The sequence below is a fragment of the Erpetoichthys calabaricus genome, chromosome 8 (assembly GCF_900747795.2).
Source record: "Erpetoichthys calabaricus chromosome 8, fErpCal1.3, whole genome shotgun sequence".
In the NCBI taxonomy this organism is placed as follows: Eukaryota; Metazoa; Chordata; class Cladistia; order Polypteriformes; family Polypteridae; genus Erpetoichthys; species Erpetoichthys calabaricus.
Window position 1 is genome coordinate 52,428,199 of NC_041401.2, and position 72,089 is coordinate 52,500,287.

The 72,089-nt window shown below is 38.2% G+C and overlaps 1 long non-coding RNA gene across 2 annotated transcripts; it reads left to right on the forward strand.

Moving 5' to 3' along the window:
* Positions 1 to 1,895: 1,895 nt before the first annotated feature.
* LOC114656523 (uncharacterized) lies at positions 1,896 to 34,702 on the forward strand. Of its 2 annotated transcripts, XR_003717047.2 has the most exons (5): positions 1,896 to 2,175; positions 15,864 to 15,929; positions 16,039 to 16,069; positions 19,341 to 19,497; positions 34,503 to 34,702. It is a non-coding gene; the product is annotated as an uncharacterized LOC114656523 (long non-coding RNA). The 2 variants fall into 2 exon arrangements; XR_007935505.1 differs by lacking the exon at positions 34,503 to 34,702 and having other exon boundaries at positions 19,341 to 19,719.
* Positions 34,703 to 72,089: the final 37,387 nt, after the last annotated feature.

Genomic DNA, 72,089 nt, shown 5'->3' on the forward strand with positions numbered 1-72,089 from the left:
GAGTAATCAAGGTACTCTACTAACTCAATTTTAAAAAAAATAACCTTGTGAATACTCACAACAGCATGTGAGCGTACTTTAAATATTTCCCCTGCTTGTATGTATTGTTTGAACATTTTAACCTGAAGAAATCGTTTGTGGATGGCTCAAAATCAGAGGTTTCTCATAACAGTGCACAGATATGGGAGCATTTGTAAGGTGGAAAATGTGCATAGATTTTTTTGTAAATAACAAATATGCATAAATTACATGTAATGCAGCTTATCTGTTTAGTAGTGATGTACGTTTTTTTTTCAGTGAGGAAATGTGTGCCCCTATACTGACAGCTTTGACTTCCAGTTACAAAGACGGCTCCTAATTTACTGTAAGTTGTGTTTTGAAAAGTTCTAGGAGTTGGATTTAAAATATTTGATTGACTCCCATCATTTTGATAAATCAGTGAAAAGCTTAAAAATGACCGGCACCCAAACACCATATAACACAAACATGTAATTTTACTTGAACCCGAAAGCTTAATCGCATCCTTCTTTATTCAATAAAAATTCAATACAAATTCCATGTCCCTTTCCAGACAAGAGTTAAGGCTATGTCACATTAGACAACTTTTTGAGTGATTTTAAGTTTTAACCTTCATTTATAATCTCAACATGTCGGAGGCAGTAGGCAGTGCGCTCTCCTGAAGCCGATCCCCTCATGTGACATTCCCAGCAAATCACTCCATCTAGTCTATGACTCTCTTCAATTAAACCAAATAGGTTTCATTTTGTCTTTAGTCATAGGGGTGGGAACACAGGTGTTTTGAACCTTGCAAACAGAAGAGAAGCTTGTCTTCCTAATGTCTCATGTTTTATATGCTAAAATAGAATGTATAAAGGAAACACTTGGCTGTGAATGCATCTGAACTCACTGGTAAGGTAGACATGAGCAGCAATGTTTTTGTTTAAACTGACATAGTCCAGTGACCTACCTCATGACTACAAGTGGCGTAATGTGACAACGGCTTTATCTTTAGCTGAACAGACAAACAAAAGGGAACAATAGAAAAATGTAGAATATGGTGTTGTAACCAGAAAATCTTGCACATCAAGTATAACAGTTAATTGCATTGATTTTTTAGGTATCATTTTTAAAATAGATTTTGTAATTAATGATATGAGCAGTCCAAACATTACTTAATTACCAATTCTGTCAATTATGACAGTTTGGAGTATGAGGTGCTCTTAACATTACTAAATCAAAGCAAATGGTGACTTGAAAAGATCAGAACTCTATGAATTTACTGGAAGAGGTTTACCTCATTGTTACACACACATAGATATTAAAATATTCCAGGAATGGAACTGATTACCACCATCTATCTCTTATACCACTGGCATCCCTGTAGTTAGGTCAGAGGGCTAGCAGCTCCATGCTGAGAGAGATCATGTTCCAGCTGATCTAATAGAAAAAATACTTGTAACTGCTGCTTCTAGTAATGGCTGCACATCAGGCAAATAAGAAGAAGTAACAGAAGAGAAATGGAACAAAGCAAAAGAAGATGTTAAAGAGCACCCTGGGTGTCTAGTGTGACATTTGAGCTAAGACTATTGGTAACAGGACATGTTAGACCTTATCAGGAATGGATTTTAATTTGAGTTGGTTATTTTTGACTTGAAATATGATGGACGTATAGGGGTTGTGGGGGAAGGCTTGAGCAGCATTTTGCAACAACATGCAATGTACACAGAGTTGCACAATAATGGGTGCACGAGGTGGAACCTGTAAAAGATGCAGGGATTTGTTTAAGTGTAAAGTGTGACCTACCTTCTGAGGTTATTGACACCTTGTTTGTGTAACTAATCTTTGTACTGTGTGAAGAAATAAGCACACAGACACTCAGGTTAAAGGGTTGTGGATTCTCCCTGTATACTGGGCGTAGCGTCCAGTACAAAACATAGGTCAAAATTATAGCAAAACATTTGACAACATAAAGTTCTTTTTTGACTCTTTTAAATGGAACAAAAAGGAAGTGCGGGGAGGAAATGCAGTGGATAGTGGGGCTGATGTCAAACACAGTGGCCGGAGATGAGTTCAGGAGCGGAGTTGAGGAACTGAAGTCATCGGGGAAGTCTTGAAGTGTGATGACTCCACCGAGCCAGCTGAGGAGTCTTTTGTATGAACGGGATGTGATGATCGGTAGGATTGTTTTATTCTGTTGTTTTTCTGTGGAATGAAAGAAAGAAAAGCATTAATGCTTCGTCTCAGCCCACTGTCCTTTGTTCTTTCATGCGCGATCGAGCCTTTTGACGGTCCCCTAAGTGCGCATGTGTAACAACTGCTATTAGTTTGACCTCTACTTTCAGGCATCACGAGTGCTAATTTTAGTTTCCGTGCCCCCTCCTTCCATGTTTTGTCCTACTGGAAGCTCATTGTCTCCACAACATCTTTTTTTCTTGGGACTCTTCTACTTCTTTTCGCTTCATCTCCATAGCATTCTGCTATAATATGCTCATACTGTAGATTTTATGCATCTTTTTGCTTCCTATAGCAGTAGAAAGTGACCTGTCACCATAGCCTCCCACTCTCCATGTTGTGTTTTCTCCCCCAGTATTCAGGATATTCAGTGCTTGAGTACATACACTGTTGCTTCAGGCCAGCAAACTCCCAGCTCTTGAAAGACACTTCAAAGTCAATTTATTGGGATTAAACAATAAAGAGATGGAGGAGATATTTCACTGCCTTCTCTTTCTTACAACCAGCAAACACTTCAATCTCTTGCTCAGCCTGTCGTCCATTATTATCCACACCAGTTGATAGTGATCACCATTAAAAGCAACATATGTACTTCTGCATTGATATGTGTTTGTGCAAAATAACCTGCACATTTTTGCATGTTTTCATGAGTAGTAGTGCTCATCAAGCAAGTAACATTTAAATATGGATGGCCTTATCTATATATATAAAATCCCTATGTGCATCCAGGTGTCCGTGTGTGGGTGTCTTCTGGTGAAGTGCGCATGCGCGGGGCACGGTGCGATGCGCGATATTACTGTCAGAGAAAGTTAGTGGCGTTGTACGGAAATACAAACCAGTATTACTGCGAGAGGAAATTAAAGGTACACAATATAGTGACGCATATTACAGCCACATACAAGCCAGTATTACTGTCAGAGGAGATTAAAGGCATATTACCGACGCACACGCCTGTATTACCGCCAGAGAAAATTAAAGGTATATTACGGACGTACAAGCCAGTGGACGTACAAGATGGTATCCTTCAATAAGGGTGCGCACAGGCATCCTTCAATAAGGGCGCGCACAAAAAGGCGAGCCTCAAAAGGGTGACCTCAATTGAGCGCAGCGAATAAAGGCACACGTAAATAAAGATCTGCACCTTTGTTGCTCTTCACATATTCCAGAGCCATTTGAACTAAATTATCTACGAATGCCTTTATTCGCTGCACTCAATTGAGGTTGCCCTTTTGAAGCTCGCCTTTTTGTGCACGCCCTTATTGAATAGAGCCGTACAAGACAGTATTACTGTCACAGAAAATTAAAGACACACAATACACGGCGGCAGCCCACAAAAAACGGTCAGCTCAGCAAGTAAACATCAACAAAAGAAAGGCTGAAAAAAAGAAAAATATGACCAACAAAAAGAATGAGGTCAAAGTCCCTTGCCATTTAATATAGACTGTTCCTACTAATGTTTATGCACTACTGTTCTAGCGCCCATTATTGTAATGGGCTAAATGACTAGTATATATATATATTTGAGCCAAATTACATCTGGTTCTGTGTAGGAGGTGGACAAGTGTTTTGCCTAAAGACACACTCACAGACATGTATGTTGTTTATCATGAAGACTACAGTACTGCTGTATATCACAGTAAGCCTTAAATAACAATTTAGTAATAAAAATGTTTTTTTTTATAAAAATTCATTAAGGTCAAGAATCAAACAAAGACGTGATTGATAATAGGAGAATACAGAGTAATATAGAAATAATACAATAACAAAATCCCAGAGTTGCTCTTTTCCTCAGTGTCCTCTCCTTTCCACTACTCATCCACTAAAAAACTAGAAACACAAGTACTAAACATTTCTCCCACTTATCTCCCAAGCGGTTTGGTCCTTCCATGACCACATCAATCAATAACACCTCCCTGCCAGGTTAATCATTAGCGGAACTCGCCTCCAAATTCTAAACTCAATTAGCCTATGCTAAAAGGGTGGCATTAAACCATATTCTGAAGGTACTTCTAGAGAAACTCTGAAATCCTTCTCTTGTCAGCAATGTGGCTCAAAAGCCCTTACTCCTTTGATCATCATGGGATGGTTAGGTGGCACAAAATAGCCTGTTTTCCAAAACCTTCATTCAGCAAGCTTTCTGCTTCCAACCAATAATTCTGGGTGTCCTTTCTCTTGGCCTGCTGACTAACCTCCTATAATCATTTTTGTAGGTCATAACCAACACTCAGAGTAATTACTTCTAATTCACTCCATTAATTGATGAGATGCAGCCACCACTAGTGTCTTTTAATGACTTTCCTCCTCCTCTAACCACGGGTCATAAGATTGACACTTCAAAGCCCTATAATGTCACTTCTGGTTTCCGGTCAACTGAGCTTGACTATTCCTGCCTTCCTGCTTGATAACCACCACCACCTCCATCTTGAGTCAGTCTAGCAGTAGACTTACGTCTGGAAAGACATTACTCAGATGAATGTTAAATCATTTTTGTTATTTTTCTGCCAACAATCATACAGGGATCAATACCGGTTCCCCAACCCTTTATGATCTCTCTTTGTCTTTTGTTACTATATATAAAACTTGATATCATCTATACATAAAAGTCTGTAAAATAGTTTTAAAAGAATCAATTGTGGAATACTGCCTAATGTAAACAGGTAGGGAGCTGCAGGACCAAACACTTGGTGTTGTGAACTTGGGGTTCCTAAACACAATAAGTCCCAACAATAAATATAGGGTGGAAAACTGTCATACCCTAGCTAGTCACAAAAAGAGCAAATGTATAATCTTTACAAATAAAACAGTTTATTTTTACAAAAAGGCTCTGTGGAACAAAATAAACTCCTAAGAGCGTAAAGGTATAGAAGAGTTCATCTTTCAGCTTCTCCCGTTAAGGGTCTCTTCTAAACTCCCCATTACTCTGTATTCTTCATCCCAAGCATTTAAACTCATCCACCTTCACCAACTCTACTCCCTCCATCCTCACCATTCCTCTGACCTCCCTCTCATTCACACACATGTATTCTGTCTTCTGCATCCATCACTCCTACTGCAGATCTCACCACTGTCACACTTCCCTCATAGATACCCTATACCACTCTTACATACTTCTCCGCCACTCCTGACTTCCTCATACAATGCCATAACTCATCTCTTGGCACCCTGTCATATTACTTTCTCCAAGTACACAAAGACACAATGCAACTCCTTCTGGACTTCTCTATACTTCTTCATCAACACCCTCAGAGAAAACATTGCATCTGTAGTGCTTTTTCTTGGCCTGAAACCATACTGCTGCTCACTAATTATCACCTACCTTCTTAACCTAACTTCCACTATTCTTTCCCATAACTTAATGCTGTGGCTGATCAATTGTGTCCCTCTGTAGTTACTACAGCTCTGCACATCACCCTTATTGTTAAAAATCGGTACCAATACATTTCTCCACTCCTCAAGCATTCTCTCACTTTCCAAGACTGAATTGAACAATCTACTGTTCCTTCAGTATTACCCCTACCCCATTTCTTCTCCCATTCACACCATGGTAGAGTAAATTGAACCCACCTCCAATACACCTGGCCTTATTCCCCTTCCTTCTACTTTCTTGTACTCACAATATACAATACCTTTAAAATAGGAAATCCCAAAAACAAATCCAAGAGAATGGTAAAAAAACAGAGGAAAAGGTCACATAAATTTAGAGAAGGAAAAATATTCAAAATAAGCAAAAAACACAGAACAGCTCACCAAAGCCCTAGCACATTCAATCAACTGCCAAGGACTGTGGGTTTTCTTCAGCATTTATAAGGCTGAGGGCAGACCTATGAGGATGAGTTGCTGGTTTCCCTACCTCTTACAAGTTAAGGAGGTTATGCTCAAGCTTTACAATGCACTGTTCCAAGGCCTCATCTGGAATACTGTGTGCAGTTTTGGTCTCCAGGCTACAAAAAGGACATAGCAGCACTAGAAAATGTCCAGAGAAGAGCGACTAGGCCCAATCCTGGACTACACATGATGAATTATGAGTAAAGATTAAAAGAGCTGCGCCTATACAGTTTAAGCAAAAGGTGAAGAGGTGACACAATTGAAGTGTTTAAAATTATGAAGGGAATTAGTACAGTGGATCGAAACTGTTATTTTAAAATGAGAACACGTGGACACAGTTGGAAACTTAAGGGTAAATTTCACACAAACATTAGGACGTTTTTCTTTACACAAAGAAAGATAGGCACTTGGAATAAGCTACCAAGTAGTGTGGTAAACAGTAAGACTTTAGGGACTTTAAAAACTCAAATTTTTTTTTTTTTGGAAGAAATCAGTGGATAGGACTGGCGAGCTTTGTTGGGCTCAATCATCTAGATTGTTCTAATGTTCTAATGTTCTTGGGGAACCAACCTCATGGAACACAAAATATAACAAAATAAGCATAGACAAAGCAGAACTAAATAATGCACAAAACTAATAAAAAAACATAAAATAATGCAACTAATTAACCCCAGTAACACCATTACCATAAAAGAATCAAACATGGACAAAAAGGAATTTGAACACCAGCCAGAGAGGAGGAACAGCGGCTGAAATATAGCAGTCAGTCACCTAGTGACTTAAGTTTAGTGTTGATAACAATATTCTAATTCTTCATTGGAAGACTACAAGTTGACATGACATGAAGTGTAATAATGTAACATGTTAAAAAGATAGATATGGGAACACTCACATGCAGAACTTTAAATTTAAGAGGAAGAAGCTTTCCTATATAAGACATGAAATACGTTAACAGGCCACCAGTGCAAGGACAAGAGTGAAGGAGTCACTCAAGATTTTATGTGAGTAATCTGTTTGAGTACTTTGCTTGAAAAAAAAAACAGTGCCCTACAGTGATCAAGACGAGAGTATGGCTAATAGTTTCAGTAGCATAATTGGCAAGAGAAGAGTCTAATTCGCAAAATGCTCCTCAGCTGAAAGAACATACATAAAATCTGTGAGTAATAATTCTGCCTTACCCTATTAAGTTTTAAATAGTTGTGTCACAAAAAGTAATCAATGTGACCAATACAAAGAACCAATGAATCAGGAGGAAAGTCTGGGGTATGCTTGATGTGACTATAAATCTGAGTGTCTTCAACATAAAAATGGAATTTCAAGCTGTTCTGATAATCTCATCAAATAGAAGAAGGTAAACAATAAATGAGTGTGGACCATTGGCCGGATCCTGTGAATTATCAATGATAACGGGGACAGGTGAAGGTTTGTGGATGCCATTTGATATTAATTGTCATCCACCAGATTAATAAGACTAAAATCATGAAACTGTACTTTGCTAAGGCCTAAATAAAACTCAAGTCATTGAATGACCACAATTTGAAACACCGTTTTAAGAGCTGGTGAAAGACTGAGCAATATAAGAACAGAACAATTGCCATTATCAGCTACTATGAGAAGACCTATTGACAATCATTAGTACTAGGCATAGGCCTAAAACCATACTAATAAAGTTTAAAATAACTGGTGGTTTTCCATTTAAGAAATTATATGTTAAGCAACAGTACGCTCCTTTTTTTAAAGTTTCATAAATACCCATGGTTTGCATGGGAAGTTGCGTACGCACATTTCAAGCCTCTTTTTGTGCATACGCAAGCTTTATAAATGAGGCATCTGGTCAAGATTTGGTTCGTTAGCCAGTAAGCCTCATTGTCTGCTTGTAACTCATTGATTATATTCATCCATCTATTCATTTACAAATGTTCTGGGTGGGGTGCCAACCCATTTCAGGACACTCCCACCTATCTAATAAAAAGATAGATAGATAGATAGATAGATAGATAGATAGATAGATAGATAGATAGATAGATAGATAGATAGATAGATAGATAGATAGATAGATAGATAGATAGATAGATAGATAGATAGATAGATAGATACTTTATTAATCCCAAGGGGAAATTCACATACTCCAGCAGCAGCATACTGATACAAAAAACAATATTAAATTAAAGAGTAATAAAAAAATGCAGGTAAAAAACAGACAATAACTTGAATAATGTTCAACGTTTACCCCCTCTGGTGGAATTGAAGAGTCGCATAGTTTGGGGGAGGAACGAAGCTGCTCTTCTGTCTGGAGATGACACTGTTTAGTGGATGCAGTGGATTCTCCATAATTAATAGGAGCCTGCTGAGCGCCCGTCGCTCTGCCACAGATTTCAAGCTGTCCAGCTCCATGCCAACAATAGAACTTGCCTTCTTCACCAGTTTGTCCAGGCGTGAGGCGTCCTTCTTCTTAATGCTGCCTCCCTAGCACACCACCGCATAGAAGAGGGCGCTCGCCACAACCGTCTGGTAGAACATCTACAGCATCTTATTGCAGATGTTGAAGGATGCCAGCCTTCTAAGGAAGTATAGTCGGCTCTGTCCTTTCTTACACAGAGCATCAGTATTGGCAGTCCAGTCTAATTTATCATCCAAAAAAAAAAAAAAAAAAAAGAGGCAAAAGTGTACTGAAAAAATGATTTTGAGTGGACATAAAAGGTGGACCAGATGAGAAAATGGTTGCTGGCCCAGAGTTATTTGGCCCGTGGTGAACACAGTGTTCCTTTCCCATTTCCTCTCCTCTCATGGAGCTAATGTCTGCATTTTCCCTACAACTCCCTCATATCTTCTACTTTTAAAGGATGGGTGAAGATAAGAAGGATATCATTTCTTCTGTGTTTCATGATATGCTTTTAATAAATATCTAATTAACTTACAATTTTACAGTTTTCATGTCTCCGATCCTCTTAAATTTTCCAATAAAAATATGTTCACAAAAAAAAGGAGAAGGTTATTGCATCATCAAATAAATGTCACACAAATAAAAATAATGAATCTCTTATTTTCAAAGTACAACTAAATATAACTAAAATAGAAACCAGTTTTATAAATATTAATACAGTCTATTGTTACATTTATTTCATCTACTTTCCAAACCCATTTATTCAAACTAGTAGAAGTGTTTGACGTTGCCCAGGTATATTTGTACAATATAACAGATATAGGTAAAAAGGTAAAAATTACGTATTTTTCAGATGTTGACTGTTTTGTCATTACTGGATGAAAACTATTCATCATCCACTCTACCTCTCTGATAGATATCAATTTGTTTGATCTCAAAAGTCAAGACTTTCCACTTTTGTATATGATTGATTTACATAATTGCTGTAACTCCATGTTGGGTCAAACACTATTTTCCATGCTTAGTGTTTAATCCTGCATTCATAAACTGAAAGGCTTGATGAATAATTGAATACATGGATCACTGAAAACATCTACAGAAGGCTGACTGGAGGCAATTGGTGTTCGGAGATATTACTGCAGGTCTGAAGAGGTAGCACCAGTAGTGGTATTCAATAATATTATAAAGATGATTCAAAGTCAGTTCATTCAATATTAACTTAAAATTACTACAAATCACAATGATGTATTGTCGTCAAAAGCCTTAAATTATAACTGCTTCATCATAAAATGGACTTCAATGATTGTCAGCCATCAAGAAACAGTAAAAGTTACTAACACCATCCTTGGTTGTTCTTTTTCTACCATATTTTGAACTGTGACAGCATACGATAAAAAATCATGTTTCCTTCTGTTTCATCGCGGCTTTTCTCAATCGCACTTAGTATCAATATGGAGGTTGTCACCAACACATTCCAGGCCGCCGCTGTCTTTGTCTGGCAGGCCAAATCTCAGTCAGTTGATTATGTACAATAAAACATTATTACATAATATATTGTAGTCAGTGAAACAGATGACTTTTCTTTCTTATGCATTTTGGTGAAATTGACACTAAAATCAATTTCACATGCAATTTTGCAACCGTGAAAAGTCATGAAAAGTAGTGTTTTTGGAGTTTAAAAAGTTTTTTTGCGAGTAGCAAGAAAAGAACATTGATCCTTAAGGGTATAGAAACTCCATACTCCTCTTTTTGACTATTTTGATTATTCAGAAAGGGTCTAGATGAAAGTTAAAAGAGAAAAACAATCATTTGGAAATTCAATACAGCTAAACATAACCCATGATGACACAAAATGACGACTCTTAGACAAAAGTTGTAATCCAGTTAGACAATGAAATTGTTATCCAAATTAGTTAAAAAGAAAAATGCGCTACCTGCAGTCTTAGATAAGATTCCACTTTGGCCTGTTCAAAACTTTGCATGTTTTGATAATGGTGAAGCCCCATCAGCCCCAGCACATGTCTGCTACCTGATGGGAACTGTAGTCCCCACATCTACGAATTTTTACACTGCCACCCTCATTACAATCCACGTTTCTAGCACACCAAAAAGACTATATTTTCAACTGGACCAATGGCAACGTACAGTACATGCAAAAATTTGTGATAATTGATTCAGCCAATTTTCCAAGATTGGCAAACAAGCAAACAAATTGTGATTTTCCTTATATCTTTGGCTTAGGGTGTCATTTTACATTTCACAACTTTAAATCTTGTATTTATGTTCTCAAGCAGTGTATAGCCTAAAGCTATGCAAGATCTGGAAATGAATGCAATGTGTAACATGCGGAAATGAATGCAGTGAATATGTACACTCTTAAAAATAATGGTTCTTTAATGGCACTTTATAGTTTTTTGCCTGGTTGTTCCTTATTGAACCTTTGCTTGACAAAGTACCATGTCATTCTGGGAAGGATTTTTTGTATATGAAGCTGCTTCTTTATACTTTGAATAAACATCCTAGTATGTAGAAACAAAAAAATGATTTTTTTAATGTAAAGTAGGCTACCAAGCAGAACACTAACAAATTAAGAAAACCTGGATTTAGCCTGAGTTGATGCAGGCAGCAAGAGTCCTTTTAAAATCAGGAATCCATTGGTATTTCACAAATCTGTTACCAGCTAGTTATGATTAGTTATAGTAATGCAGCCTCTTAGAGATCTAAATACTGTAAATAACGATTCTTTCTAGAACCTTCATGTGAATGGGTCTTTTATGAAACAAAAATGGTTCCCCTATGACATTGCTCTAATGAACTACTCAGGCACCTTTATTTTTAAGACTGTGGATAGTAATAGAAACCCCGGATTGGGAAACATGCATACAGAACACAGATTTTATAACTGATGCAGATTTTTGTGGTTATAACCATAACACTGCATTCATTTTCGTAATACATTTTGGTGAGGGCCACTTCCTCCATCCCCAACGCTCAGTAAATTTTGGATATTTTTTATAATTGATATCACTAGTCTTTACACATGGCCAAGTATATGTTACTTTGTCTACAGAGAATTTATGAGCAAAAGTTGAAGTTATTAATACAGAAAAGCAAAGAAAAGTAATTCCCAATGAAGGTAGAGTGTTTATGGAAAATATTGTGCACGGGAAGTGCTTAATACCTAAATATTTTATTTAGTTCGATAAGAGGTTACGTCAGCATACAAGTACATGTACAACAACCATTTAAGCAGATTAGTTTCATGTACTGTATACTTAGAAACATGCATGCGTACAAGTTATTTATATATTTTCTCATCCTTCATTTTGCATTTACAAGTGTACCCATCTTATATTACAATCTTTTTTCTACAAACAGCAAGACATGCAGTTTAGCAGGTATTTATATAGACGAGGTTTGAGGTGTTTCAGTAGCTATTCCAACAATACAGAATAAACCCTTGATTTCATGCCACTCCATTATAGAGAAATACTCCAGCTCTGAACTACTTAAAGAGTGTCAGGATATTAAGAGAACAATCATAGAGCTGATTGTAAATTTGAGGAAAACTGAACTAAACATACACTATGAAATATTAAAAACAAAAATATAGAGAAGTACAACAAAGTAGTCTATCTTCAGAGACAATCCTATTTTTCTAAAATTATTAATGATCATGCAGGAAACCCAATAGTTTTATGTTAAACTATCGATCATTTTCTGAGTGCAGTTCAGCCAATAAAATGCGTCCTGAATACATTGTCACAAACATGCACATAGGGAACAGTATAAAGGCTCTGATGACGGTAATTCTCCACCACTCCAGGAGCTGCCACTCTACAATAACGCATTTTCTTTCTTTCCCTCTGCAGACCAGAAGATTGACAGCTTTTCCACTGGTGGCTGTCCATGTGGACCTGCCTCTACTTGCCAGAAATAGTCTTAACTGGAAGAACCAGTACCTTTGCTAGTCGTATCCAGTCCCCAATCTGAAAAGATGCAATATAATGCTTTATCCACATTTTATTTCTCATCAGTTATACGGGATTTGCCTATGGGTGCCCCAAAACTTCTCATTGTGTTTGATTTGTTATTACAATATCTAGTGATACTTAGTCTTGACCTAGTGTAGTTTTTGCCACATTTTTGCACACAAAATGAAGGACATTAGAAGTAAAATATAATACAGTGGAACCTCGGTTTGCGAGTAACTTGGTTTACGAGTGTTTTGCAAGACAAGCAAAAATTTTTCATAAATTTTCACTTGATAAACGAGCGAGGTCTTGCAGTACGAGTAGTTTGTCTGCTGAGCGTCATGTGATCACAACTGAGCTGATGGTTCTTCTCTCTCTCTCACTGCGGGATTGTGGGCAATCGTCTCCTATTCTCCGTCTGAGTCGGTGTGCCTCACTCATACAGTCAACATCCGTACAAGCGGATAGTGTTTACTACAGCATTAGCATTGTGACTGTGTGCGTGCGCGCGCGCGTGTGTGTGTGTGTGTGCACGTGCACTTGTGTGTGTGTGTGTGTGTGTGTGCTCGCACGCGCACGTGTGTGCTGTGACGTGCGAGTCCCCGTCTTGCACCCTAAAACAAGAAGCTGAGTCTCAGTACTTTAGCAATACAAGCTTTATTCAGCATGAAACAGCAACAGCGCGGTTATTTATACACAGACACAGCAGTCAGGCAGGGCCCTGCACATTTATAATGTTCCTTGTTCCTTGTATCACCCATTGAAGGCAGGCGCTTATAGCATGTCCGCGATCTTTTCGGATTCGCTTGTACGGAGAACTGCTACAGCGCTGGGAGACTGCGATTGCTTTGGGACGCTCTTCAGCATATCATCCCGTTGGGTGCAATCCCACAAGAGTTTAGAAACTCACTCACACCAGCCATGATTCTTTTCAAAGGTAAAGTGCAAGTTAATTTGTTTTATGTATTTTTACTTTATATTTTGTATTAATCATTTTTATAGGAATAGTTTTGGGTTGTGGAACAAATCATCTGAGTTTCCATTATTTCTTATGGGGAAATTCACTTTGATATACGAGTGCTTTGGACTACGAGCATGTTTCCGGAACGAATTATGCTCGCAAACCGAGGTTCCACTGTACATCATTCCAAAATTAATACTTTTAAACGCCAACATGCTCCTTTTAGAGAATTAAATTAAGTTGCTGAAATAGGTTTATCTGAACTCAGAAGAGTAATTCCTCAACTTAAGCCTTCCATTTGTGTCCTTGACTTAGTCACAAGAGGATTTTTAAAGAAGCTTCAGACATGCTCATTGAAAGTGTATTTGACCTTGTTAACCTGTCACTACATACTGAATTCTTCCCAGATTGTCAAAAGACTTAAATAGTTAAACCCCTGCCTTTTTTCAGTAAAATTCTAGAAAAAGCTGTTTTCCGCAGTTAAATGACTATTTAACACTAGAATTCCTAAAGCCTACAAAAAAACTCGTAATCCTGGGCCATCTTAAATTCCTTCGCACCTCTCCATCAGCGTCTTTTGGGTAAATTGCCAGTACAACAAATAGTTCTGAGCAGGCATCAGCCACAGCACCAACTGTGGTCATTGCTGCCCTTGTGAAAAGAATGGAGATAAATGCCATCAACTCAAAGAGACAGAGGCAAGTTTGTTGTACCACGTGAACGTCACTGACAGAATTAAACTGAATACTAAAAAACAAGCGCTAACTTGGGTTACACAGACTCAAATCAAATGTATGTATTTATTATATTATAGTAACAATAATAGTGGGTGGCACGGTGGTGCAGTGGTAGCACTGCTGCCTCGCAGTAAAGAGAACCAGGTTCGCTTCCCGGGTCTCCCTGCGTGGAGTTTGCATGTTCTCCCCATGTCTGCATGGGCTTCCTCCCACAGTCCAAAGACATGCAGGTTAGGTGGATTGGCGATTCTAAATTGGCTCTAGTGTGTGCTCGGTGTGTGGGTGTGTGTGTGTGTGTGTGTGTGTGTGTGTGTGTGTGTCCTGCGGTGGGTTGGCGCCCTGCTTGGGATTGGTTCCTGCCTTGCGCACTGTTTTGGCTGGGATTGGCTCCAGAAGACCCCCGTGACCCTGTGTTCGGATTCAGTGGGTTGGGAAATGGATGGATTGATAATAATAATAGTAGCTCATTACTCAAAACGCGGAGCGTCTGGCCTCGAACCTGGAACTTTTGGGATATAAGGCAGGAGTTCTAACCTCTACCTTTATTTACCCTCTACAACTTCAGGCACATCACACCTAGATAAAAAAGACTTGAGCTGGGAGAACTTTTTGCCCGAGTTGAGCTCTGTCCTGTGGGGGGCTGATGGGACAGCTTGCTGCTTGTGCTGATCAACACATTTACAAAACAAAAGACGCTGATAGAGAGGTGCGAAGGAATTTAAGATGGGTCAGGATTATGAGTTTTTTCGTAGGCTTCAGGGATTCTAGTGTTAAACAAACATTCTATTCTTGTTTTAGGACAAAACATAGTACAGAAACTGCATTTGTTAAAGAAATAAATGACTTGTGGGTTAATGCTGAAAGAGGCCACATATCTTTTGACACTATTTGACACGAATGCAAAATTTGACATCATAGACCACAGTATTCTTAAAAATCATCTTAGCCAATGGGTAGACCTCCCTGGCACTGTCTTAAATTAGTTTTAGTCTTATTTAACAGGTAGAAAATTTCTTGTTAGTTGTGGTGGTTATAGTTCAGGCATCCATGACATTGTATACAGCATACCACAAGGATCTATTTTAGGCTTTCTGTTATGTTCAGTCTACATGTACCAGTTAGGCCAGATTGTTTCAAACACAATGTTAACAACCACAGCTATGCAGATGACAAACAGCTTTATTTATCTATAGCACCAGATGACCCTGTTGCACCGGACTCTCTGATCCAATGTCTGTCTTGTATTTCAGAATGGATAAGTAGTAATTTCCTCAAGCTAAAAAAGGATAAAAAAGAAGTCTTAGTCATTAACAAAAATGGAAATAGTGAGTGTGTTAGAAATAAACCTGACCCATAAATATTAAAAATAAATAAAGAATTTAGGTATAATCTTGGACTATGACCTAAACTTTAAGTTGAATATTAAACCAAATGCATTTTTCCATTTAAGGAATATTGAAAATGTTTAACCACTTAAAACAATGCAAGATGCTGAGAAATTCATTCATGCTTTTGCTTTTAGTTGACTAGATCACTGTAGAGCACTCCTCCTAAGAAAGCCATCACTCAGTTGACGTTAGTCCAGAATGCAGCAGCAACAGTCTTAACCAGAAAAAGAAAATCTGAGCACGTCTCACCAGTTTTATCATCATTACACTGGTTACCCGTGTCTTTTAGTATTGACTTTAAAATGCTACAAATGGTGTATAAAGCCTTAAATAATCTTGCTCCTATGCTCCTCTACATTCCAGGTCATAACCTCAGATCTTCAAATGGTGGTCTGTTTATAATTCCAAGAGCTGAGCTTCAAAGAAATGGTGAGGCTGCTATTATGCATCAACAATATGGAATACCTACACCAGGCTAATAATGTGGATTTTAAGAAAACCCTAAATTCTGACTTTTTTCATTTTTCTTTTTTTGTAGGTCCAGTTTAGCTCTACTCTCAATAACCTAGGTATGCATAGAATTATCTTTCTCTTTAGTGAATCTGCAATCATTTTTAATCTTTACTTTTGTCTGGATCTTCTGTGCTTTGCCTCCCCTGCCTAATCAAGGTCCTGTGCAGCCACTCGTGAAATCTGAATGAAAGTGGATATCCCAACTTATCACAAGACTCAAAGCCTTAAAAAAAAATAAAAAACAATTTAAGGAAAATTATGATAGGCAAAATGCCCAGTGGGGGCTGGCCAGTCATTTGGCCTGGAACCCCTGCAGATTGTGTTTTTCTCTCCAACTTAAATGGAGTTTTGATTTTATTTTTATGTCCAAATACAGTATGTGTTATGTAAGTGTGCATTATTTATTTATCCTTTGTATACAATTTATTCATTACTATCTTATCTGAATTTAATTGGTTTTCTTTGCATGTAACTATTTCTTTAACATGTTGTAAAGCACTTTCCTTTGTATGAAAAGGTGCTATAGAAATAAATGTTTTTGTTGTTGTAGAGCACCCTTAATGCTCACCAAGCCAATTTTAAGTTACTAATCGACCCAACCTGTATGCCTTTAGAATAAGAGTAAAACTCGAGTATATGGGAAAAAACATATAGGCAAGGTACAAACCTGATGTTAAAAACTACCAAGCTCTGAGGAAGAATGGTAACAGCTGTGCAATTCACTTTATTATTAAGTTTTATTTTTATTTTGGCACAGTGGTTTGCACTTCTCCTGCACAGCTTGTGGATATGAATCCCACAGGTCAATCCACATCTGAGGCATCATTGTATCTACATAAACTTTCTCCAGGTTGGTGTGTTAAGCAAACTGGGTTCTCTAAATCATTATGCTTTGGATAGTGCCTGGTCTAAAGTACGAGTGCCCGTCCGGGGTCTTTTGCATGTAATGTTGTTGGATTAGACGCATGTTAAGGTAGGTCATACAGATGGACAGATTATTTATGATTTTTTGTGAGAGGCAGAACTCCTAGAAAAAAAAGAATGAATAAAGGTTAGTAAAGAACTAAAACTTTTCATGGCGAGCGCTAAAACGTGTCATATGAGTGGATGTGCAGCATTTAGCATACACTGTAAGCGAGCATATCAATCAGTGTAGGGATAAAAGCTAAATCGTGTTCTACCGTCCTCGCATGTCACTTTCTTCTACTGATTTCATCTTTCAGCCGAAAAACAACACTCACATTCATGGCACTACAAGCCACCCTTCTCTTTATTTATTTACATTTGCAGCCCCGTGCTCGACTTAGCAGGCTGTCTTTCATTTTTCTTTCTTTCTTTCTTTTTTTCTCTTCCTTTCACACAGCTGTAAACAGCCATCAAAGAAAAGACACAGTGCATCTTTTCTTGAAGTGACAAAGCGCCGCTTGTACAGTACATCCCCCTTTGGTTCGTTCTCGTACGCTGACTTATTATGCCGCCGTTCTTGGATGCGTTTCCCTGAACGAGGCAGGGGTAAATGAAGATATTTGTTTCCACTCAGGTAGCGCTGGCGCGCTCTTCGCTGTCTGTGCTCGGAGACAATTAGCCGACACCTGCTAGCAGCAGATTGCTCTGACAGATTTCTACGGCTCACTCTGACTCGCTCCTCGCCATCTGTCCAGATAAAGGTGTTGCACAGGTCACCATGTGCTGGTGAGCTTAGGAGGAACTTCAGAGGATGAAGGATTTGTCTGCCTGCCTTTCCAAAAAATGAGAGAGAGAGAGAGAGAAAATAAAGGGAGCGCTTACAATCCACATAAAAGAGACGTATGTCAACACGAGGCCACTTACGTGCCAGCGTGAGCTCATTACACCCTCGCTCACCTTTATTTCTGGTGGGATGCTGATCCGCAATCACTATATATTGCACCTTGACGAATGCGCTTTACTTTGATCGTGTTATTTCTTCCTACAAATACAAAAAAAAACCCACTTTTGATCATTCTTTTTAATTCCATCCAAAAGTCCGCTGTTTCCAGTTCACTGCCTTGATTATCTCATTGTATACACTCCAGTTATCTTTAAAGTGACCCAGGTTGCATGGATAAACTCGGATGGAATCGCTCCAGGCCCAAACATCTTCTCCCCCAGACACACACACACACACACACACACTCGCGCACACTCCCTCCCATAATCTCTGCTAGTGCCTCCTGATGCCTGCTTGTCTCATCAGCTGCAACCCACAGCTGCTCACCTTAGCGTTCGGAAGACTCGTTCCTTCCCCCAGCGCTGCCTGCGAGGTAAACTTAGGAAGGCCAAAACTGCTCATCCAAAGTGCGCTAAAAGAAAAGCAAGCGCTTGAATTTGTTTTCTAAAACGATCCCTTTTAGCTGTCATCCTAAGGCAGAATTACCCATCACAACACGCTTCACTTTGCAGCTCCAGTGTTTGCTACCTTGATGCATAAAAAAAAAGAATACAAAAATATGAAAGAAGACTAGTGAAAGGCAAGTCAATGGTTGATTTAAAATAAAGGGTATTGTACGGTATTGATTTAATGATTCCTGAAAGGTGTTGCCGTAGTGTCATTGTATTTTTAGTATTGGCTGAAAAATAAGCCAATTACACCGGAGTTATGGATTCTGCGCTACTTCTTTATAATGAGAGTTTACAAGACAGAGACAAATGCTTGTAGATTCACTTTAGTAGTAAAATATCCCATCCTCCCCTCCCAGCCGTGCACTAAGTGTGAAATTGTTGCATGCACGCTTTTATTTAATGGATTTGTTTTATTGCAAAGATGAGCGCCGTTAAGAGCAGTAAAAGAAAACCGGGTGTCAAGAAAGGTTGAGCCGCACTCTCGGATGTGCCGTTCAGCCAGCTTGGAAGAAGCACCGAGCTTTCTCTTTCCTTCTGTTTATTATTGCCTGAAAGATTCCAAATAATTTAGCTACAGTATGCCGTGTGTACTGTATTTGATCTAATTAAAAACGCTTCGTTATCTAAGTGTGTGTAACTTGAGACGCCGATTCCATTGTGCTACCACCCACAGGCTGCATGATAATGGCCAATTAGAAAATCATTTCCTGAAATACTTAAAATCATTTGCAGTAATATATTGCAAGACATTACCAAAAAAAAAAAAATGCTGAACGGAGTAGCAGCACCGTTCTGTGTACATCCACCCCGTCTTTCAGTCTGAATTTTGGCTCATTTCACTGGCTCATCGCCTCAGCCTCTGGCCGTCCTAACCTTGAACCTGCCGATGGGCTGAGTTTAAAACAGAGTTTCATTTCCATTCTCCGTGCTTGACTTTTATTTATTTATTTATTTATTTATTGCCAGGCAAAAAAGGCAATATGAGGTGTGAAGAAGAGGAAGCAGCCGCCAACAGGAACAGACCTGCATAATGGAGCCCTGTGCCTCTGAATGCTGTGCTTCATCTTAACACCTTTGAGTATACAGGGAAGGCAGACAAGATGTTATAATTGAACTGGGAAAGGTACGCACTGCTAAATATAAAGTTAACTTAGAAGGAAGGGAGGGAAATCATCTAATATAGTGAATGATGAAACCTAGGGGCAAGGCAAGGTAGTGTCAAAATATTTTGTTGCTCAGCACCATAGCGAGCTGTTATGATTAGAGATGTCATTTGTTCTTTGCCATCTGTGAAGGGTTATTTCCTGCATTGCACCCAATGTTCTGGGAAAGGCTCAGTTTCCCCTCGGCCTTGGGCAGGATTAAGTCAGTGGGAATGTTATGGTTTGACAAGAAGGAACTCACTGTTTTTTTGTTTTTTAAAGAGTATCAAGAGTTAGCATTGTGGATTTAAACACTTATATTCTGTTATAAATGTCCAAATTATTCATTGTAATGTTTGTGTTTTGTATTCTCTAAAATTTACTTTAAGTAAAGTAATGTGGTCGCTCACTGGTTACCACTTTTGTCTCATTATTCTAGAATTTTAGGTTTAAGTTTATCTCCCATTCACTAATTGTGTGTGGATTACATGTTCTGCCAGTATATGTACATACTGTATGTATGTAGGCTTAATGACATTAATTCACTTTAGTCCCAAATTTCCAAAGATTAGGTTGATGCAGCATATGTTTTAAATGGCTTAGGCTGATCAAGATCAGGACTGATAGTTTTCATTATAGTACTACTTATTCTATGAGAAGTAGGAGCCTAACAATATTGACCCCTAAGAGCAGTGGCATAGCTAAGGGCGGGCGGAGGGGACAGTCCGCCCCAGGCAGCACATTTCTGGGGGCGGAATTATTGGCCATAAGGCTCAGTACAATTTGTGTGTAAGCAGCAAGGTTTGGAAAAATATCACTCATGAATGAAAAAAGTAAAATTCTCTGATTTGTATCCACAAATGCTTCAAAAATAATTTTCAGATTGTCCTTCTGTGATGGCATCAGACACAGCAATTGAAATTTATGAGGCAATAACAAAAATAAACATAAATATTACACCAATAATAATTTCTAGGAAGATAAACAACTAATCTACAATTTATAATTTTGTTTCTTTATCAATCTGAATGCCTTTTTGCTCTGTGCAGAAAACATCCCCACCTATCACTTGTACACTACACTGGTTCTGGTTTTCATAATGTAATTACATTAAAAATGAATTAGAACACGGCTTATCAGTGCATCTCTACTATATTCTTGTCTAGCTGATGCTTATAAATAATTATATGTGAAAAAATATTGCTGTTTCTCTATATATGAAAAAACTATGCAAAATTTATCTTAATTTTTCTCTATATGCCATCCATCCATTATCCATTATCCATCCATCCAGTTATCCCACCGCAGTTTTTCTCTATATGTCATTTTAATTTTCTGTTTAAGTAGGTTAACATATTCAGATATGTTGGAGGGCGGCAAATGGAAGTACTGCCCTGCCCTGAGGGTCACGAACTTTAGCTACACCACTGCCTAAGAGTTATTTATATAACTATAATCATAATCTGCTTATTTGTCTCTTTGTTTGTCTGTGTCTTTGTTCACCGATACGTAAGTGAAAAACTTTGCATGTAGATTGCCAGTGGTGCAATTTAAAATATAGACTGATGTATCAGTTATAAGGGTTATAATGGTGAAGGAGCAATCCAAAAACTAGTGGTGATGCTGCGACTATAACTCTCTTCAAACAGTGGGTGAGGGCTGAGGCTGATGGGAGGACACATTTACCAGTGCACACAAAAATTTGAAAGCAGGATTTCATCTTAGACCACAGGTACAGAGTTGTCTTCAAATTTAATTGGTAGAACAATTTCATTGCCTCACTAGATTACAGGAGATCCAGGCCTTAAATGACCTCCAGGGCACAGCCAGTGTGTCTGTCTGCGGAGAGAGGCTTACTTACCTCGGCAGTGACATTCATGTCTCTAATGACTCTTCCTATGAAGTCAATACACAGATAGGGAAAGCATGGGGGGGTCATGAGGTCACTGGAAAGGGGTGTGTGGTGCCCCCGATATCTATGCAAAAGGACGAAGGTCCATGTCTTTAGAGTCCTGGTGCTTCCAGTCTTGCTATATGGTTGCGAGACACAGACGTTATGCAGTGACCTGAGATGAAGTTTGGACTCCTTTGGTACTGTGCCTCTTCAGAGAAACCTTGGGTACCGCTGGTTTGACTTTGCATCGAATGAGAAGGTTGCTCTGGAGTCCTGAATAAGGCACATTATCTGCATTTTGAGGGAATGTCAGATACTGTACTATGACCATGTGGCGCGATACCCCGAGGGTTAATTGTTGGGAACCCGAGTGGCTGTGGCAGATAGAGGGTCATTTCTAGAGGGTGGGACTGGACCGCATGTCTGCCTGGGGGGTTGTCAGCCAGGATCCTAAGCTGTTTCATCGTGTGGTACCAGTGCAGGCTCCCCAACCTGACCTGACCTGACTGGATTACAGATTTTGTCAATGAGTATTTGCTGTTATTTCATCATGGGTTGCATTTAGCCATGTTGAATTTTCCCTGTTTACTTTAATTTAGTCCCTTTTCTGAGAAATACTCAGATCCAAAACAGTTGTGCATTGTTGCAATTCCATAAGCAGCAATGTTTCTTTCTTTCAACCAACACAAAAACTTTTAAAATTCCAAAACACCGTTTTTAGTGAGTTTTATGTTTATGAAATCGCATATGAAATAAGGTTTAGTATTCATTTTGTGAAGATGTATGTGAAAGGAAACTTGGCTGTTTTGATCAAAACTACCTATTATTTTGTGATGTTATATTATACCAAACTTACAAAAAGTGATTTGAACTGCCAGACAAAGACAGTGGCAGAATTTGGTCTACCCTACTGTGACCTTGCATTGGAATAAACGTATTCTGAAAATGAAGAATGAACGGACAAATACTGCACTATAAAATGATTCCAGCTGATTTTACAACATGATGTATTGCAGCTTGTAGAGATGCATGGAGAGTAGCTGAAAAAGGAAAAGCCATACTCAATTGAGGCCAGAGATGGGTATCCAATCAGGATTCCAAAAAGCTTAGGCTAAATAGGCAAATGTTTTAATGCATCAATAACAAAGTACAAAAGACATAAAACAAAAAAAAGACACAAAGAAGGCTGAAGTTATGAGTGACAGTGACATCAACAGATGAGCGAGGCTTGACATCACTGTTGTAGGTAACAATAAAAGCCCACAGGGCAGACAGGACAAAGTGGGAACAGATTAATTTCAGAACTGCGGTCTCAAGAGCTCGAGAACATCTGTTCATTCATATTCCATGTTTATTTTACAAAATAACCTTTTTACTAAATGCTTTATAGCTCCTTAACTCTGATTGCTTCTAGTGTTGTATTTTTTTAGCCACCCATAATAGTGGTCATTCCACCCACTGAAGTAAAAGAGTGCTTCATCTGTCTGGTTTGGACTCATAAGATGGCGGTTATCGTCATTTGCAGCAGAATGCCTGCCCCCTGCTTCATTTTGCTTCATAATCCTTCTAACTGCACTGAATATCTCAAACTAAAAGAACTTAAAGCAATACACTGTTACAAAAAACTAAAATGACTAAAAGAAAAATGACAATGGATCAATGCTATAGTAATAAAGATTTTATTTCAGGGTATCTACAGTGTTTTTTGGTTGTTGTTCAGTTATCTTCTTTCATTCATTAGTTCATGTTTTCTTGATCATGCATATGATCAAGAATCAAATTTATTATGAAATTCCAATAGAGGATTGCAGGTTTTAGCAGTACTGACTGTAAGGCAGGAGACGATTCAGAACAAAGTGACACCTTTAAGTAACATCTTAATGTTAGGACAGTTGTGTGCAGGACCATCAGATTTTTTCTAAAACAGCCTAATAATAATAAGGTGCAAACAGCCAAGGTAAGCTGGTACTGTTTTCACCTGCATAAATGTCTGTGTATTAATCATTAAATGTTACATTTAATAAAATATTTGTATAAAAATAGAAAAAAACATGAAAAAATGTAAAGGTTGATGCCTCTTTATACACAAAAAACTCTGCTGATTTTCTCAGAAAAATAAATATATTGCAATTGAAATTTCTGACACAGCAGAATAATTATAGGAGTAAGGGGCTGAACATGTAATTAAATGTTATGTTCAGATAACTGTAAAAATTAGTTTCTAATAAAAAAAACTGTTAGGAGCAAAAGTTCACAGCCAGTGTGAATCTTCAAGACCACAGATGGCCAACCTTGAGGTGTGATATTGGGCATTCTTAATATTAAATATTGCATATTATATTTTCTTCTGGTGTTATCACATACAAGGCCATGATAATACTATACAGATTATTATACTATTATATATATATAAAAAAACTGTCTGCCTGTCCACTTTTCACGAGAGAACTACTTAACGGATTTAGATAGTTTTTTTTTTCTATAATTTGCTTGAACATCGTGCTATGTATCATAGTTCGCTTGTGGTACCGATTTATTTGTGCAAATCTGAGAGAGATGCAGCAGGCCGAGATGGGGCAGGGCCCTCCTCACTCACACATCAGCCTTGGGGAGTATCTTACATCTGCTTAGCTAGTGAATGAGAGAACTACTTAACGGTTTTAGAGCGGGTTTTTTTCTAGTATTTGCTTGAACATTACAGTTGATTTTGCGACTTTTCTCATCACGTTAAGAATCGTAGTTCGTTTGCAGGAGCGATATTTTCATGCTAATCCGAGACAGTGGCTGAGGGCCAAGGGGAGGGGTAAGTGTGACTTTTCTGCCTCACTCCGCGCTGTCCGTGCAACACGGCTGCAGAGAGCTTAAACTACTCGGCACATCCACATAAAAAACAACAAGGGGGGAGCGAGCTTTCTTGAAGGCTTTTACTGGACATACCTTGTTGTAAACTGAAATATATACAAAAGAAACATACAGGCATTTACAGGTGTACAATCAAAGACAATAAAGAATGATTTACAAAGCAATGCAGTACATAGCAGACAGTGTACATTAAACAATAAAGCTTTAAAAGACACTTTACGCTTTAGACACAGAGGTTCAAATTGCTCCGTACCACAACTAACCAGACCCAGGGGTTTATTTTTTTTTGGATGTGACCGAAACAAGAGATAAAGGGGTGCCTACGTGAGACACATGGGGTGTATTGTATTCAAATGTTTATTATGGGACCTACGTGCTTTACGTCAGTTTCATAGACTTTTATAGCGCCACTGTGAGTGTGGGACGTGACTGACTGGTGTGTTAATAAATGACAAGATGAAGGGGGAGCACAGTTCAACAAATAACAGTCTCAACTAACAAGATGTGGGGCAGAACAGTGACGTCAGGAGTAGGGAAGTAGGGAACCGGGCTGGGTTTTCCTCAATGTCCTGTTTCACTTCTACGTGAGCAAAGCCACGGGGGATGGCTAGTACTGTACTAAAATGTCGTTATTGTATTATGAGTATAACACCAAAACAAATTTCTGGCAAGTGTTTGCACAAAGTTAACATAACAGTCTTACCCCCACTTAATCCATTCTGGGATCAATAAACTGTTTAGTTCAAATGGAGGTCAGTGCAGTTTATTTTAAACAGACTATGTAACACAAGTATGGCACAGTGCAACACATAATGATTGGCCTTGTACAAATGAGTGTACCCTGTGATAGGACCCAGGTCACAGCAACAGGCTCCTGTTCTGTAATGAGTGGATTCACAAGAAAAATCAAGTAAGTTCTGAGAGGTCTTCATCTAGGATGCCTGCTCTTCAGTTCCTGATGTGTTTCCACTTGCAGGCAGGTGTCTATAAGCCCTTCTGTCAATATTTAGAGACATTACATGCTCAGCAAGAAAGATGTCGTCTGTGTTGCCTTTTTTGATTTCTGTGAAGGTTTCATACTCTTGTTTGACGTATTATTTTTCTAGCATTATTCTCCTTGTGCAGTAGAAAACTGCTTGTGTGCTTCAATTAAAATAACCAAGTCTTACTAGCTGGCATATTTGCATCTATTTATTAATTAAGTAATTAATTTGTTTGTTTGTTCTTCAAGTACAATGGAAGAAGATATGTGTGGCACTGTGTAGCATCCAAAGACCACTGAGCTTTCATCAAGGTGTCAGCAAGAGAAGAGCTAAATCTCTCCTGGATTTTGATCTGGCCAGTTCCAAAACTTATAAATGCTCAAAGAGCAAAAGTGAGACCTGTACTACTATACAGGTGTGGACTAAAAGAGCAGGGCTCACCCTCTTAGGGAGCTTAGCTACAAACCGCACCTGCTAAAAGTGGGGCAAAAGCTTTAAAATCAAAAAAGATTCACAATAAAGGAGACAAAGAAAAACTATAAAACCTCAGACCCACTAAATATAGCAGAGTCCTTTTAAAATATAAAAATTTATTGAAGAATCAAAAAAATAGGTCAAAGAAAGTTTGGGCAGTACCAGCCAAAATGGAAAACAAAAAATTAACAAAACCAATTCAAAAGCCAAAAATATTACCCTTTAAGAAAAAAATAACACACGCAAATCCAAACATTAGGATCAGGGAAGGACCGGGAAAGGGGCAATATCTCCCCTGGGCACAAGAGGGCAGCCCCCCTGATTTCCATCAAGGACCACAGATACGGAGCTGGGAAGCCCAACCCTGTGAGGGTCCGTGGCCCAACCAAGGGGGTGCCTGGATAGTTCCTGACCCCTGGAGGACAGTACTTCTGCCACACCAGGAAGTGCTGCCACTCCAGGAACTGTGTACGCCTGGAGTGCTTCCGGGTGCAAGGGCAGCACTTCCGCCACACCAAGAAATGCTGCCGGAAGACCATCACCGAGCACCTGGAGCACATCCGGGCGTGATAAAAGGAGCCGCCTCACTCCCTTCGAGGAGCTGGAGTCGGGAGGAGGAAGACGGAGCTTGCAAGAGAGAAAAGGACTGAGGAGTAGTGTGTGAGTGGGTGGAGCCATACTTTGTAAATAGTGTGTTTTGGACATTGGTGTCATGTCTGTCTCTGGCTGGGCTATCTGTTACAGTGTAAAATTGAAAACCAAATCATAGAAGAAACACACAATGCTGAAGATGCCATTTTAATGGCCACTTCTTAAATAGTCCAATTTCTGTGGTGGCCCCATTCCTCTAGGCTCAATTTCTAGCACAGGGCACAACATAGATAGATAGATAGATAGATAGATAGATAGATAGATAGATAGATAGATAGATAGATAGATAGATAGATAGATAGATAGATAGATAGATAGATAGATAGATAGATAGATAGATAGATAGATAGATAGATAGATAGATAGATAGATAGATAGATACTTTACCGTCTGATAGAACATCTGCAGCATCTTATTGCAGATGTTGAAGGATGCCAGCCTTCTAAGGAAGTATAGTCGGCTCTGTCCTTTCTTGCACAGCGCATCAGTATTGGCAGTCCAGTCTAATTTATCATTATAACATTTAACATGCAGAAGAAATGATATTAACATAATATCGTACTAAACAACATACACATTACGAAAAACAAAAACACAAACGTTAATATTTACAGCATAGTATTTTAAAAAAAACAGCACAAACATGAAATAAAAAGAAGTTATACACTGAGCCAGAGTTATGACCCCAGCTAAAACACAACATCCAGAGGCATTAATGCAGTCATTACTTAAACTTACACTAAAAGTTAACAGAGAGAAAAAAAGTACTTCATGGGTTTCAAATAATTAATCTGTTTTTTGAATGTACGTATTGTATTACAAGGCAGTGGGGAGTCAGAACCCATCAAGCAAGTCATTCATTAGTATAATGATGTACCCAAAATCATCTATAAAGGAGAACTATAGGGTGGTATGATGGAGCAGTGTGTAGCATCGCTGGATGCACAATGTCAGATGAAAGCTCAGTTTCTCATTGGGATTCCTTCAATGTGGAGTTTACATCCTCTTTTTAGGGATGCCCTGGCAGGCACTACCATATCTTCCAGGTCTGGCTTCATGCTGGGGTAGGTTTCAACCATGACCCTGTACTGAAAAAAAAATATTCAAAAAAATACAATTTGTCAAAAGGTACATGCAATGTGAATTTCAGTTGGCAGCTTTGTATACTTCGAAATGGAAGTGTAAATGTATCATTGGTTCTACAATATTATAACTGACTAGTGAATAGATATAGCCTTCATGTCATCCAATGTACAGTAGCTGTTGCTGATTTCAGATTTTTTTTTTCCTTATTTTATTTTTTTTTAAAAGGTGAGCAAATATCCTTAGATCTGAGCTTTGTCTTTTCCTTACCCTAAGAGAAAGTAAAGCCATAGCTACAGAGGTAGTTGGCAACTTTGAAATTCAAGAGTAGCAGAATTGCTTGGGGCAAGCGTAGACTTTAAAGAATGTATTTACCCATAGAAAAATCGATGATGATGGATACTGTGTAAGGCAACAACAGGCTTAGCCTTTATATCCAAAAGCCCATTTACCATCATGAAAATCCAGGGAGAATCATCTTCTCTTTACTTGAAGCTTGGAAGAATTCTTATTGCACATATACTGCATATGTACAAGATAAGAGCATATTCCCTTCTGAGTGCGACTGCAGGAATGCATATTTCTAAGTGCAACAAGCCTGTATTACAGTTTTCATTTAAGATACAAGGGTTTCAATGTCTTCATATACAACAGACAAATCGGCCTTGCAAAGGGAAAGAGTAAAGCAGGGATTGTGAAATAACTTTATTTTTTAAATCCAGTTGTTTCAGATTGAAAGATACTAAATACGAAAAGCACAATGACTCATGGATATTTCCAACATGGCATACTGCACAAGTGTTCAGACCCTACTTCTTCTTCTTCTTCTTCTTCTTCTGCTTTCATCTGATCCCTTCACTATACAGTTTTTCTGTATTTATATTGGCTTCTTCTCCCAGTCATACAAAATTCTGACAGACTAACAGTCCCAATTATATCATGTGTATGTCAGAAGTTGGTAATAGAGAAATGTTTCTTCTTGTACCTGTTGTTCTTTGAATCAATCCTATATCCTGTAACACAATAAATAAACGTGCTTCTTCAAAAGGAGACATGTAGCATATACTGAGATCTGAGATGTGAAATTGTATTTAAAATTCTATTGGTATAGGAAGCTTGGTTATTTCAGAATAGTCAGTTACAGTGCAAATCAGTACTTTTACAATTTTAATGGCATGTAAATATAATGGTGGTCCGATAGAAGGGAGGGAGACCAACATTAATCTGTCCTGGCAATGATGCCAAAAGCAGGAGAATGTGAAAAAATACCTTGAATACCTGTATCAAAGACAAAATAAGAATAGATGGACGGTGGGAAATGCAGGATAAGAGGTCATATATTATCTGCCTGCATAACTGGGGCAGCAGGAGATGGCTGTCTGTGTTTAAGGCTCTTGAAGGGTTACATGGGTTGCCATGAGACTGGCAGCAATACCGAGTCCACCAAGAGGAGCTTGAGGAGTTTTATAGGGCTAGATCTGGCACTTCAGAAACTTCAGATGAGACTGTAACTGTCCACACGTGACTCCTTAACATTGACTTAAAAGAACCACAGGCTTGTAATTGGGTGCGGAGTAGAGGCAAGGCACTCAAGATACTCACCTGACTTCAGCCAGACTCCTAAGGCTACCGGCTGGCTTCAGTTGGAGCATGCCCAAAAATAAGGCAAAATAACTTTAAATGTCTCAAAAGTTAAGGAAAAGCCACACAAAGTGGAGGACAACTGTCAACCATTTGTACACAAAAAGGGCAAAAAAAAAATCTTTATAAATCGAACATTTATTAAAAAACAGATAAGATAGCACAAATGCTTAACAGAGCAAAATGAAGCAAAAAAACAATTTATCTAAAAAGGCAAACCACAGCACACATAGTTGAAATAATAGTCCAGTAATCAGAATCCTTAATAAATAGCAAAAATAAATAAATAAATCAGACATCAAATATAGTACTTAACAGAAACTCCTTAAATGAATGATTCCCACTCCTGAGCTTTGTCAGCCAGTCTAAATAGCCTGGGAGAGGGCTTAGAAGTAGTGACATCAGGGTGGTCCTGTGCATTCCTCAAAGAACAAGGAAAATAACTATATTTAAGGAGACAGTACATTATCAAACACTACATATAAAAAACAACAGAAATAACATAAAGCATGATAAATAAGAATTAAAAATGAACAAAAACAACAATAAAACTATGCCTTTTTACATAAGACTATCTTTCATAGCCCATTCAGTTAGTTTGAAAGAGTGATTCATCACTGTCTGCTCCACTTGATTGGGACCTGATTTTTAAGAACATCCATCCTTCCATTATCCAACCCACTATATCCTAACTACGGGGGTCTGCTGGAGCCAATTCCAGCCAACACAGGGAAACCCCGGGCAGGGCGTCAGCCCACCACAGGGCACACACACACACCAAGCACACACTAGGGACAATTTAGAATCACCAATGCACCTAACCTGCATGTCTTTGGACTGTGGGAGGAAACAGGAGAGCACCCGGAGGAAACCCACGCAGACAGGTGGAGAACATGCAAACTCCATGCAGGGAGGACCCGGGAAGCAAACCCGGGTCTCCTAACTGCGAGGCAGCAGCGCTACCCACTGTGCCACCGTGCCACCCTTTTAAGAACATAACTTTTGCATATAGAAATCTCAATGAGCAACACACACACAATTCAAACTTGAGCATCGCCTGTATGTCACTCCCCTAAACAGTTTGCTATAGACCTCTCTAATGTTTCCCTTTGTTCTCTTTGCTCTTCTAAACCTCAAGGTACTTTTTCAGACATGTATTGGGAATGTCCTAAGGTTTTGGCCTTTTGGCAAAATGTGTTGCAGTTTCTTTCTTCTGTCTTCTCCTGTAATATCTGGTTTACTCCTCAGGTTTTTCATCTTTTGGATATTTCTGCTCTGTCTCTTTCCTCTTTCCAGTGTAGGTTGTTCTTTTTAGGAACAATTGCTGCAGAATTAGCCCTAGCTTTAAGTTGGAAATCTCCTGACTCTTTCTCCTATAAGTTCTGAAAATCCTCTTTCTATAACTTTATGCCTCCTCAAGCTATCTGCTGCTAGAATTGATGGTGCTACTGGCTCAGATATTTTTAAGTGGCAATCATATATACAACTTATTAAAATCTACCTGGATGAGAGTTTCACTTAATGACTACTGTCCTGTGTGTAGCTGTGCTTTCTGTCCTCCACAATTACCTTGTGCTTACTGACTTTCAGACAGTTAACTAAGAACATGAACATGTCTCTGTAGTCTTCTTTTGGGTGGCATATTTCTGAATCCTCTTTCTAATGGTTTGTACCTTATACAGTTACACCCCTTGTTCTGTCATTGTTTGTTCAGAAATATCTCCTTCAGTCACCATCCACACTGCAGTATAAAATGCAGTGATTATTGTGACAAGTCCTTACAGCGTTGATAGGTGTCTTCCCTGCTTCTACATATGATGATGTTGGTCTACGTAGCCAAGAAACATCAAAACCAGAAGCCAGTGAGAGGTTCAGTCCAAAGTACTAAACAAGAAACACTTTAAAAACTTCTATCAAAAAAGAAAGTAAGGAAATAACTGTAATAACACATAACTCTTCATTAAATAATTTTAGAATACAATATATTGACATGTTACAGGTACTTATTGCTTCAAAAAAAGGACATGGTGTTGAATGAAATCTAAGCTGTTGTGGCAGATGGCCGGGACGCCCCTTCGGCATTTGTTCAGGGGGAGCAACACCTCCCCCTGGACGCTAGATGGCAACCCTCCTGGGTTGGAGCGGTGCCTCGGTTTCCCGCAGTGATCCATGGGAATTGGAGTTGGTTGCAGCCCTGTTGGGTCCCACAGGTGACACCAGGGGGTACTCCAGCTTGGACTCCTGAGCCTTTATGGGCAGTGTTTTCGCCACACCCGGAAGTTCAGCCGGAACTTGGCAATCAACCACCTGGAGCAGTTCCAGGTGGACTATAAAAGGGGTCAGCAGCCACCACTCGAGGAGCCTGAGTCGGGAAGAGGAGGACTACGCTTGCTGGGAGGAGTGGTGGTGCAAATACTGTGTGTGTTTTATTGTGGTCTGCTTTGGGACTGTGTTGTGCCTGTGGGACACGGGGAAGACATGTCCGACAGGTGAAGAAAAATAAAAGTGTATTTGGCATTTGTAAGTGCCTCCGGTGTGAGTCTGTGTCGGGTCAGGTGCCAATATATTGCCTTTTGTTGCAGTGTTTAACTTTTATATTGAAATAATGTAACCATTGTCTGGGCAATAAGCAAAAGCAGTTAGAAATACTAATGAAATATTTAAAAAGTGAAGCCTAATAATCTAAGTAGGTTTTTCACATACTCAAATACAAACTACAATTCTGGCAATGAGAGACAGAAGAAGACATAGGTGCCCAAGAATAAAATAAGGCTTAAGTGAGAAGTTTTGTATTTTTGATGTCAAAGTTATTTTTTTCACAGTGGCAAAAATGAATGTGCCTGGAAAACATTAATCCATCCAACTTCATAACTCGCTTTTCCAGGGCAGGGTCACAGGACAGATGGAGATTATCCCAGCAATCACTGGACACAAGACAACAACAACATTTATTTCTATAGCCCATTTTCACACAGAGGATGTAGCTAATTGTGCTGTACAAGATGATAAAAAATTAAAAGAAAACAAAAACAAATTAGAAATGGATAAAAATAGGAATGGTTAAATAGCATACCAAAAAACAACAGATAAGAGTAAATCAATACACCATTACATAACATAGATGCACAGTGTCACACACGTGTGAGTTGGAGGAAGCTAAAGGGCTCTAGTAATTGTAATACCATATCAGACCAGGGGGTGGCGGGGTGCGCTGACTGTCTTTCTCAGTTCCTTGCCAGGAAATCCTGCCGAGTTCCAACTGCCTTCGACGACGTCACTTCCAGTTCTGGCGACTTTGATGACAACACTTCCGGTATCAGCCCCTATGACGTTGTCACTTCCAGTTCTAGCCTCCAGGATGATGTCACTTCCTATACAGGCCTTTAAAGCCACTATCTTGCCTTTGTTTAATTAGTTCTGTTTTTGACTCGGTCTTGTAAACAACTCTCTTGGAGAATTCAACCTTTTTGCAGCCTGGACATATTATATGGGTGGCTGCCCCCAACCTTTATTATGTCTGGTGTCTTATTGTGTCACAACAGGTAATAGAAACAGTGGAGTCCTTAAATATTGTATACATTTAAAGTCCAATGGTATGGTCAGATGGCTAGGGAGGACAGAAAAAATAACTCTGGGGCAAGTTGCCGGAGAAAATAAAAAAACTTTTTAAGCCAAAAGACCACCTAGACCCCATTGGGCATTCTACCAAACATAAATGTAATTAATTAACTTCTTATTGTTTTTAAAGCTTTCTCTTAGATTTGATGCAGTGAGTCACATCAACTTTCATTCCAAAATAATAGGTGGCTGCATGGTACTTTGATCAGGTGGTAGTGGCACAAAACAACACTGCAGAAAAACTGCAAAAGAAAGCAGAGAAAAGAAGAGGATCCATGGAGAATATGATAATTCTGTGCATGTATAACCTAGAGGTAGAATGAACACACAGCTATGAAAAAGCCAAATTAAAAAGAGGATTTTTAGAAATATTTTTCAAAATATTTCACAGTGTTAGCATATCCGTATCAGTAAAGTATTCCAGAGGAAACAACACCTGCACAAGGTACCAGCCACTTGCATGGTGAAGAAACACACTAGAGTCAGTTTAACATCATCGGTTCACGAAACCTGCATGTCTCTGGACTGTGGGGTAAAACCAGAGTACCTGGAGGAAACCCACACAGACATGGGGAGAACAGGACATGAACCCCAGTCGCTTTTCTGCCAGACAGCAAGGCTACCATTACACCAGTCTGCCACCCTGAACTGAAAACCTGTATTATTAATTGAAGCATTATTATGATAGTAGTATTGGTGTAAGTCTTAAGACATGACCTGCTGTGACCTAAAGGAATGGAACGTCTTTACTTGTAAAGCCATCAAACTCAATGGACATGACTTATGTTCACATCATTTGTGAGGACGTACTAGTGGAGATTGAAGATTTTATCACCCTAGCACAAGCAAGGGACTTCCATATGCAAAACAGAAATATAGAAACTTTTTTGAATCCAAAAAGAAGGGTGAACACTTAGCCAACAAAGCATTGTATGGTACACTAACAAGTCAGTTAATATATGTTGGCATTAAAGAGTAATCTGAAAGGTACACGGTTTGCCTCCAATAAAGAAATGGCAAAAAGAAGGAAATACTTCAACAAGTTGATGAACATACACCTTAACATCCCATCATCAACAAACAGTTGGATGTGGCCTAGGGCTAAATGAGATAGACTGTTAGCTACACGGCTTTGTGCTTGATCTTCATCAATGGCTCAATGAGTGACCCTGAACAAGTCACTTAGTATGCAGTGCCTTCCTTTATAGGAATAAGAAAATAACTGTAACAATGCAAGCATTTGCTCACATTAAATGAAATACTAAAAGGAATGTGAATGTAGACAAACTAACAAGTGCAACGAACTGACTAGACTCCTTTTATAGCACAAAGCTAATAATATTAAAGATACAATGCATAAATAGAAAGAAAAGAGTAATTACAGAGTTTACAGGGCAACCAGTAGATCATAACGCAAAAAGTACATTGGTCAGTTATAAGTGATACACCTTCTGTAAAACTGACTTGATTTGGATATTACCTTGAAATCTTAAACCTGTAATAATTTGATCCATGATATAGCGGGTTGGATAATGGATTGATGGGTGGATCAAATTAAAAATACAATATGTGCCCTTTTAATGTTCAAGGTGGTTGCAAAAATAATTTAAGAAGTATGTATTACCTGGCTTTGTACAGTGTTCATATATTGGAATTGCATCAAAGTCCTTTCATTTCAAAGTGTTAAATGCATAAAGTATGTGTTAGTAACAGGCATTATATTCTACACTGTTCTAAAAGCAACAAATCCATTTAGATAACTTTTTTTTTTTCATTTCAGATGTCTAACTATTGAGAGAAAAGAAAACCCCAGGAGAGATTTGATGTGCTCAGTGCAGCTTAGTGCTGAAATAAACTGATTTCTAAGAATCTCCTGTCTTAATAAAAACAAACATCTCAACACACTGGCACGTGTTGGATGTTACTACAATATTCTTCTCTCAGCGTATTGTATGGCATTCTTAGATCTATGCCAGTTATGCATACATTAAAGTCAAGTTGCACAGATTTGATTGAAGTCTTTCTTTTTCTTTTCCAGTACTGCCATGACCTTACTCCATCTTTGGCCACTTCGTTTCCATGACACTCTCTTTTTCATGTATCGGAATTGTCCATGCTTTTTCTTTTTCAGCAGGCTGTCTTTAGAGTTCTCTGTTCCCTTCTGAACAATGTACTTCCACTTATTTCCCTAATGGTTTCCTGTTCTTTATTTACTCTAAGATGAATTTATTTCTGTGGCACAAACACTGCCAGCCTCTAGGTTGCAATTCATAACATACATTATATCTCATTTCAGGTGTATTTGTTTTAATCTGACCATCTAAAAATATTAACTACTGTTGTTCGATGCTTGAGGCATGGTTCAGTCCAGACATGAGCCTGAAACTTTTTATTTCTTCTCAGTAAAGTATTCCTGTAAAAAAAATGCAACTCAGCGTATTATTTTTTTTATAACATTTTAATTTTATAAAGTATTATTTAATTGCATTTTTTATATTTTTAAATCTGTTATTCCTAAATAAATTAGCTTTGTTTTGCTTAAAGGTCACACATTGATGATATCTCCATCCTTTCTGAATTGTGCCAGATACCTACCTGCCTCAACATGTGATGGTATGGCAGCTATCTACCGTATATACTCGTGGATAAGTTCTCCCGTGGATAAGTCGGGACTTGATTTTACCGTATAATTTCTGGTATTTTATAATGTCAGTTGTATAAGTCGAATGCGTAAAACTCACACTATTGGTCCAAGAGATTATGATATGCTAACACCCACCTGAGAGAGTGACCACGGAGCACACTGCCTTTTTTTCCTATGTGGGTGCAGCAATGCGCTGTATCAGTGTGTGCTCCTAACCGCTCTCTCTCTCTCTATTGTGCCAACGTGACCACACGGTAATACCCGAACTATTCCAAAGCAACGTTTGCACTGATTTGTGTTTTTTGTCTCTCACACCCTCATATACCTTTATTGTAAGAGAATCCCTTATCTACAATGGAGCGTTCGATCAGAAGAAAATATGAAACTGGCTTTAAATTAAACGTAGTTGAAATAGCGAAAGAAATTGGTAACTTCGCTGCTGCAACAAAATTCGATGAATCTGAGAAACTGGTGCGAGATTGAAGGAGGCTAGAAGATGTAAAAAAAATGTGTCACATTTTTGAACAGGCATATAAGTCGGGGTCTAATTTTATGATCGACTTTTCGGGTTTCAAGACTCGATTTATAAGTGAGTACAGTATATACAGTAATTAAAAATGAGATTCACATTGTAACTTTAGAACATAAATCAGTGCCATTCAGCACAACAAGACTGTCAATCCTCTTCACCTAATTTCTCCAAAATTACATGACGTGAAACTTTGAAGCCCCTCCAAAGTACCATTGTCTACCAAACAACCTGGTATTGTATACGTTTACATAGATTAGATTAAATTAGAAGATCATCTGCAATAAATAAAATACAGTATGTTACTGCAAAGAATTACCTCAAAGTAATATTGTATTTACCAAAGCTAACCAATTAAGGGCTTGCTTTATCAAAATAAACTTATACACTTATGTCTGAAGTCTGAAGTCTTCTTGGTATTGTTTCTTTTTGCAGTCCTCCAATTGTCTTTAAGTAGCAACCTTGCCTGTCAAATAATGGTGGACTTATGTCAATTATTCAAGTATGAAAAGCATATTAAACTGTAAAATTTTCTTTTCAACTGAATTTCAATTAATTCCCATATAGCAGCTTCCATTTTTTACTTACAAACAAAGTGCATAAGTTTTGACATGGATGAATATGTAGCTGCTGTCGCTGTTTATGTGCACATGTCACCAATTGTAACTAATATGGTGAGCAGTCACACAATAAATTCAGACACAAGTAAACAGCTCAGTTTCACTGAGTGGTAAAAAACAAGTTGATGAACATACACCTTAACATCCCATCATCAACAAACAGTTGGATGTGACCTATGGCTAAATGAGATAGACTGTTAGCTACACGGCTTTGTGCTTGATCTTCATCAATGGCTCAATGAGTGACCCTGAACAAGTCACTTAGTATGCAGTGCCTTCCTTTAGGTCTTCCTAGGTTCTTATACTTCCCCGCATAGTAAGTGTACATCCAGGCCATTTTATCTGTGGAGTATAGCTGCTGTGAGGAGAAGGTGACACTCTGAGTGATCCCTCAGCAACTCTCTGCTTAATAATTAGTTACCAGCTAGGGGTGAACTTTCATGCCATCATTATGCAACCTTTTTCCAACTCTATAATGTAGTTTGTTATTATCAAAAATTGTTTAAGTATAAGGCTGACATACTGTACATGTCCATGGTTCATTTTAGCTTAAATTATATGTGTTTTATGATTTAAAGTACAGTAGTATTACATCACAGCCATTTTATTAAAAGGTTTGACATTTCTTCGGCAAAATAGCTAAGTAAAAACATTATGAATTTTTGCCGATTTTTCTATTATCATGGATGTTTGTAGGAATGGAACTTGCTCGTAACCTGAGGCTCAACTGTGTAGAATTTTAGCTCTAAACCACTCATTGGCTATGTACATTTTTTACTCTCACCACCTGTCTGGAAAGGTTTTACTCCAAAAACACCAATTTTCCTCTCATATTTGCAAGCCATGTAAGCTGAATGGATGAATAGACAGTTGATTTTCCAGCATACAATTCAGTCTTTCGCCACGAAATTGTTTACTTTAAAATTATGTGCTTGACAGTCATCTAGCAGTCATCGGATTTAATCATTCCATTTTCACTAACAGTAAGGCCAATGATCAGGAGTTTGAGAACACTGCATTTGTACACTGACATGGAATCCACAAATGTGAATACTGTATTGACTTTAAAAAGGGGAGTCAGACCAAAAATATTAACATGTGAGGATCAGGACAGAAATTGGACTCAAAGGCAAAGCGATGGTCACAACCAACCAAAAGTCATAAACAAAATAACATCAAAGTCAAATCGTAAACTAAAAATCATAGTCAAAGGGCAAGGCTTTTCTTTCAAAATACAAAAGTTCTAATTAAGTTATATGCTAAGTCTAGTCTATCCATCCATCCATTATCCAACCCGCTATATCCTAACTACAGAGTCACGGGGGTCTGCTGGAGCCAATCCCAGCCAACACAGGGCGCAAGGCAGGAAACAAACCCTGGGCAGCACACCAGCCCGCCACAGAGCGCACACACATAAACACACACCCACACAACAAGCATACACTACAGACAATTTAGAATCGCCAATGCACCTAACCTGCATGTCTTTGGACTGTGGGAGGAAACCGGAGTACCCGGAGGAAACCCACGCAGACACGGGGAGAACATGCAAACTCCACACAGGGAGGACTCGGGAAGTGAACCCACTGCACCACTGTGCCGCCCTAAGTTTAGTCTAGTCTCGGATATTTGTTACTATTTTAGGGTGATCTTTATACCAGTACACAGAAAATGTAACAAGTGGCATGCCCAGGTGCCTCATGGGAAACCTCCATGGAAATACATGGCACAAAACACACCAAATAGTGGTACCATCCCCAAAAAAATAGTGACAGAAAAGATGGTAAAATATATTAAGCTTCTAAACCATGCTTCTAAACCAAATTCTTGTTATAGAATTGGATTCCTTTGGTTTTAAAATCCTGGAAGTTTCACCAAGAGTGGTAACAAAGGAAAAATTAAAAATCATAGTAGAGAATCATAAAAAATACAAATTAAGTTGCGGAATGAAAGGTTAAAAAAAAGAAACTGTCAGTTATCCTCCAGCCATTTTCAAAATCATTTAATCCAATCTGGGGACTGGAGTGGCTGAGACCTATTCTGCCTATAAGGCAAGAAACAATCCTAGATGCAGTGGTTACAGGTACATGTGATTTCTCAGTTTTTTTTTATTTTTAATAAATTTGCAAAAACATCAAGTAAACTTTTTTCACGTTGTCATTATGGGGTGTTGTGTGTAGAATTCTGAGGAAAAAAATGAATTTAATCCATTTTGGAATAAGGCTGTAACATAACAAAATGTGGAAAAAGTGATGCGCTGTGAATACTTTCCGGATGCACTGTATATATTTAAATACAATCTCCAAAACAGGTCCAGTTTAAAGTCACCAACCAATCTAAGACACACGTGGGAGAAAAACAAAAATACCTAGAGAAAAACCCATTCAGACAGAAGGAGAATGTGACAGGTCTGTGAAAGTCATCAGGCCTAGAATCTGAGTCTCTGTCTCACTGCATCATTGAAATAGTTCAGCCTTCTGTTATTTTTACTGTGAACTCGGTTCACGCCAATTCACCAATGCTAATGTCAGCACAACTTGGCTGACAGAAATTAATTTCTTAAATAATTCTCTCAGGTAACTGCAGCTGTAGTAACAGCAGTACCTAAAAGTTGTAATTCCAAACAAGGCCCAGTGCCTGCAGGCACAGAATGTAATTGATGGCAATGGGCTCAGAAGACATGAAAAAAAACATGAAAAATGATATAGGATAAAAATAAGTGATTATGGGAAAGCAAAAAAGATAACTAAAATATGTAAAACCTGTGCAAGGCAATGAAATAATTTCAATAGTCTTTTTGGGGGTTCATAGATTAGACATAAAGACAGAGAACAGTCTCCAAAAGTGACTCCTTCATGTTTTGTACTGTATATTGTATTTAAAGTTTAATGCCTATAAACTTTTACTCTTTGTACCTTCAGGCTCCTAAACAACAATGGCATTATTTGCCTAAAGGTACCTTATTCTTTCAAAAAAAAAAAAAAAGAAATGATTGGTACCATTTGAGATAACACTGATTGCCTCACAATCATCCCAGCCTGGTTTTACTCAATTGTTTTTAGTTATACTTGTTTATTTTAATTCACTAACGACCATCCAGGAAGGTAAATGCAGATACTCTTCTTTATTAGCTATAAACAAAACGCTCCATTAGCAGTGAAAGCTGGCTACTGTATATTTCTGCCAAATTACAATGTAAAGGAATCCTACATAATGCATAAAATAATAGAAGCAGGGAAATGAACCTGAAAACAAAAAACTTTTACACATTTAATTAAAAACATATCAGTGATGCTGGAGTGTGGTGACCAGGCTCTCCGTTCAATTGTCATACAGCCCATTATATCTTGGGGTGTTTGTTGTCGTAGTCTTTTAAGTCAGCTTAGTGCGCCAGACACTACGGTGAGTCTATTCTTCAACCGGCAGTGGTGGGTGGCTTTTGTTCTATTCAAAGGGGAGTAAAATAAATACAAAGAAGATAAGCATGATGACTTGGGAGAGCCAGCTCTGGTGGTGAAAGGCTCAAAGTGTGAATTAACTTCAGAGAATCGGGGTGTCCTTTTAGTCACTGCAAATTAACTAACAGGTGGTAGCTAGGAGGCTTGGATGTAAGGATCTAAGAGAGGGTGGCCAAGAGGTAATGCCTGGACTCCAGCATCTTCTGCAGTCTGTGATCTGCCTCCAATCTGGCAAACGTACTATCAACAACGGAGACTGCAGATGTTGCTAGTTCTTTTCTCCAATATGGCCCTTAGCTTTCCCTGTTTCAGTGTATGTGTGCAGATCACGATCAAGGGTTTGTGCTGACTGCGATGAACAATGTCAAAGCTCACTTCCTAAATAGCACGCCTTTGTCAGCACACTGTGAGCAGCACAGGTGGCCTGCTATTTATCATTTTGTAATGTTTTTTTGTAAGGCGAACTTGTGAGACTGTTGCAGTGGGCTCAAATGGCTTTTATATTTTTATACACACAGAATAAAAACAACCTTGCAGTGGCAATTAATTATGTCCTTTTCTTTTGCCATTTTTCTTCTTTTTTGTTAGCAGCATGTAAAAGAGGTAAAAGGAATTTAATGCTCACAGCTTAAGGGTATTGAAAGTTACTGTGAGAGGTTTTATTAAATTTCACTCTACCATGTCCTGACTGCACAAACCAATTGTGAGTATTGAGTATCGCCTTCAAGCTCACAAAAAAGCTGCACATGTTTCTTTTATACAGAAATACATTGGCACAGGACACAAAATGACATTTACTACACAGCATATCACATATGCATGCTTTTATTTGTTATGTTATATATATAAACAATAGCTATATAGGGTTAAGGGTTGGATAAAGCAAACCCTTAAGTGGTGAGCTTTGGTAAGCACCTAAGACAATTTGTTTCATTTCCTGTTGTCAGTGATGAATTGAAGCTGACTGTCATACTTAATGTGGTGACACTACAAGCCCTTTGAATACTTCTAATACTATTAACTTCTAGTCATGTGAACCTAATGCAGGTAGTAACCCTATTTTTTGCAAAGGATGATGTAACTAGATGGACTAAAGGCTTTATAAAGCCCTAAAATAAATATTGCAGTGTGGAGCTCCAATTAATATCTTAGGAGTCCCCCCCTCGTGTTGTTAACCCCATCATAGTATGCATGGGCTACCCCAGGACAGCTTGCCTGAGGCCCACCATGGTTTATCCATGGTATCCCTAACATGGAAGTGTACAAGCACTGGGGGATTGTAAGTTTATCTTCTTATCCAAGGCCCCACGGCTTTTACACTCTTAAAAGTAACAGTTCTTTAATGGCACTTTAAGGTTCTTTACTGAGTTGTGTGGTTCTTCGTAGTACCATTGCTTGACCAAACACCATTTCATCCTCGATGGGGTTCTTTGCATACGAAGTGGTTCTTTCTGCTTTGAAAAAGTTTTTAATATGTAGAAAGAGCTGAAATATTTAAAAAAAACTGTCTGGCACCTTTATTTTTAAGAGTGTATGTGATCCAGATGTAGTTGTGAGGTATGGTTTAAAAGCCTCTTCTGGTCAACAATCTAGTGAGTTTGGGTCTGGTAAGGATGGACAAGGACCGCATTTGTACTTTGGACTTTAGCCCAGAGCATGGGTAAGGGGAGTTGTTTTATTGGCAGGGGAATATGGAGACTGAGAACATTTAGTACTGGGTGTAACTGGTCCGGCTACACCATGTGGGATGTGAAGATTGCTTCTTGAACAGGTAGGTACAGAGTCTTTATTAGTATTCCCTTTTCTGTTCTTCTGCGTTATTCCCTGATTGTGATTATTCTTTCCCAATTTCACCCTTTTTATTATTTCTTTGGCTTCATGGAATGTCCTTTGAGTCTGAGGGACACATCTGTTGAGTTTACAATCCATATCAGAATTATCTTGAAGAGCCCACTAGACACCAACAAAGCTTCATAATACAATTAAATAAAGTAGATATCCAGGTGAATGATTTCACCAGTCTGGGAAGTATCATCACATTCCAATGGTGGGACAGATGAGGATGTGCAATGGCGAATTGGCCAAGCAGCTAGGATATTCCAATGTCTGCACAGAATCTGGTCTACTACAGTATGTCCATCAACTGTGGAAATCCTGCATTATAATAGCATTGTGGTACCAACAGCCATGTATGCTAGCAAAGCATGGAGGGTAACAGGGAACATTGCCCAGCTCCTCAAGGTGTTCTACCAAAGGTGTCTCCGCTACATACTCATTATCTTGTATCGTGGCTACATTGCCAATGAGGAAGTGCTATAGAGGACTAGTTTACGGAAGCTTCCAGACATCATTACTGCCTGTCGAATGCGCCTCAGGCTGCCAGTACACCAGATCCTCAAGACAACAATCAATTAGACACCTAGAAATGGCAAAAGGAGGTGAGAGCGCCCTTTCAAGACCTGGTAAACGACCTGACAAAAAGATCTCAAAGCTGTTGACAATAAGTGGGAAGAAGTTCCAGCTATTGCACCCAATAGAATTTGTTGACAATAGCTCATTACCCAATGTGCCAAACAGTGTGGGAGTTACTATAAAAGGTCTAAGGCCAGGTCCCTTAGTTATACTCCAAAGCTTTGTTGTCATCTTCTCTGCTAGCATTATTTCAACTTTGCAGCATTTACTCTGACCTAAGAACCTGTGCTGATGAGTTTTCATTAACTGTTTAGTCCATTCCTCCAACCATCCACCAATTTCCTCAATCTGTCTTTTCATTATAGGGTGCCAAGCAGACCAAAGCCTACCCTACCAACATAAGGCTCAAAGCTGGAATCAACCTTGAAATGAGGGCCAGTGAATCAGGTAATCCATTTCTATCAGATGCTTTATTGCCTATCCATGACCAGATCTATCTCAAAGCACAATCACACATGTTGGACCAGTTTGGAATGGCCCAGGAATACATTTGCGATGGTTAGTGTTGTTACCTTCAGAGACCTGAGTGCAAATTTCATCTCTGCCACGGATTGTTTGGCATGTCTGCATAGGTGTGTAGCACTCCCTGCTGATGTATTTGCAGTGTAGGTTGTGGTTCAATGCCTCCAGCTCAGGCTCCATCCAAACAATGTTTCTTTCTGATAAAATTCCTTATCCAGGGTTATTTCCTTTCCTTGCTTTTGGGATAGGGGCAGACTCCCATTCTCCCTAAGTTTATTAAGTGGTATAACAAATGGATAGATCCAATTAACCTGACATATATGTGCAGAAGAAACAGGAGTACCTGTGGAGACCCCATATGGGCAGTGATGACAGGCTTGGACTGGGTTTCTAACCCATGTCAAAGGAGTAACTGTGCCACAGTGCCATTCTTTAACCCCTTACTTCAGATCTAATTAAGGTACTGTATAAAGCTCTTTGTCCTTTTCTTTCAAATAATCTCCTTCTTATTGTTTGTTTAATACTACTACAATTTTAAAGATGTTGCTCTAATTATGCCATACTAGTTACTAGTTATATAAAAACATGCTAATGTAGAAAGACAAGCAAAAAGAAAACAATGTTTAGTTTAAAAACAGATTAAAAAAAACAACATTAAACCTTAGTGTTAAGTGATGAGACTATTTTGAATTGAAAACTAACAAAAATCTAAGCCATTCAGACTTAACAATTCTAAATGATATCAATTCAACGATAGATTCCTTGAAAAGTGTAGAAAAAGCTTTGTAATGGTCTTCACGAAAGTACTCTATCAGTACTTTGAAGTGTTCTGTATAAAATTAAAATTACTAGATCACACTGTGTGACCCCTACAGTACTGGACATAAGACAGAATATTAATGTTGTCATTTAGTAACTAAAGGTAGCGCCTGTCCTTAACTCTTTCTATTATGAGGGTATTGCCAGGGTAGTTGCCTCATAATGAAGATGACCTTGATTGGCCTAATTGTAAAATATGGGCAGCGTGAGAAGTTAATTAAGGGCACATGCAGGCCCAGGTGAGGGAGTGCGTGAATGCACTGTCTTCATAAGAATGGCATGCCTAAGGAAGCAGAAGAAGGAGAAACAGATAAATACAAATACAGTTTACAGTATACTGTTTCAATGCATGAAACAGCAATAATTGCCACTACAGTTAAAAATATACTGCATTATGCATATACTAGACAAAGAGCCCATTTCGACAATGTAAGATAAAACGGGCACGAGTTTGTGTCAGCAGTGTATGAAGAAAAAATGATAAGTAACGAAGAAGTTGTTTTGTAATGATTGTAGTCCGCTTTACTCATTACTGTACAGGCTTGTACTGTTAGTTGATGAATTTTCCAGGCCTATAGTATAATATTGAATGATGAATGTTCCAGTACAATATGGAATAGTAATAAGTATAAGCACCACAAACCTGATATAGGTGTATTGAATGAATGCATAATTGAATCAGAATGCGTAATTAGGCCTCGAGCTGTAGTCGAAATCGCCTTTCAGGCCTCTAGAGCTTTAATCGAAGTCACCTTTCTCTTTGAATTTTTGCGGCCGTAAATCCGCCACCTGCCGCAATGTTGGGGTTGAATGTCGGTCTCATAAGGTTTTTCAGGCAGCTGTGCAGAAGGCGACTGCACATTCGGCTTCGGACATGTGCAGAAGGCGACTGCGTATTCAGCTTCGGACGGACGTGAGTGAGTGAGTGAGGAGGCAGGCGAATTATGTATTAAGATTACATACTGCATAGGCTAATGATTTATGTATAGTATAGGAACCTAATTAGTGAAGGCAAGAATGCTGCAAAAACTATTTAGCCACATTTATGTTTTCAATTATGTCGTCTTTGTACTAACACTAGAACTATAACCAAATTTTTGTATGTTACAATCAAAAAATGATAAAGGCAGAGTTAACACAATATTAGGGAAAGCAATGTACAGTTGTATATTTAGACATGTAAAAAAAAAATCTAACAATATATTCTAGTATAGGTGGAACCATTTAGAACCATTCTAAGACTATCTAAATTTAAATGATTACTGGAACCACAAATGAAAACTTTGCTGTTCACTTGGTTTCTGTTCAACATACAGAACCCACGTCAACCTTGAAGCCTTTTCAATGAGACTACAGTGAAGCTATGGTCAATAATATCAACCATTATTGTTACCCAGTCAGCAAAACTGTAGTGAAAATATTGTGTCTTTCTGTGTCTGCCACACTGGGGTACACTGCAGCAGTTGATCAAAAATGGACAGATTTGAGTTTAACAAGGTTGTTAATTACTTGGCTAACAAGTAATTGCTCTAAGTTTATTCCATTATAAGCAAGAACAATAAAGAAGTAGCTAAAATATTGATGCATGTGACAAATAGCCATGTTAGTGCTATCTCAAGGAAGCCGGATCAAAAGAAAATAGCGACCAAAAGATAGATGTAGTCAAATGCCAGGCCAAATATCATAAACAAAAATCCATCCTATCTTTCATCACTATTCAAAATGCTAACAAAAAATCAAAATTGAAACATCCGAAAAAAAGAACACCATAGCAGTATACAAACCACTGAAGAAAATGGTTTTGTTTTTATCCGTAATCTTACGTCACATTCCATGCTCTTTTGAAAATCCAAACTTAGCAATGCTGTGTCAATACCAACAAAATGAGTGTCCCCACAATATAAACAATATGGTGTTCTGAAAAACCATAAAAATTATTATTAACCTACTGTATAAGACTCAAAACATATGTTCCAAAACCCCTAAGGGAAAGTCAGGAATTGAAATTAATGTTGGAAGACAACCGTAAAAATTAATAAAATACCACAGCTTCATGTACTTACTAAAACTTAAGCTGGCATCACATTATCTCTATTGAAAAGGAAGGGCAAACTTGACAATTGCAGTTGCTAATCTCATTGCCTGAGGATGTCAGATTACACAATAAGAAATCAGAGGATAAATAAGATGAGTTTGTGATGTCTTTCCAGCACAGTTTCACATTTCCAAAATATCACAAGCTTGCCTCTTTTTCTGTCAGTCAATAGCATGCTACCGGACAAAACCAGGTATGGTGAGTTCATATACATTCTCGGCCCTTTTTTTTCTATTCTGTCTCAGTACATAAAACATGAGACATCAGACAGACAAGTCTGCATTCTGTTTGGTTTCTTTATTCCTCATGGCTACATCATATACATTGAACTTCCAGGTGAGTACTCTTTAGTTGTTAGCCCTTGCATACATAGTCCCTACAACTGTTTGATTTTGTCGGGCGAGTCACAGACTGATACGACTGAATCACCTGGGATGTAGGATTACATGACTATGAGTGTATAACAACTGCTCCCAACTCTTTACGGTTGTGTAGCTGAAAATCACTTGAAAAAGCATGTGATGTGACAGGGCCTTTAGATAAACCACTGTTTGTATCTGCATCTATCCCATTGATACTGCAACAGTTGATCAAAAAGGAGGGATGTGTACTGACACTTTTAAACTATTAACAATTTTCAACTTCTATTCTCCCCTTTATAATTAAATTATCTGGTCCTTCCATTTGATACTGGCAATATGGAAGAAATATTTATTTTGCCATTCTTCCTTAAATGTAAAAAAACTCATGAAATATTGATCTGTAGTAATAAATGTTGTTAATAAATAAGCAACATTGGATGGGTGCTGAGATCAACAAAGCATGATAACAGCTAATATTAAAGGTTCTGTCTAAAATAAAATTTTTTGGCACTCAATGCCCTGCACAAGGTAATGATCTCAGTCATCATGAGGAACACATAATTAAAATTCTATCTGAGAAACAAATATCCAAGACAGTTAATCAAATGGCATGGCTTGGACAGGTGGAAGGAAAGTAAGATAGCTGACTCCAGAGGTCTCAAATGACATTAGTATCTGGATTATTCTGTAGTGCCACTCAGTTCTGTGGTGAACTAAAAGCAGGTATCTCATCCAGAAGAGCTACTTATATCAACATAAGCACAAGAAGAGAATGCACAGTTCACATTAGAGCACCCAAGAGCAACAGACATGATGTTATATTCTACGTGATGGTGTTTCAATTGGTGATGTTAGCCTGTCTTAGACATTTTGTTGAAATGTAACCAGTGTCAACCCTGGATAAACAGGCCCTAAGTGGAACTGTCTTCTTGGGCCTCTGACACCCTCCTCCCTGCATGCACTATAATAGTATTTCATGTCACCGCATTAATTTGAATTATTCATACATACATACATACATAAAAAAATAAATAAACAAAGAAACACACATCACAAACATCACTATAAATTTTTTGATGTGTTTCCTTTAAAAATGATGGCTTAATTAGTAGTAGAAAAAAAAAATGATAATAATAATGGTCCAGGCAATCAATGTGTTGTTACTTGATGCAGCCAACAGTATAACTTGTGACATGTGATACAACAACAACAAAAACAACTTTACTAGTAGTACTACTACTACTACTAATAATAAAAAAATAAATTAAAACTACTACCACTACCACTACTACTAGTAATGATAATAATAAACTCTACTACTACCAATAATAATAATAAAATAAAACTACTAAGACTACTACTGAATGTGCATAATAAACTTATTTAATGCAGTAAATACAGGGTCAAAATTAAGCTGAGTATTTAGATATTTAAAAAATGAGCATGTGAACATATCACCTACATACTATATATGATTTTATTTAAAATTAATTTGTGCCTTCCAATGACAGCAGATAGCAATAAGACTATTAACTAAATCAATAATGTTGGCTACCAATAAAATTAACAAACAACTGGAGTTAATCTGAGCTAATTGCTCTTTTTGTATGTCAAAGTTGCTTACATGGTGCTTTTCGACGATTCAGTCTATAGTAACAAGAGAGCCGGTGTGTTGGTGAAACTTACAAACGCATCAACACCCAGAGCACTTAATATGTTAACTAATGCCAGCATCCTTTAACAACATGTATAGGTCTAGAGGTCACATATGGCAGTAGTAAATAATCCTCAGCCATGTGTCAGCTAGGTATTGTAACATCAGGTTACATCTGTTAAACACGACATCAAAACTCTCAGACATAATGCTATTGTTACTCCATTGTTACTTCAGTAAACTGCTAGTTTTAGTGTAATGAAGCTGATGTGATGTTAGCTATCTTCCTGGAAGTTGGACAAATTTAGATTGCTAAACACACCTGCAAGTCTAGCATGTGTTGCTTCTTCATGCTTTTGTTTTTTTTCTTTATTGCACTCCTGACTGGTGTTGAATTGAAGCCATCACTCTGCTCGTTAATGGGAAATGGTCACAACAAGTGATTGTCAATGATGTTATTTTGATAATTCATGAAACAGCATTAATACCATCGGTCCTTCTATCATAGGCCCTACGAGTAGCACATGATGTGTGTATAGTCAGGGGCAGCTCTGATTACAACCTCCATCCAAAAGCACTTAATATCCATCAGTTCTTCCATTTTTCAAAACCAGTTAATCCAAGGTCATAGGGAGAAAGAATATATTCCTGCAGCATTACTGATGAGGCAGGAACTTCCTCTAGATGGGATGCCTGTCAATGGCAGAGCACTTTCATCCTCACTCACACATGCTTGATCACGCTAGAGTAGCCAAATCACCTTTAATCCTGTATTTCGTTAGGATGTGGCACACAAATTAAATTCCATAGATAATATGTTAATTCTCAGCAGACAGAGCCTATATTAGATAAATGTGGCAGAAATAAATCAACATTTATTAATATAATACACAATAATACAAAAGCTGCCATTTTCCTGAACTTTAGTCCTGCCTAGGCCCTGCTGTGTAGTTTTCATTTATTTTCAATAAATGTTTCTATCATTATACTATATAAAATATATTTTTCCAGCTGCACGCTATAGAAAAGGAAACAGCCATATTGAGTGCTACTCCATCCAAAATGTGCTATCAGTTCAATAATAACTCCCAAGTGGAGCTTTTTATAGGAGTGCTTTCAGTCAAAGGTATGAGGTAGATCCTTTGCAAAGACTTTCACTTTGAGCAAAATCATTCTTGGCAGTCTTCAGAGGATTTTCCTGTTATGTGCTATTTTCAAGTATTATGAAACCTGCCATCTTGACTGTGAACTCACAACTGCAGAAAAGTATTGTGTACCACATGTTACTCACATTTGGAAGCTTTTAATATGCACACCTAACGACACCTACCCACTCATCTTTTGTTAGACAGACTGTAATTTAACGGAACCAGAATTAGCAATTCATAGCATTTTCAGAATAATGAGTTCAGTTCACGGCTGGTGTCAGTGGATCTTTGCACTTGTACTGCATATTCAGGAAATGCCGGCTGACAAAAGAGAGCTTTGACAACCTGGGACCTGAGACTGAATTAGCAGTGATATGTGGGTTTATGTGTTTTCTGGGTGCCATTTGAATGATTGCTCCCTCCATGCCTTACAGTAAAGCGAGGTCACACACAAGCTTCGCACTTTCTTCAAGTGTCTGTGCTGGACACAGAAAAGTATTTCGACCTATTAGCCGAAACCCTTCAGCCCACCAAACCTGCTGGGTTAGCTACTAGCAGTAGTAGTACTTGGAAGAAGGAGTATAGTCAAGTGTACAGAGTAAAGCAATAATTCTTACTTGCATGTCCAACCAACATGTTACATGTCACTACACTCCAGTGCCCACAGAGACATGAATGCATTAAAATTCATAATTTCATTTGAACAGATATGTAACAGATTTTGAAACAGGGTGTTGTAGTTTAATACATGTGGTCTGTGGTGCATTTCCTGGTCAATAAGCACTAAAATTCAAACTAAAATGAACAGTTTGGACTTTTGCTTACTGATCATGAATCAGTCCTGCCACATTGTGGTACCCATCAGGACAAACGTAATCTATGAGCACCGAAGAAGTAACATTCCTATTCTGGGCCATTTTATTAGTGCTATAATGAAATCATTGAGTTTAGTTTTTCAGCCCACCTACCACAAAGAGCTTATCGAAAGGAAAAGTGCACCTGTCAGTGGATTTCATTATATGTTGTTTTCCTAAATCACAATGTACAGAAACTAAAGCTTGTATCAGGCAAGTTCATATTAATGTAGTAGCTTAGCTGTCCCACTTTCACATGAAACCATCACGATGTTCAAAATTCAACTTTATGTTTCCATTATTTGTTTGAGAATCCCACAACTTATTTGTAGGAATAACTACATCCAAGTTTAACTTTTTAAGTACTTTCTTTATTTTCAAGTATGAGGGTACACCCTGCTGATAATTCCAAATATTTCCTTTTCTCTTTAGTTAGTGTTGTTCATGCTGAAGAACTGTTTGATGGGTATTTCAAAAAAGGAGAAGAAATAGCACGTTATAATGAGAATTTTATCCACTAGGCAAAATTGGGTTTAGTTGCCATACCAATGACAGTGAATTGTAAAAAAGAGGACACGGAAATGAAAAAATGAGCAATTGAAACCACATCAATGCCTGAACATTGGTTCTGGATTGTTATCTGATGAATGTGCCCTTTACATCTGAATCACTTCTGTAGGTTTATAGCTCTACAGGATCATCATTGTGATGTGTGCAGAGTACAGTGAACTTCTAGCAGGTGCTAATCAACATGAAACACATTGCTGCTTTGCAGCCCCATGATTAGTGAGAATATCATTGGTGCTGGTGTAAGCAACAATGTATGGGATGAACACCTAATGTAATGTAATATCTGCATTTATATGGCCTTCATTTACATTGTTTTTAAATGGTGCCTCTGGACAAGCACCAGTGAATGAGTGCTACAATCACAAACTCACAAAACTTTTGAAAACTATAACACTTACAGTATACTGTGAGATCAGTTATTTTTAATGCAGAATGATTCCTATAGCATATCTTTTCCACCTTGGAACAATGTTAAGGAACAAGTGACTTACAACCTTGCAGAAGCATTATTGTCTATTGCAGAGTAACTGTACAGGCTACAGCAATTTTCCTTTAGTCCTAAAGGCTAATTTGCCTTTTTTATATACACTATCTCAATCAGGAATTGAATACAATGAGGTTTGGCCTGATAGAACTCATATTAGTAAATACAGCTATCCATCAGTAGTTCTTTCCTCACCTATCAGTCACACATCCAACATCATACTGATGTGATCCTCTTACATGTCTAATTTATAAAAGACTTTACCTTGGGCCTTGTCATTGAGTGTAATTCTAAAAATGCTAAAATGGACCCCTCATTTCTCAGCCTATGCCACTGCATCATCAGCCCTACAGTATGTGTCCTCCCAGTCTTAACCACTTTGTCAATATGTGAGAGTCTGGGGGTCACTAGAGTCCCAATAAATTAATGACTCTAAAGTATGGGAAGGCCTGAACTTCTTATTCAGAATGCTATTTGAAAATTTCTGTGTGTTGCTTAGGCCATTTAGTCTTTGTGGAAGTCTCAGCCCCCTGTGAAAGTAACAAGTAATTTCATTAAAGAAATCAAAACAAGAGCAGCATTTCTACAGTAGGTGACAGCAGTTAAAAAGATAAACAGTCATTTTGAGATTTTGAAGATCATGTAAGTCATTTTAAAGCAAGTAATATCTGAATGTGAAAACTAAAGGTACTATGCTTTGGTCATGCTTTATGAGCATCTAAAAATCTATTTTAATTTTTTATTTACTTTTACATTATGGTACTTGTAAAGAAAAATAGGGCTGTTGTGATTAGAGTCTGGAAATGCAGTAACTTATCAATCTGTGAATGTTCTTTTACAGCAAACTACTTCATGAAAACGTCTGTCAGGCAAATGAACGTAATAAAATGCTGTTTTAAGACGTTAAAATACTGCATACCCATCATACTTCGGCCTACAGAATTGCATCAGTGGCCCTATACATTCTTCCACACTTGACCACTACGACAAACAATATTTTATTTACTGTCCAGTTTTTTTTTTTATTTTTGTTATAATGCTTAAAGTCAACTTGGAAATATTAGCATGCACTACCATTTAAACTTGTTAAAGCGCTAACATGCTGTAAAGTTTAAGTGGAATGGTGATAGCCATCTTAAATGACAGCACAGTATGAAGAGGAGTATGTCATGTGTGTCACAAAAGCATTTCAAGAGGTTGTCTCAAAAAGGATAATCGGTTATGCACTCCTTTACATGGAATCTTTCATATTATCTTTATTTCCTGCGGTGGGTTGGCACCCTGCCCAGGATTGGTTCCTGCCTTGTGCCCTGTGTTGGCTGGGATTGGCTCCAGCAGTCCCCCGTGACCCTGTGTTCGGATTCAGCGGGTTGGATAATGGATGGATGGATGGATGGATGGATTATCTTTATTTCAATCATCTTTGCCTCATTCAGCGCACAAATATTCTGTACTACCACAGCAGCTCACCTCTGCTCCAACTTGTTATCGAATCAGAGGCTAAACGTTCGGTCAGTGAGCAGGATTGTTACTACTTTCATTCTGTTGTCTCAGTAGGGTGTAGTGTGTTATGAAATTATGGATCCTAGTGCTAAGTGATGATGAAAACATACCTTAAGGAAGTACTTAAATCTGCTTTAGGGAGCTACTGCCATCAAACTATCTACAAAAACAGTGAATATCAAGACAGTACAGTTGGGTACAACAACAAAAAAAAATGGAAACATCAGAAGGCAAAACTTTTTGCTTCCACTCATGTCAAAGTACAACGAGACATTGTTGCAGCAGACTATGGAAGACAAACCCCACACACTGGAGGATGAGTAACATATTACTTGCTTTGATGAATCTTGGTTTATATTTATTTGTGATGATGGGATGGTCCCTTGAGTCCAAGAATTCATCCTCATAGATGTCAGGCTTATGGTGGTGGCAGGATGATGGTGTGTGGCGGGTATTTGTACCACAAACTGGGTTCCCCTATGCTTGAATAATACAGGATACTGAAATATTATTTTCTGTTAGCTGCATCTCTTTATGGCAGCAGCTTACCAAACTGCAAATGTTCTTAATATAACTTTCTTTCACCAATTTAAATTTCAAAGTTAAAAAATGTTTGTGGGTGGTATAATGGTACAGTGATTAAACCTGTGATGGCAGTGCTGAGGCTCAGATCCTGGCCTGTTAATTCTGTTTGTGAAATTTGCATGTTCTTTCCCTTTCCACACAGACGTTCTGTGGGTATTCATTGCACGGTAGGTGTCTTCTTTAATCTGACCCAGTAGCAGTGAATGTGGGGGTGTGATTGACTGTGATTGTATTTTAGTAGAGTGGTGTCATGCTGCAAGAAGAGGCTCCAGCTGCCCAAGAGTCTGCAATGGAAAAGATTAGTACAGAAAATGAACGTATGGGTGGCACCCAAATTTGATTAACCCAGGGCATTAAAGACCCCCACCACTCCCCCATAATGCAGCCACTATATCCAAATAGCAGATAATGTATATAAATCATATTTACATAGAAATGAAAGGGAAGTGAACTTTTCATACTAGCATGACAGTGGAATCAAATCACAGTGTTATATATTAAAAAATGCGGATTCGTAGTTCATATTTTTATACTTGATACATATATGGAAGCTGAAAATATAATATTAACATTTGTTTGACACATATCTTAAAGTAAAATCAAAATATGAAATTATTGTTATAATAAGAAAATAACAATACACACAGAAATGATTCAGTTAGTATTAACTGTCATTGCTGAGACACATCTAAATAGCCTCTGGTGTAACCGATTGCCCTCGGCCATCATATACAGTAATTGCAATTTGCAGTTAAATTGATTCTGATGTGTTCAGGATAAATACACCTCTTTCTGGAAAGCCCCACACTTGACTATTACAGCTTTAATGAAAAACTATATTTTGAAGGCAAAGATATATTCAGAATAAATCTGATATAAAGCTAATGAAAAGCACCAGTTTGGAGATGAGAATAGGAAAATTTCCAAGGGACTGGAAATCCACCAAAGTATTGTAACGTGTAATATTGAAAATGGTGAAAAAGTGTTGTAACTGTCAATCACTGAAGAGTAGGTTGTCCTCAGAATCTAAACATCTGCCAAGAAAGGGGCAATAAATGTGGGAGGGCCAACCAAGCCTTCCTTTGCAAGCGTAAAGTCTTCCTTAGCTTAATTGCAGAAATTGGGCATATAATAAAAATCATCCAGGTGCTTGAACACGTTTTTGCTTTATGGGAGGGCAGGAAACAGAAACCTGCTGTTGAAAAAGACACGTTTCTTAACTGCTATTTGGCACAAAGCATATACTGTAGGTAGACATAGACCAAATTGAAGAAATCTTATGGCCTGGTGGGACCAAAATTTACAGTTCTGACCTTCACATTAAGAACTTTGCTTGGCATAAATGTAATACCATACATCATCCAAAGAACACCTTTTTTTAACAAAACACATGGTTCTCTGCTCAAGGGCCTAGATGATTTGTGAAGATGCAAGGGAAAGTACTTAGAAATCCTTGAGGAAAACCAGCTGCTCTCTGCAAAAAAAAAAAAAAAAAAAAACCCAAGCCTTTCGAGGGGCTTTTTAAACATAATGTAGTTGTTGTAAATTATCTGGTAGTGGATCTCTACTCTAAATAGCTTGTTCTATCTCATCCACCAGATGGTCAATTGGATTGAGATCTGGTGACTGTGGAGGCCTCTGAACTAAGATGAATTTACTGTCATGTTCCTGGAATCATTCCAGGATTTCCCTAACCTTGTGCCATCATGCATTATCCTATTGAAAAAAAAAAAAAAAAAACTTATTCACAGATGGGTACACTGCTGCCATGAAAGGATTTAGCATACTGGCAACGACGTTCAGATTTCCAGTGGCATTCAAACATTGTTGTACTCTTACCAAAAAAGCTAATGAGTGATGCCTGATTCTCCAGTACATGATATGTTTTTTTTAAATCTGCCAATGTCTGTGTTCTCTTGTTTTTTAATGACAGGGGTAAAATTAAGATGTGCCTTTAATTGCCATACTCTGTCCAAGGCAATGTATGATGAGCTGTGTATTCTGAAAAGCCTCTTTCTGCACCACTGTACTGCTCGGCTAAATAACTATGCTCTGCCTGTTTGTTATTCCGCACTAGCCAGGCTTGCTTTCTTTGGCTAATTCAGGTGACGGCCAAATTTAAATACACCACTGACAGTGTTGTGTTTGTTATACACTCAAGCTGACATGTCTACCACCCACTGCTGTGCTCTGTTAAATGTCCCTTTAATGTATAGTCGTGCCCATTCTCCCTTTGATTGGAACATACACAACGTGTCTACCTGCATTAAACAGCATTGTCTACTCATAAGATTATGTCGCCAGTTGTCAGTTATTCAAGAAGAGCCAGATGAACCTAATAAAAGTGACAAATCCCTATGCTGTGTAACTTCTCTGGAAAGATGTTTGACTCATCTCATGACTGGCAAAATAGACACCAGATTTTGAGGGTACTAACATTCATTTGACCAAATATCGATGCTACTGCACAAAAGCAACAAAAATTATCACAACTGAACATTCCAGAACAGCTTTTACTCATGACAAGGTTATTTTTGCTTCCTTTGTATAGTTTTTAAAGAATATACTATCATATAGTAATGTGTGGACAGTGGATCTTAGCTGTTACTTTAAAATAAACTCTGCATTGTTAACTTAAGGGCAGATATCACATAAATACTAGAAAGTTTAGACACGTGGAAATAAGTACCAACTAGTGTGGTATCTTGACTTACGATATTGTGACCAAACTGGGTGTAAAGAATGGATGAGCTTGTTAGGCCGAATGCAGAGCCGCCACCAGGGGGAGGCAACCATGACACCTGTCAGGGGCCCCGAGCAGCGGGAGGCTCTCTTGCATGAGGCTAAATCTGCGGCAAATGAAATGGAAATCCCTGCAGTGTTCGAATCAGGTTGGCATCGCAAAAGACCAAGACGTCTTAATGAGTCCAACGGATCTCACATAGAAGCAGATGATCAGGAATCCCCAGATCCAGAAGTAAAATTCAGAAGAGGCACGTTTCACATTATGATGGATTCCTTAATTTCAGAACTGTCCGGGCATTTTGCACGCTTAAACAACATATGTTGCCTTATTTGTCGAATTTTAAACTTTAGGAGCATGAGCTCGATGGAGATCTCAGCCTCTTGTGCAAATTTAGATGCAAAATATTCAAAGGATCTGTCACATTATTTGAAAGATGAGGTGATTAATGTCAAGAACGTGTATGATGCAAATGTTAAGGTCCAAAGATGGGCACTGTGATCGTTGAAATCATATCATGAGATACACATACAGAAATAAAAACGTTGCAAAAAGATACATTGACTCTGTTAGTAATTTTAATTTAGAGCTACCAGACCCTCCACACGTCATGAGACACGACATGCGATACGATATTATATAAATGTAATTACAATTGTGTGAAATTTCAATGTTATTGATGTTAAGCTTGAGTGTAGCATAGGCACATCACTCGATCAGCTTGGGGAGGCAAATTAACCGTAGTACGGAACCAGGGGGCCCAGGTGCTCACTTTTTGGCCTGTTCTTGTTTGTTCTAATGTGCCTACATAATATTTTGTACATGAAGTAACAAAGAAATAATTTCCAAAATGTATTTTAAAAAATAAACATCTCAGGGAAGAATGCTTAATGCATGAGTGCATGCTTCACCTTCTATATAAAGATATACATGCCCATCGACAGCTCTATCCTGGTCGAACCAATTCAGATTTATGGAAAGTCAGACCTTACTCTGGCAGCACCAAAGCAGAAGTCAGCCTATAGTACTTGTAACTACAGACTCTAAAGAAGTGCAGTATGAAGTCATCAGTAATTCCCATGTCTTCTTGTCATGTATAAAAAAATAAGATTATAAGGAGAAACACTCACAGTAACTTGGGGAGAATGTGTAAACTCATGAGTGGCAAAACAGCAATGCTAACCACTGGACGACCAAGGACAAGTACTACTAGCTAATGCATCACATTCCGAATTGCACAATGATATAGGAAGTATCTTACCCAATGTTAATATTCTCTTGCATTTTTTATTAAAAGAAACCACCTTCTGTATGCAAGTGTAGTTATTTGTTGTTTTGTACTACCCAATAAAATCATTTTGAGGTCAAGCTTGTTAGAATGGAAGGCACTGCAGGTGACCCACAAAATCCATTCAGCTGTGCGTACTGGTTGCCTCTGATTTACTGACTGCCTAAGACAGGTGCAATATGTGCAAATATGTGCAAATGCAAATCAGCTTGCACTGGCTGGCAATTAACCCATAAATAAAAACCTGGAACAGGACCAAATCAGGAATTACAGTATATTCCATCTGACAGTGCTTCTAACCTATTCGTCCTCATCCTGTGTTATAATCCCCAGACACTGGTTTTATAATTTTTTTAGCTTTTTAAAATATATTTCATTTCATGTCTCAATTTGAAACAATGTGTGCACAGCATTAAGGGATATTTAAACATATCTGGTTTGCATTCTGAGTGTTTTGTTATAAATAAGTTAAAGGAAGAAAAAAATCAGTAGACCACAATATTGGATTTCCTATTTGAAGAATTATCTTTATTTTAAAACGCTAAAAATCAAGTACTGATACAAATAAAAACCTATAGGATCCAACTGTTGCCATGAAAAAATACATTATAGCACCTTATGATAATGAAGGATGCATCCATGGAAAAAATATTTTTTGATAGGCTTTTAGAATGACATGATGATTAGTACTATTTCCTCCTATCTTGAGATTTCTTTGTTCAAACCTCATCTTGGTCACTGTATGTCCTTCCCATGGTAATCCTTTCCTATCAATGCTGTGCTGGTTAGTTTGATTGACAACCCAGATGCTTCTGGTGTGAGTATATGCAAAAATCTAATCTACAATAGAATGGCAACCCACCCAAGATTGATTCATGAGTTACACCCTTGGTTGTGAAATACATGGACTGAAGAAATAGATGATTGGTTACAGTATCCATCCATCCATTTTCCAACCCACTGAATCCGAACACATGGTCATGGGGGTCTGCTGGTGCCAATCCCAGCCAACACAGGGCACAAGGCAGGAACCAATCCCAGGCAGGGTGCCAACCCACCGCGGGACTGGTTACAGTATATTTGAATATATTATGCATTATTACATTTGAATATATTATGCATTTGAAGGCCTTGCTAGGGACTGCTACTCCATTCAGGGTTGGTTTCTGAATTGTACCCAATGATGCTCCCACTGCAACACTGGATTGGATTAAGCAGGTTTGAGGGTGCTACAGTATATTCTGTTACATGTGAGTGTATTCAAGTTATTAGCATAACAAAATGCTCCTCAGTTCAGTTCTGGTCACTTATCTCAGAAAATATCATTTACTACCATGTTCATCTCACACAATCTTGTACCTTTTGTACATGCATACAAAATCTCAAACAGATGATAGAATATGTGAGAATCCATGTCTCTTGAGGTCATTAAATAACACATTTCAGTCCAACCTATCAGGGGTGGCTGACCCACATTCTGTCTGCTGAATGATCTCCTCTTTGTCCTATGACATACCTCATCTTCTTTCTCCATTACTGTTCTAACACCAGACTATTGAGTTCATATTTGTCTATTTTCTCCACTCAAGACTATTTCTGAAGGACAGTGTTCAGTTTTTATTACATTATACCTTTGGAACAAGTAACTATACTACTGTTATTGAGTCCAGCTTACTCCGGATATGGAAACCCCCCCTCTATGCCATTCACTTCATTACTTAGCAGTTGCTAAATTTACAAACAAAAAGATATACAGCTCAGAGGCTTCATTGGTCCTTCATCTTTAACTGTTGATAGGCCATCATCACAGCCTACTGGTCTTTTCATAGACACCCCTTTATATGAAAGCTTGCCCACCTGAACATGCAGTGACTATAAAAAGTCCTAATTTTCCACCTGCATTTTTGCCATGGAAATATTGATAATTAAGGTCACATTTTATCTTAATATGGCAAGCTGTGCATTGACACCCTACCAACACAGAATAGCAAATTAGTCATAAAACAGGTAAGGATGACCCTCATCTTCATTTTATACCGCAAAAAGATGAAGTCTGAACCACTACAACCATCATTTAGCCTGACTGATGGCATCCATTTAGCCTTGCTTTCTTTGGAGTAGATTGATTCCTAGAGTTCCCATTAATATATTCCTCAAAGGTATCTCAGTTGGCTAAACTACACTCATCCATTCCTCCACCATTTCTACACTCAGTGTCTAGAAAACTAATCTCTTGTCTTAGTTGCAATTTTATAACATAAAACATTAGCAGATACCAATCAAAAATCAAATCAATAAAGCGTTCTTCTTAGCTGGGGCATTGTTCTCATTATCTGAGCATTGGACTTCTGACGTGATGGACTGTGACCCTATACTCAGTTTATTCCATTTCTTATCAGGATGGTAATGCATGGATAATTAGGACGACACCGTCTGCTTTGTACTGTTCTTGGGAACCTTTGTTAACCTCCATCTATCAAGTAATGTTAAACCCTTTGAACCACCATGGCAATCCTTAGTTCCCATTAAACTCAGTTTGCAAAAGAATTACACAGTTATCATTATGAAAAAAAACAGGAAAATAATTTTTGTATTTTCTTTTTTTTGCATTCAATAATCTTCACATATAATAAGGGATTCCTTTGACATCAGTATTACTGCTTTGAAGCTTTCCTGTTACTCTCTTTATGAAAATCATTACATTTTGCCCTTCAACATCACCATATGAAATATTTAAATGTTTTGGTTTGATATTAATTTCCATTTTTTATTTATTGTTAGTGTTGTATCACTATTGGTAAAATATGGGAATCATATAAGTGAGATACTGTACTGCTGTATGTGCGCATGACAATAAGCCTGAACTTGAACTTGAATTTGAACTTAATCCAAAATAGTATTTAGGATGAACAAAGGCAGCTCTGTGTGTTGGGACTCACCGAAATTGGGTGGTAATTTCTATTGTTTTGTGATTCAAATTTTAATCTTGAATCCACAGACTGAGTGTGGAATTAGGAAAACTAGAAAAACTGTTACTATATGCAAAGAATTGCCAGAAAGAGCTTTTAAATAGAAGCATTTTTTGGAATAAAATCCATCAGCCACTGTGGATCTCTAGGCATTGACTTAATTCATTCATCTATTGATTTTCTGAAAACACCTTTTTACCTGCAGGGTCAAAACAAAAACAGAATATTTTGGCAGCAAGACCATCAAAGGATAATTCTAACACATATATCCACCTATGAATTCCCAGAATCTCCTTTGTCAAATTTTTTGTTGTGGAGCCAGAGCTTATCTTACAGCTTTTGGGCAGAAGGAAGGTACCTGCTCTGGATGTGGCACCAGTCCTCAGAAGGACACTTTCCTTGATACACCCACACTCACTTATACGGGGCCAATTTACAGCTGCCTTTCTTTTGCACAGTATGCTCAAACATATTAGGCCAATTCAGTAACAACAATTAGCCTATCATAGGCTTTGATATTAGCCTATTTACTTTAGTGAGAGATGAAACCAGAGGACTGCGATAAAAACCAGAGGACAGACAGAGGGAGAATGTACATATTCCAAAAAGATAGTGATATGCTAGGTACTTCAGTTTAGTGAGCAATGAAACCGGAGTACACACATTGGTTTGCAAGTGTGAATTGGGAGCATATATCCCACAAACCAATATCTAGGGAGTCATGGTCTTGTCCAGAAATCCCTTTTGTTTATTGGCAATTTTCTTTTAACGCTTTCATATTTTGCTGTATTAAACGGGGTACCTGCAGGACCCTAACCCTATACCATTTGCCTTTGTTATCTTCTTATTATAATATACTAGCCATCCCCCAGGCTCCGCCCATGTAGTAGTGAAGCAGGACAGTGAGGAGGGCACTGCATGGTTCCCTACTTCTGATGTCACACTTCCCCCTTTGTCTCGGATTAGCATGAATATATCACTCTTGCAAGCGAACTATAATTCTTAGCACGATGAGAGAAGTTGCAAAATCTACCGGAATGTTCAAGCAAATTATAGAGGCTGGCATGTGAGTGAGGAGTGCCCCGACCCCCTTCCCTCAACATGCTGGGTGTCCCTCAGATTCGCGCAAATAAATCAGTACTGCAATCAAACTATGATACGTAGAGCAATGAGAGAAGTCACAAAATCAATCAGTGTACAAGCAAATTTTAGAAAAAAAACCCAATCTAAATCCGTTAAGTAGTTCTCTCATGAAAAGCGGACAGACATACAGATAGACAGACATTGGATTTTATATAGATAGAGATAAGTCATGAGGATGTGACACTCCATTCACCGGCACCTCTGCACATGCTCCGACTCTGGGCATCTGTATTATGAGTTGATGTCATTTTATAGTGATGTACTGGGGCTCAGGGTTTAAGAAGAAGACCTACCTGGATTTTTATCCTTGTTTTTATGGAAATATTTATTGTTATTTATTTGGATTTTTAACCTCCACAACCAAGGTGATTTTATGGATTATTTATTTATGGAAGAGCACTGCACTATTTGGCACCTTGTTGTTTTTAATAAAAGTGCTTAATCACTTTTACACTTACCTCCTGCTGACTGTGTGTGTCCTCAATTGCCCAGTTCATCCCCAGACATGTTATTGATGGTTCTGGGTTCAACCTGTCAGGGATTGTGGAGCCAACCAGAAATATTACAGAGGATATAAATGCCACAAAGATAACAACTCTGAGTTTTAGTACCAGGGTGTCAGGAAATATGTACTTAATAATTTAATTCAAATTATACATACAAGTTGAAAATGCGTAAAGATCATTAGTATCGCTAATAAAATCTGCACTGTTGGTGAACAATGGAAAAAAGAGAATTGAAGAGACTAGCAGAGAAGTCTACTAGTATCACAGTAGTGGAAGATTTCTGTGCCAGAAATTGTTTTCTTACATTTATTGCAAAAATGATGTAACTCCTTTATGCTTAAGCTGATCTTTTGCGAAGTGTATTGGCAAGTAAAATGGTATATGTATGGGTCCAAGGCCTCTTAGTGTCAGAAAATCCATTAATCATCATCACTGCCTTAGACAAGTTTTATACCATATTTTGTTTCTTTGTATGTAAAACATCAGTCTATCTTAAAGGAATAAACAGTATAGAATCTGCTTTGCTGAGCTGAACTGGAATGTAGCTGGTCATACATGGGGACCTTCCCTAGCTGCGGGTGCCATTTCACCACAGAGCACAACATGCACCAATGCTCACTCGTGTAGGACCAATAAAGAATTGCCAATTATCCTACACTTTGAATTATGAGAGGGAAACCTGCACCGACATGAGAACAGGTACACTCCACACAGTCAGTGAGTTACACAGCAAATGTGCTAACCACCACAACAATGGGCCACCCAAAAGCATCAATTCTCATCTATAAGATAAGAAAACATGCAAACAGGTGACAAATTCAAAACATATCAAAGCCTTCCAAGGTAAAATAGTGCTGCTTTTTAGCTAATGCATAGACTTTAAGCCTGTGTGGCTTTTTCCTGAGGCATCAACAACCCACTTATAAAAGGAAGAGAGCAAAATAATAAAGCAATGAAATATCAAAAAGCTTTGTTTAAGTGGCACTGTATGTGCCTACAGAATACTGATCATCCCGACTGTTTATCAAGATATGGCAACAGAACTGAATTAAGCTGCACTCGACCTAATAAATCTTCACCTGAGAAACGAACACCTAATAAATCTTCAACTGTGAACTTCTTTTAAACATTAAGTAAGTGAAACTCACTGTTTTCCAACTGGGATTTACCCTCCTGTCCATTTTATGACTTCTATTTTTCCTAATTTAAAAGGTTATAAACAGCTGGTGGTATCATTCCTTTAAAGGAAAAGCCTTTTGCATGACAAAGTATGGAAAGGACTAAGAAACAAACAAGAGGTGACTGAACATATCACAGATAGTCGAAGGATTTTCAAAGAGTCCAGTGCACAGGACAGACTTGTTTGACAAGACTGAATGAAATTTACTCATCACTACAGAAACGCAAGACTTTCATGTAGAGAGTGAGCAGAAAGAACATAACACAGGCACTCCACAAGGTGATGGGCTGAGCTCCCTCTCTATTCCTTGATCACCTATGTCCATGTTACCAGACATAGCTTCAACTTCATAATTAAATTAATTTTACAGATGACACCACTATTCTTGGCCTGATCACCATTAGTGATGACATACAGTAACTTACAGAGAAAAGGTCTACCTTCTAACTCAGTGGTGCCAGGATAACAATCTTACCCTTAATGTCAGCAAATTCAAGGTGCTGGTCATTGACTAAGAAAGCAGAGAGCAGACCACACTGATATCTAAATTGGAGGGAATGCTGTTGAAAACATAAGAAGCTTTTAAGAAGCGTTTATCATTGATGACGTGGGTACAACACATTTTGTCTCTTGTCAAGACGGCTTGCCAGTGCCTTCTACTTTCTTAGACATCTGAGGGCAGCAGACATTTGCTCATCTGTTCTCACAAACTTCTACAGGTATGCAGTGGAGGCCATCCTCACTTGCTGCATCACTTCCTACAGAGCACCTGCTTGACACAAGATCATAAAGCACTGCAAAGGTTGATGAAGATGACACAAAATATTACCAGCACCCAGCTATCTTATATTCAAGGAATACATAACACTCACTGCCTTAAAAGTCAAACAGTATTACAATGACATTAACCATTCCACACAGTCACCTTTTGCACTCCTGCCTTCTGACAAAAAGTACAGGGGGCACTGGCACTTACAACAGCAGATTTTGGGACAGTTTCATAGTTTTAAGGTTGCTGAATTGTGAATCATAAAAAATCAAAAAATATAACATAAGGAAAAGTGTCTATAAATGTATAATACCTGCATAAACATAGTGCATATGATTGTATATGATTGTATTGCAGTAGCCAGCATATCACCCTAAACAGAGGCGGGGTTGGAGGAGTGATTGACAGCAAAATGTTCACTGTCAAATGTTCAAATGGTGTGCTGAGCTCTGCATTTTAGGAGTTCCTGGAACTTTCACTTTGCACCTTACAGGTCCACGAAGTCTCGAGAAGGCGGGTGGAGACTCCCCAAACATCATAAATACAGCCTTTCTGATAGTAACAAAGGAGGATGGAGAAGAGCACGGCACGCAATTTTGGATGATGATTGGGGGCAATAAAGAAATGGAATACCCTGTCTAGTTTAAGTGACTGTCATTTTTATGTGACGTTTCCCATGGCTTTAACAGTGGAATTTGATTGTGCTAGAAGCTTGACTGTGAATCATTTGTTGTTAAAATAAATATGCCCATTATCGGGCTAAACTCCCAGTTGGTGTGTGTCTCTGTCTTTCCATCTCGGTGCTTATTACAGTATACAGGTGCTGGTCATAAAATTAGAATATCATGACAAAATTGATTTATTTCAGTAATTCCATTCAAAAAGTGAAACTTGTATATTAGATTCATTCATTACACACAGACTGATGTATTTCAAATGTTTATTTCTTTTAATGTTGATGATTATAACTGACAACTAATGAAAGTCCCAAATTCAGTATCTCGGAAAATTAGAATATTAATTAAGACCAATGCAAAAAAAGGATTTTTAGAAATGTTGGCCAACTGAAAGGTATGAACATGAAAAGTATGAGCATGTACAGCACTCAATATTTAGTTGGGGCTCCTTTGGCCTGGATTACTGCAGCAATGTGGCGTGGCATGGAGTCGATCAGTCTGTGGCACTGCACAGGTGTTATGAGAGCCCATGTTGCTCTGATAGTGGCCTTCAGCTCTTCTGAATTGTTGGGTCTGGCGTATTGAATCTTCCTCTTCACAATACCCCATAGATTTTCTATGGGGTTAAGGTCAGGCGAGTTTGCTGGCCAATCAAGAACAGGGATACCATGGTCCTTAAACCAGGTACTGGTAGCTTTGGCACTGTGTGCAGGTGCCAGGTCCTGTTGGAAAATGAAATCTGCATCTCCATAAAGTTCGTCAGCAGCAAGAAGCATGAAGTGCTCTAAAACTTCCTGGTAGATGGCTGCGTTGACCTTGGACCTCAGAAAACACAATGGACCAACACCAGCAGATGACATGGCACCCCAAACCATCACTGACTGTGGAAACTTTACACTGGACCTCAAGCAACGTGGATTCTGTGCCTCTCCTCTCTTCCTCCAGACTCTGGGACCTTGATTTCCAAAGGAAATGCAAAATTTACTTTCATCAGAGAACATAACTTTGGACCACTCAGCAGCAGTCCAAAGGCTAGACGCTCCTGACGCTGTCTCTTGTTCAAGAGTGGCTTGACACAAGGAATGCGACAGCTGAAACCCATGTCTTGCATACGTCTGTGCGTGGTGGTTCTTGAAGCACTGACTCCAGCTGCAGTCCACTCTTTGTGAATCTCCCCCACATTTTTGAATGGGTTTTGGTTCACAATCCTCTCCAGGGTGCGGTTATCCCTATTGCTTGTACACTTTTTTCTACCACATCTTGTCCTTCCCTTCGCCTCTCTATTAATGTGCTTGGACACAGAGCTCTGTGAACACCCAGCCTCTTTAGCAATGACCTTTTGTGTCTTGCCCTCCTTGTGCAAGGTGTCAATGGTCGTCTTTTGGACAACTGTCAAGTCAGCAGTCTTCCCCATGATTGTGTAGCCTACAGAACTAGACTGAGAGACCATTTAAAGGTTTTTGCAGGTGTTTTGAGTTAATTAGCTGATTAGAGTGTGGCACCAGGTGTCTTCAATATTGAACCTTTTCACAATATTCTAATTTTCTGAGATACTGAATTTGGGACTTTCATTAGTTGTCAGTTATAATCATCAACATTAAAAGAAATACACATTTGATTAAACATCAGTCTGTGTGTAATGAATGAATCTAATATACAAGTTTCACTTTTTGAATGGAATTACTGAAATAAATCAAGTTTGTCATGATATTCTAATTTTATGACCAGCACCTGTATATTAATGTTCCATGGTAAGTATACATTTCATTTATTTATTGTATTTTTGACAAATATTCTGAGGAGACATGCAACTATGTGCACGACAATAAATTTGACTTGGCTTGATAACGTTGTCATAAATACTAAATCAAATACAATGCCAGTGCGGTGGGTGGGTGTAGACTTACATAGAAGTATTTTCCACAAAGCATGAACCAGTGCCAGGGCCAGACAATTGTGTGGCCCACTCTTGTACACAGCCACACCATTCATATTTAAAATTGCCAATCAACCTGGCTTATCCACCTTTTTTATGAGTGTTAGAGAAAGCAGAAAACCTAAAGAACAACATACCCAAGCACAGTGAGAACATGTAATATCTACTCAGACAACTAGGCACACCACTCAAATCTAGAAAACTAGATTTATGAAGCAGCATCACTTACTTGTAAGAAGAATTATTTTCATTAAACATTACTCCTAATGATAGATAGATAGATAGATAGATAGATAGATAGATAGATAGATAGATAGATAGATAGATAGATAGATAGATAGATAGATAGATAGATAGATAGATAGATAGATAGATAGATAGATAGATAGATAGATAGATAGATAGATAGATAGATAGATAGATAGATAGATAGATAGATAGATAGATAGATAGATACTTTATTAATCCCAAGGGGAAATTCACATACTTCAGCAGCAGCCTACTGATAAAGAAAATATTAAATTAAAGAGTGATAACAATGCAGGTATACAGACAATAACTTTGAATATTGTTAACGTTTACCCCCTCGGAGGGAATTGTGCCGCACAGTGTGGGGGAGGAATGATCTCCTCAGTCTGTCAGTGGAGCAGGACAATGACAGCAGTCTGTCGCTGAAGCTGCTCCTCTGTCTGGAAATGATACTGTTCAGTGGATGCAGTGGATTCTCCATGATTGACAGGAGCCTGTTCAGTGCCCGTCGCTCTGCCACAGATGTCAAACTGTCCAGGTCCGTGCCTACAATAGGGCCTACCTTCCTCACCATTTTGTCCAGGCGTGATGCGTCTCTCTTCTTTATGCTGCCTCACCAGCACACCACCGCGTAGAACAGGGCGCTCACCGCAACCGTGTGGTAGAACATCTGCAGCATCTTATTACAGATGTTGAAGGATGCCAGCCTTCTAAGGATAAGCAATGGAAACTGCAAATGACCTTCCTGAGATCGTATGCAACCTCTTGGTTAAAATAATTAGGTGAAGGATAATAGATATGAAAAATTGCAACTACAATCAACAGGATAAAATGTGCTATGACAGCTTATGTTTTAGCAGAGTTATGATGTAAAGAGAGTTACATTAAAGAAAAATTGAAAGTAACAAATTTAACCAGCAGCTTTGGTGTGCCATCCCTAATGAACGTGATACACATTAAGTATTACATAGCAAGTGAATGGACACACCCAGTATGTTAATCCTTGTACATCATATATGTGTATGTTACTTTATATGCTGCGACACTGATATTAAATTCAGAGATACACAACACTTAATACGCACTAGATGATATTTTGCATGCAATGTACTATATATAGTGTGTAGTTACTTGACAAAACACAACCACTGTATCTAGAAGTTACTTTGATTTATCAGAATCAACACAAAGCAACCCTAATTTATGAGCATGTTCATTAACTCGTTGATTTTTATTTCACTTCTTTACTTTCAATTTTATTTTTGATTAGCTTCAAAGATCTGCAAAATGGGCTTCTTCAGCTGTTTAGCTATTCCTGCTTTAAAGTGTAATTTCTGCATTGTGGTTTTATTTGCTTGCTATTAGCATATTTAAGAGGCCTTACACCAAAGAATTGAGTTCAGAAAGCAAAACTAATAGACATTCATTTTATGTACATTTACCTATTACAGATTTCTGTTGTCTTGAATACAGTATGTTAGATATTGTTGTTATTTGAAACATTTAAGCATGAAATCAAAATGCTCAGCACTGCAAAGGTGCTGTCTTGTATGTCGAGAAACAGTTACAAGGACCATTCTCCATTGCGTTTTTATGTTTGCCTTGCACTGTTTTCAATAAGGACACTTCAATCAGCCCTAAGGGTGCATCCTACCATTGTGAAAGGTATTAATCCCCAAGGGTAACGAAAGCCGGCACTTTGTGGTGGTGGAATAATGTTGCAGAGGCATTAAGAATTGATGTTAAAGCACTGTATGTTATACACATTTTCGATAGCCCTTAGGGCACTTGAAGCAAGTACCTCTACCAGCTCTACAGGACTTTGACATGGTAGAGAGAAATGAATGAGAAACTATATATTTAGGCTATTCTTTTGAATGGGCCACTTTAGTTACTTGCAGACATGATATTGGAAGGGTAGTGGAGTGGCTTGAGCTGCTGCTTTACTGATCCAGGAATATGGGGTTTACATTTTTTTACTGTGTCTGGTTAGGTTAATTGTTGACTGTAAACTGGTGACACATACAGTATGTAAATGTGGGTTTGAGCATTAATGTACTTTTGATGGACTGGTGGTCCATCTAGGGCTGCACCTGGTGCTTCCTGTGATCCCACACTGAATAAGTGGGTCACCAAATGAAACAATGCTTTAGTGAAGAATAGCAATATAGCGGGACAGATTGCTCCATGTAGTTCCACTGCTTTCTTGTAGAATTCATCCTTGCTAATTTGTTGTACTGTAACATTTCTAGATATGTGAAGATGAGCTTTTGAATCCTCACTTTGTCTATTTGTATCGCCTACTGGGTTCCAGATTTTGTGATTTGCATGTTGGTTTATGCAGAAACATTATGTACGATATAATCTTATGACCTGAATGCGCAGTAGCTGAGTTTCAGCAAAAGCAGGTGATGGTTCTACACTCTGGATGATGGAATGGTGAAGCTGCACCAGTTGTCTTTTTCCTGATTTAATGGCCATTCTTGTTAGCTTTACATTAAAAATAAAGACACTTTTGATTTAAAGGCTCAGGCAAAAATAGAAATTGAGACCATACAAAAATGGACATACATATTATTGAGTATATAACAATGTTTAAGACAAAAGATAAGAATAGCTTGTTTTTTCTGCACTTAACTGCAAGTAAGCCAGCTTTTCACATTAGGAGGTCATGGCAGGATGGGCCTGGACTCAGCAGCATTAGGCCCAGTGTAGGCAGCAAATCCAAATGATAAGGAAAACTCACACACATACTCCTGTGCTTAACAAAATAATTTAGAGTCACCAGTTCACCTAGCTATATGAAAGAAAACAGTGATGAGTGAAATAGGCAAGTTTCAGTTCTCACATACTTTCATGAAATTGACACAAAAACTCATTTTGCAGACGATTTCAACATTGTGAAATGAAAAGTTCACTAAAAAGATTTTTCTGGGCATTTTAATGTTTTTTTAGAGTTGAAAACAAAGAATACTGCCCCCTAAATCCACATTCACACTTCAGGATTTGCCACTGTTCTTTTCTGCAGATGAATGATGCAAGTAATTCCTTGCACATCAGTATAAGCATTTCTATATTCCTCTTATTTACGTCACTGAAAAGTGTAGCTTTTAAAAGTGTGTATATTTTTCACACAAAGAAACATCAAATGGCGCCATTGTGTACATTACCGTGCTTTCTTCAAATTAAGGTCACACCACACAGGAAGCTGCCTGCCACGCCATTACCTAGTGGCCTCCCTTTCCTCTTTCTTGATTCCTGTAGATTGAGGTTGAGGTTGTGAATATGCAGTCTTGCTATGGAGTCTCAAGTTTCTTTTCTGTCTCTGATGCATCTTTAGGATGGCAATCGCCAAGATTGTCACCATAATTGGCAAAGTGGGGATCGCACTACTAGAACACATCTGGCAGCAAAACAAAACTTCTACACAAAACAGCAAATGTTTCTTTTACTAGAGATCTTCATTTAAATACTAAATAACAGGAAAGTGTATGCAAAATTAATGCATGTAACACTTCTAGACGGGTACTAAACGGCTTTCTTCTTGTGTCATCGACATGATTTTGCTACAAGTATAGTGCAGTTTGTTTCTCAAGTTTTTCTTCAGACGAAAACATAGCATTTCCCTGTGAAGTTAACTTTGATTATCGTTTACAGAACACCCATGTGGACACAGGTAGATCTCTACAAACCGACCAGAACAGAACCATAGGTCACTGGATTTGGTGGGAGCTGCATTAAGTATTGTGCCACCATAAGATAAGTTGTTACTGCTAGGTACCTTCCTTGTTCATGGCCAGTTCTTGCTGAAATTTAAGTAGACTTGTGAACTGATGGCTTTTTTTTTGACATTTTTGCTATAGTTCTACATTTTATCCATTCATTTTATAATTCTGCCTGCCCAGTGCAGGTTCACGAAGAAGGTGGAGTCATTCCCAGCAAGGAACAGGCACAACGCAGAAACAATCCCTGGACAAGGTGCCAGCCTATCACAGGGTGATCACAGACATATACACTACACACTGGGTTCAATTTAGCATTGGTAATCCACCTAACCTGCATGTCTTTTTACTGTGGGATCTGCAAGAAACTCACAAGTATACAGAAAGAACATGCCAATTCCTAGACTAGCATCCAGGTCTCCTTATTGCAAGGCAGCAGAGCTACTATTACTCTACCGTGCCAACCTTCTGCATTTCATCTGCAGCCTTCATCAACCTTTACTTCATTCTAGCAATCACTGTGTATGCCAAATAATAGTATTGCATATTTCAGTTTTGTTATCTATTTATATAACAAAAGAGAAAACTGAACTGATCTTGCCATGTTGCTTTCACTAACACCAAAGGTGAACAATAAACCGTGCTTTTTAGAGTAAATAACTTAACTTCCTATTATAACGACTTAACAGACAGCATACTGTGTAATAGCCTAAAAGAGTGAAAACAGACCTGTATGAAAGTAACTCACTGGTTTATTTTTAAGTGGTGTAAATATTCCAAGAATCAGTATGGTGCCTTATTAAGTTTATACCTCAGGTCTTGAGTCTTTACTGGGTAAAGAGAGCAAATGGTAAATTAATGAGAAAATAACTTGGCTTTGTGATTTCCCACCTCAAGCTAAAGCAGAGATATTTTTGTCAGCTGTTAATTACTGTCATATGGCTGTGGCACCTTTTTTTCAAATGACAGAAACTGAAAAGGTTTCAAGTCTACTCTCAAAGTGCTATGTTGTAACACCTGATTGTAAAAGAAAGAAAAAAGCAATTTCATTAAAAAAGCAGAAAATAAAAACAAAAAGAAAAAAAATACAATGGTATAATGGTGTGATTGTAATGAGGCACAATACATGTTCTGGTATTCTAAAGATTTCTATTTTTTTTTTCAGTATCAAACAATACACTGACAAATGGTGCATATAGTCATACTGCTGAAAGAATAGACATAAAATTCTCTTTTCACACATGTCGGCTAGAAAGCATTAACCCATAAATTGTGGGTCAAGGATTGGCGTGAATAAAATATCTCAAGAAATGTGATTTGGCAATTTTCCAGGTCAATACCCTTTATAATTCCAGAGAATTTACCTGGTCAGCTTACATAGAAAATTTATGGAAACTGCAGAGTCAGGCACACAAAACATCATGGCAGCCACATGTAAGGCTGATATTGATGCTAATAAACCAATCATAAAAGAGTTTGGCGATAGCGTCTTAAAGTCAACACTAGATCAGTCTTTCAGTTGAAGTTTGGTTCGTGAGTTTAGCTGTTTGAAAAATAATAAGACAGATTCTGAAACTCTCCATCACCCCAGTTAAGGAGAAAACTGTTATAACTGGGTTCTGCAAGATGTGTGCCTCATACACTCTGGGAGGAGAACAAAGAACTCCAGCAAGGAGAATGGTGTGTACAGCTGGAAGTGAAGCATTGTTCATCCAGATCTTTGATACTTTGTATTTAGCTCTGCTTGTCATTTTACTCGTAACAAGTTATTGCAAAAAAATCCCAATCCCCAGTTCCACTTCAGCACTTATACATAAAAGTTTCTTTAGGCTCCTGTATTACATAAGCATAAAAATTTTATTTAACAAAGATGCTTATGGAGCACATAATACAAGCAGGTTACTCCGGCATTATAATCTCAATGGT